Raw genomic sequence first — 68,409 nt, 5'->3', positions numbered from 1 at the left:
AGTCAGGATCTGTGGGACAGTTAAAGAAAAAGTGGAAAAAATGGAAATTCTGTAGTTGCTATATTATTTATTATAGGAATACACAATATATTTGCTTGTACTTAATCGTGCCTCTAAATAAATAAATTGATATACTAGTAACAGTTAAAGACTGAGTATGCTGAAAATATGTAATTACCTACATCCATTTCATTTAAGTACTTAAAATTATTTTTTTATTACATCTTATATCTTATTTGTTAGGTAGGTACTTTTTTATTTATAGGGCATTTATTGGAAATGTAATTCAATTTTTAATATGTATATTGATAAAAAAATAATAAAAGTATCAAAAACAATATATTGAGATTAAACTTCTCAAATATAATAATAAAAAGTTAAAATATTACGAAATTCTAATATAGAATCTGCTCGACGACTAACGTTTATTAATTTACTAGGTTTATTTTTGTGAATTTAATAAAATTTGGCAACACCGATTCAGTGTCCTGCAGTCCTTTCACATTCCAATACTGCAACAAACAGATAAGTTTTTTAGGCATGCTCCAACCTTACGATGGTGAATAACATCTAAAAAGCAGAATGCTCTTAACACATGTTGAAACAGTTAAATATAAAACTTTACTTATCCTAATAATAAAATTTAGCACAAACAAATTCGCAGTTTTATATCTTTTATTGCGAACCTTTAACTACCACAGGAAAAACATTATTTTATTTAAATTTTGATTGTATTATAAATATGAAATCAATATTACATATTTGAAAACAACTATAGACGTACTACTTTAGCAGTATTTATTACTAAAAGCTTGTTTTTATAAGATAGCAACTTTCATTAGCACGAAAAACACTAACAATAAAAAGACACTTTTATATAAAAAAAATTTTAGGAACAACTGGGTTAACTTTGTCACTTAAACCTAAAATTGCAAATTAATAGATATACAGGGTGTCCCACGCAAGCGCGTTTCCTCGATAACTGCTTTACAGTTGAAGATATCAAAAAAAGTTTCTTACAAAAGTGGTACCATATAAGTATCTTCATATCCTAAAATTATTTTCAATTATACGGAGTGTCCCATTTTTCCTGAAGGCAACCTAACATTATTTTTTCAGATAGAATACCCCATTTATTATTGCATTTTTGAATTTCTCGTTAAATTTTAATATCCGTTTGTTAACCATATATTATCTCCAAAATGCATTAATTTTCATAAAATTTGCACTAAATCAATAAATAGGCTGTTGCAGTGGTCTGCGCCGTTTTCAATATCTCCAAAACGAAAGTACACAGAAGTGTGCTATTTTCACACATAGCTTGTGGAAAAAATGGCCTACTATTTCCACTATTAACGCAAACATGTTCTTTTCAAATTCATTAAAATCGACCACATCCAAAATAAATTGTTATATCTAAAAGCAACGCCATATTTTTTGTCAACTCATCATGCGCATAGTTTTATTTCCTTTACAATATAAGAATGTTACTATGTACGACTAAAACGATTTGAGAAAATTAAACTTTTTTATAATAGCAATTTATATCAGGATATCAAGTATGCCTTGGCCGGCGATTCGCTTTTATAAGATTGTTTCCTACGAACGTCAATTCAGTGTGTTTGATAAGGTACTAAGTAGCGTTTCGTTTTATACTCTCTTAATGTCTGAATTGTCTAGTTTCTGTTCATCTATCGAAAATTGAGTACGTAAAATCACAATAAAACAAAACTGCCAATTTCTTTGATAAAGTTTTGTAATAAAACTATCATACGTATATATTAACAGGTGGTCATTTTTAATAAAATTCCCTAATTTTTCTTATATATTTTAAAAACATTTGCAATAGTAATATGACGTTAGTTTCAAATATTCTAAAATATTAACTTTTCCACCTACCTTTACCGCAAGGGCTTGTTATTGATTATTTGTTTACTCATATTATAACAGAGTATGTAATCACATTCGGATAATTCGGGTTTGGCACTTGAGATGATCATGGACACAAACCAGCTGAATTTACATTTTATTTTTGAGGATTACGAAACGTTTCTGGCCGAATTTACCACAGTAATTAACAAAAACCCATTAAATCGCCCGAATTGACAATCGCCGTCTATTGTATATTTTATTGGAGAAAACACTTTACATAATGCTTTAAGTATTAGTTATTGAAATAAAAGAAAAATCATAGTAAAACAGAACATTATCAAAGAAAGTAGGAGCTTCTTTTAGTAATTTACGATTTTTAATCAATATTGTTCATTCATTTATTTAACTCTATTGTCTTAGAAGTTTGTTTTTTTTCCACAGCTCAAAGAGATTGTAGACCTGAGTATTGTATACTAATTTCCAGTTGATACCTCCACGCGTTCGTGGTAAAATGGACAGCGACTGAAAGACAGACAGAAATATTTCTTCTAACTCAAAAAAACAAAAACAACTGATATAATGATACCAAAATATGGATTAAATAATAATATACATACATACTGTTCGTTTCAGGAAGTTAGAGATATGCCCCTTCCCTTTATTAGGATGCGTCATAGCATAATTCCAAATTCAATCATATTTGTCTGCGGAGCTCATTTCTCTACCGATCATCGAGCGAGAACTAGACAAAAGTGCTGTACAGTACCATTTGCAAAATTATTTAAACTGCCTCGTTAAAATTTAAGAATATGCTTTATTTAAAAGCATATTTAGCCAAAAATAATAACAAGTGAATTAACTTAACGTTCTACACACCTATAAAACTTTTGCTTTGTTCTCTATTGTTAATTTATATACATTTTTGTTTTAAGAAATTGCTAAACATTTTCGTCTAGTACTGTAGAGTTCTAGCCGATCTCCTAAGCCCGCCCATCGAGAGCTTTGCTCGTTCAAGCTTGTTCCAACTGTTTCTGTCTTGCTCACGCCTGGTGCGTATTCTTTCTATCTTCGTGCAGATTTCTTCAAGGTCACAATTCCAACAAATTGAAATGGACTGGACCTATTTGACTAAGGAGAACTGCAATTTCTCTACAATGCCTTTATCCATATTTGGAATACCATGATGGAACCTCCCCATGTTTGGCACCAACTGCATCTCGGATATACAAAAAGTAATCTGGATATAAATGTAGAAAACGCATTTTCAGTGGCATTTCACAATCTAACTTTTGAAAACATATACAAGGATGTGTAACGGGGCTTTTGCTGTTATCTGCCTTTTGTTTCTTTAATTTGCTACTATCATTTTAAATGAATTCGAGACAATTTGAACACCTTGCAGTATGGAATCAAAGTTGGTGTATCGCTAAAAGCATTGGTGATTTGGAAATTATTCAAGAAAATTCCCTCTTTTCAGTAACTAAATGCTTCACTTACTAGTGTTGAGCACCTTCAGAATATTTTTGATAAGATGTAGGTACTTTATACTAGAGATGCATCGAATAGTAATTTTGCCCAGTACTGGATAGTCGAGTGATACTGTTTGTTTTTTCTTTTTTCTTCGGTAGAATTACTCCCCACTACCGAGTACACGGTGTCATTATCCAGTACCCGGCGGGATCCTAAAAGTAATTTCTCCACAACTTAAAATGTTCCCCTGACTTAAAATGGTTTTACTACACATACTTCTAGGTCTTGATCTACAATCTTTTCGGTAATTTATTTTATTGTGAATATGTGGTCCTGTACACTAACTCCTCTGTGGAAATCACTCTGAGTGCCCGTAAGCTGATTTTCTGTTTTGTTTTTCAATTTCACTGCTATGAGTTTCTCGTAGACTTTACCTACGATGTTCAAAAGTGTTATTCTCTTATAACTTTTGCAGTCCCTATTATCCCCTTTTTAAATATAGGTACAACTAATTCGAATTATTTTATTCGATTATGGTAACGTGCCTATCACGTTGAGGTTAGCTACGCCGGAATTCGTTTCATATATTTAAATGGACCTTGTTGGAGCATACGTAATCCTAAAATGTAGCATCGTACTATAGATGGCGTTTACCGCGCCATTTGTGGTATTTTCTAAAACGCGCTGTTAAGACAGCAGGTAAAAGTTGGTCTGTATTCCGTCGGAGCTGTCTACGACGCGCTGATGAGATCCAAAAAGATCGAAATCGCGATCCGCGTCTGGTAGTTTCGACAGAATAGAGACCACTTCGAATTATTTTAGTCAGTATGAATTATTAATAGATTACCATCTTTATCCTTAATCGCTGTTCCCACTCTTTTATCATCCTTATCCCCTACCAAAATCGTCCCACGATCTTTGCTTTACTTCCTTTACTAAGTCCTTCACTTTTATTCGTTGATTCTTGTAGTCTTCGTATGCATTTTCTGTTTCTTCTTGGAAATGCTTTTTCCATTTCGTCTTTTTAATTTTTTTCTGGTCTCTTATTTCATCTTTCTTTCATTGGTTGGCTGGTTCCTAAAAGTAATTTGGCCACAAAAACATTCCCTTGACGTAAAATGGTTTTAATTCTATGAAATGAGAACTACACTTATCAATCATTATTTATTTTTGCAACTCGTTGGGCAAAAATTGGCTATTATTATTATCATTCTCCCTCCTTTTACTTGCATTTTTTAAACGTATGTATTGTTACAATTTGTATTTATATGTATTATTTACAGTAGACTAGGAAGTGAATGCCTCGACTTCTATACATTTTCATTAAATTAACATTGATGTGTTTGTTGTGGTAATGGCTTTTCTAATAACAGGTTGCCCACATCACACACAAACACAGACACAATAAATACTTTCGTACATAGATGCATCATTTAGAATTTGATGGTAGCAATTTTTTTAAAACTTGAACGACTTCCCAAAGTAGGCCACGTTCAGAATGTAACTTGTTATACGTTGGCTTTGTTACCTATATCCTACGGCCATGTATCTACGTACTGTTATTCGCTAAATGAATCGGTTGCACATGAAATCCACGCTACTTTCTATGTTCCATACTCGAATTTCATTAAAGATATCAATATGAAGATACTTAATATAGCACCCCATGGTTTTACTTTATATTATTGAATCCTTTCATAAAATACAATTAAAAAGGATAATAAATTTTGGCCGAGGAAGCAGAGAAGTTTAGGAGTGTCATATCCCACTGTAGGTATTTCTATGACATTTTGTATTTTTTAAATAAAATTGAAATAGGTTCCTATTATTAAATATTGAACCTGCTAATTTTTAATGAAACATATCATCACTACACAGTATAAAAGAAAGTCGCTTTCCAGCTGTCTGTCCCTATGCATGCTTAAATCTTTAAACTGCGCAACGGATTTTGATGCGGTTTTTTTTAAAAGATAGAATGATTCAAGAGTAAGGTTTATATGTTTAATACATGCATAATATAGTAGGGAAACACTGATAATATAATTTTAGAGGTTTCTAATGTGATGTCGTAAATAAACACATTTTTTGCGTTTACATTGCAAACGCTGGCTGAACCATACGAGACAGATCAAAATAATGTACTACAATATTGTACATCTTAAAAGGGTCTACAAAAAAGTCCGGGATGGTATATGTCGGTCTCTTAGGGATAACCCACAATAACCATTTCTATCCTTTACTTTTTATGAGAAATAATCACTTATTTACGAAGCGATTGTAGGCAATACAGCATTAATTCTTATCCAATTATGTACCTTAAATACATTGTGCATTTAATATGGATCAATATGGCCCTTTACAGCATGTAATTTAAATGAATATTTTCGAAGATATTACAGATTTAAAATATCAGGGACATAGCGGTTGCGGCGGTACCGGCCGGGAGGCCGGTTTGTATTGTCTAATGACAAAAACACTGTGAATGTTGTATATAAAGACGTTCTGTAGTATATTTAGTATGTTCAGGGGGTATCTTTTGAAGATTTCCCCTTTTCGATAATAATCTAAACAAAACAAAAATATATTTAGTATCAGCATTGCACCCGTGCGAAGCTGGGGCGGGTCACTAGTTATATGATAAACTAATAACAATTGTTCTTGTTAGTATGTGTCCATTTTGCTTTATTATAATAATTACTAGCGATTACTAATATTTTACAAAATATAGAATAATTTATTTATCATATTTTGTTACGTATATGAAATGCAAACCTTTACCCGCGGCTTCGCTCACATTGATGTCCTAAAGTGTCAAAAATCATCGAAAATACAATAATTTGATAAATTTGTCCCTAAGTCCCGACTAGGATTATCAGGATAAAACTGAAGTCTCTAATTTGAACACTTTGAATAGAATAGCAGTATTTACTGTGCCCTTCTTTTTCGAGTTAAAAAGTTATTTTTCTATCACTCGGGAACAGTATTTTTTATAAACATAAACGACTAAATTTTTATCTGATAAATAGATCATTGATAGTGAAATTAAATCACTTCTATTCGGAGGAATTTAAGGTTTTTTCGGGAGTTCCCCAAGGATCCCTTTTTGGGCCGATATTATTTAATATCTTTGTCTACGAATTTAAATCTGAATTTTCATAATATGTCGATGACTTAAAACTGTTTAGAGTACTAAATAATAACAGCGATTGTAGCACTCTTCACTATAATCTGGATAATGATATACATTTGGTGTCTTAGAAATAGAATAAATCTTACTTTAAATAACTGTCCAGAGTTTATTATAATGTTGAATATTCATTAAAGGAAACAGAAATTAATTCTGTTAATGACACAAGAGAGTTTCCAATAGTTTTCCCACCATAAACATATTATTCAAAACCTTAGAGACATTTAGACTTAAATGTGGTAGTGTAGTACAATTTGGTCGTCATGTCAATCAACTTGTAGTCAACAAAATTAAACAAATACAAGAGTCTAAGAAGGGACTTCCAAAACTTATTTGATCATTTTTTGACTGCTCATCTATTATTTTTATTTTTTATTACTTACAGTTCAATAACAAAAAGACGACGTCAATTTCATTTATGCACCTGAAGGTAAGTGTTGATTAAGAAGGTATGTAGTTGTGGTGGAGTTGATGTTGACCCAAAATCCATATAGCGATCGAGGTCGTGAACGAAACCATCCTATGAAATGCAAAAATTTTTTAACATGTCCCACTAAATGTATTTAATAACTTTTACCTCATCCTCAACCAATCATCCGGTTTAGAAACCGGAAATATTTTTCACAAATTATAAGAAAAGGCTACATAAACAGTTTATTAATTTGCGCTTAATAAACCACAAAAACTGCATTAATTTAAACTTAATCTATATCGTTCAATTTCTTTCTACACAAAGTATTGTAACACATTTTAGTAGGAACAGTGCTACATACATCAATGACCTTTTTAATAAATATTTTACATTCCAACAACTGTTTTTTAACGAAAACAAAAAACAAACAACTAATAAAATGCGTTTGTAACTTTTTCTAAAAACAATTGATCATGCCGACGTTAAGAGGTCAACAACACGCAAAAATTCATTAACGTAAAAGGAAGTGTCGATGAGAAAAGTGTTCCTATAACAAGTTATAAATTATTCCATTCATAAAATTGCATACTTATATTAATTTGACATGTTAAGGATCCTGCATATCATCAAAATATGATAATAGAAATACCTTACCGCTCTTTTGTTTTCATCCCTTAAATTTTAATAGGTTTCGTCAGTATTAATTGCGTCCGTGCTATTCCTCCCCGAGGAGCTATACTACGGTTCTGGGTTTTGTTTTACTTTTGGTTCATCTAAAGTAAAGGAATTTTTAATTAAACAATCTGCAAATTTATTTCGCCAACTTTATTACAACAACAACAGTAGGAATAATATTGAATTTCAAACAGAACCACCTACTTTTTATTACATTTTTGAATTCTGCATCGAATTTTAACTGTACTTCATGTACTTAGACCAACTTCAAAATTGAATAATATCCAGATTAACTGGGCTTTATCCAGATGCTGAGAGTCCAAATATACCAGTAGATTCGGTATGGTCCAAACAGGATGGAGCACCTCCACACTATTTGCAAACAGTACGAGATTACCTTATCAATGTTTTTCCAACTAGATGAATTAAACGGAGAAGCGTTATCGAATGACCCCACTAGATTTTTATCTATGGAGTTATCTAAAATCTAAAATTTACTTCAATAAACCGGAAAATATTGATGAATTAATTGAAGAACATAATTAGAACTGGAATACAACAATTCCAGCCACAAATCTTAACTAAACCATTAAGAGACCTTCAAGATCAACTTGACTATTGTCAATAAGTTAATGGTCACCAATTTGAACATTTAATTAAATAATGTGTTGTTGTATTGTTTAATAAATTACCTATAAACAAACCCCTAACTGTAAATGTGTTTGTTCCAACCTACACATCTTTCCTTTGAAAGAAATCATTCGTAAATTTGTCAACAGTTATCGATAGGTATATCGATGTCGATACATGAAACCCAGTTAAAATTCGATGAAAAATTGAAAAATGTACTTAAAAATAGGTGCTTCTTTTTGATAAAATAAAGTCGGTGGTAGTCGCTTATTTTTGGGTCATCCTGTATACATGAATTTTGTATGAAAAACCCGTAGCCAAAAATAAAGATCGACGTCTCCGATCGTTTTCCTAAAAAACAAATCTCTGATTTTTAAATTAATCTGGTCCAATCCACTGCATATCGAATTTTCACAATATGGCGACGCCTCAAAAAAGGACTGGCGTTTAGAACCAGCCAACTTTTGTTTTATAAAATACCATTAAGATTTACTATTACTTTAGAAAATTAAATATGTTGTTGGTTTGAGTTGCTATAGGATAAACTTTTTCGTTGAAAATAAAGTATGTTTTATAATGCAGCCCGAAGGATTCCATTGAGAGAAGCCTTGGGGTTATTAGCGTTAATCTTGTTATAAATAAGGTAAATTACAAGGATAAATTATGAAATTAAATTATTTTCAGTAAGAGCTTCTCGTATGCCGCAACGCATTATACAAACGTGTAAATAAGTCTCGCTTTTATTAATCAAGCGATTGCGAAATAACGCTTTCAGTTTTGGGTCATCTTTAATTCCGAGTAAGTACACACTTATTTTAGGTGCCTACATGTTTTTCTTTTTCCTGTTTAATTTTGTTTCTGCACATATTTATCAATTAGGAACAAAAGTACCATCCATAATAAACACGTTAAACACATAAACTTGTAAGGTTAATGTAATATTTAAACAACAGTCTAATTAGTAGTTCTTTTGCGTGTCAAAAAATGTAAATTGGATATCGTTATTTCCTAAATTAAACAAAGAAAATCCTTTATAAATTATTAAGAATAAATAGTTTTAATATTCAGCCGTATTCTCATTTTCATTTTCCTATTTATGACTTGTTTTAAACAATTTTCGAGTGTCTTTTCTTTTACACCGATGGATTTATAAAATATTTTGGTTATTAAGCGGTTTAAATGATATATTATCGAATGAAATCGGTCAAAAAGGCATTTTTGTATTGGAAATCACAAAAGAATATTTTAGAAGTAATTGACTATTAACACACATAATTAAATGATGACGAAAACGAACTACCTGCTTATAGTTAGATGATTATTTGTTTGAAAATGTTTGTTGCTTGACAATTTCAAGAAGTTCTTCTTTACCTGCCAAAGTTCAATATTCTAAATTAACAAATTACAGCCGACAAATTTTGGCCAGTGGGTCAATTGTACGAAAAACGAATTTCAAAACTGTCTCTTTTTTAATACAATAGATTACAAGCATGAAATTTTTACTGGATCTATGAGGTCATTAATCATTATTTCAGCCTGATAGCTTTGACTATTTTCCGAGAAAAAGGACAGCGAGAGACAACAGCCTCAACCTGTAGGATTCATCTTTTTTTCATATTGAGGTAGATAACTTCGAAACGTTTATCCACATTTCCCAGATTGTATTTAGACATTTTTCGACAATGACCATTGATTGGTTAAAACAATTTTCCAAAAATGTTTTGTTTAAATAAATCGATCATACAAAAACACAATTTCTTTAGGATTATTAAAAACATACTTTCTTAGGGATTTATGACTTCACTTTATTAACGTTTCCATGCTAGTTGACTTGAAATCAAGTCAAGTACAATCCCAATAGCTACATTTCAAGCATTTGGGAAATCAAATGGTTTTTAAAACTAAGTAGTTGATATAGGTCAAATAGCAAATTTTGCTGTTCAATCATTTCATCGTTGTGTGAGACTGTCACAGTGTTCTGTGTCTCTTCGAAACCTGAATAAGTACTTTTATGAAAATTATCTTCAATTTGCTTGACATTAACTCAAATAAGTAGCAACGACAGAAGGTATGAGCAAGTCAAATATGAATTTTTGGAAAGTTTGATTTTCAATTCAATCAATAAATTTTCAAAAACCTCAAGCTGGTTGAGTTGGTGGATCATTATTCTTTCTTTAAATAATTTTTCATCCTGTTTAGAGATTACTCTTTTAAAAGGATTCCATAAGGTCTTCATAGTCGATCGGTCTCGTGTTCAGGATTTGAGAAACACTCGTCGAATCGATTTGATTGTAATTTCTTTTAGGGGTCTTCCTGCAGTAGGTGAGTGCATATGCTAGCGATAGTATCTGAGACCTTGGCATTCGACTCTTACCATTTCTTCGCGATTGACCGACGGAGACGGTATGAGCACCAGCCAATTCAGCCAATTAACCTGCTTCTTATTCTTCACTTGTGTGACAGTGGTGAAAAACGGGGGTTATCTTGCGTATTATCTCTTTGACTGACTAAAACTACGTAGTGAACCTATTTTGTTTAGTTTTTATTTGTGGAAATTAAAAAAAAGTAAGTACTTACTTTAGAATAATAAAAAGTTAATTGATTACGTGTCGTGAATAATATTTTATTAATGAACATTATACGTAGAAATCTCTTTGAGTTTAATTTCATATTATTTAACTAAAATTTTTAAAATTATGCTGATATTTAAAAGGAAAACGCATCAATAAATACAGAAGTTGAGTTCTTCTTCTGAATAATTACACAATAAAGATTTTAAACAAAGTTAAAGTGAAATTAAACTCTATGTTCATTAATAAGATATTAATCTAAAATAGTTATCGTCTTAAATGATGTCTTCTCTACAACTTTTATTTAACTTAAATTATATGCGCCTGGGTATGTAAATTAAAAAATTATTTACTTATAGAAGTGTTTTCGGTTAAATTGAATCGATTTTGTATTAGGGTCCTGTGACATAATTTCTATGGAAATCAATAAATGACAAAAAAATGTCAAATATAAATAAACATTTACATGTGTCAGTTAAAGACTATTTAAGTAAGTGATTTTGCTTCCATTTCTCGTTTATTTTATTAACTAATTATAAGTAGATAATTGCGAAAATCCGTTCAGAGATTTTTTAATTTTTTTAACTTAAGAAGTACCTAGTTATTGTGTTAATTATCGGACTAAATGTGTGTAATTCAATTAACACTTATTTTTCCATATTAATTCAACAGTAAACTTCTATTTTTAATTTAACGCACGATTGTTACATTTTTTTGAACAGTAAATTGTTCAAAAGAACCTGCTTTAATGTTTTCATTCTGTAATCAGTGTTTTGCCATTCATATTTTTTTGGTATCTGCCATTTTTGACGTACGTACAATATATAGGTAGTGTTATAAATTACTTAATTAATTTACGAATGAGATATATGCCAAAAAAACTATAGGTACTTTTATTAAGTAATACCACTCGAAATTTTCATACAGTTTATTATAACTTCCGGTAACAACTGTTAGGTACAACACGGTTTCAGATTAATAACAAACTACTAGAAAACACAACATTCAGTTCAGGCTTTTATGGCTGTTGTTTACTGTGGAAACTTATTCCGGGTTCAGTCGTGGACTTAACGTTTCGTATCTCATGCTGTCCATCGCAAGGAATCGTCAACTTCTTCAGAATAAAGCTTCTGAAGAAGTTGACAGCATCAGCAGCGAAACGTCAAGTCAAACGAACCTCCCACGTACTAACCCAGAAGAAGTCTCTATATTTGCAAACATTTTGATGTCTCTTTTTCTATATCGTTGAAATCTATTTAATTTAAAATTTTTATCCCAATGTTTTATGTCATAAGATACGAGCCGTTTCAAGCTCTAGTGACTTTTGCTTTAATTCCTATTTTTTGTAACAACAGAGGCATTATTTATTCCTAAGTTAAGATCGTTGTCTCAACACCTGCTATAATAATAAATAACGGCAAAAGTAATATTCGGAAATTCGGCGATCGTATAGAGAATCATTATGACCTCAATAACCCGATCTGCCGCACTCACTGTTACAAGAGCTTACACCTTCCGTTTGGATCTTAAAACTGACCCATTTTTATATTATGAACCAACTTTTACCCACGACCTCGGACGCGTGAAACTATTTCTAATTGTTTATAATAAATATAATCGTTAATACTAATAAGGAATTTGAAAAGTGGCCCAAATCACTTGTATGTGTAAAGTCCCATATAAATTAGTTCAGCCGTTTTAAAGATTATTCCATACAAGATAGCTAGAGAAACAATTTTCAATTTTCGCGTGTAATATTTTAGTATGCAACGGAAGTTCCGCTTTATCACAGCATGCGCAGAAACAGCGCGCAACTGTCAACGGCAGTTGTTACGTATATAATTATTAAAAATCACGTGTAATCGAAATTCGACCACTCTGCATTCACATCAAAATGTACGTACATTTCACGCTTATGCATTAAGTTTTGACATTTTAAAAGAATAACATTATTACAATAAGAACAATTTTTTACGTTCCTACTCGGATGTGCTTGACCCGAGTTCGATTCTCAGCCTATGCAATATCCATTTTTATTTTCTTATTTGGCTCAACGGTAATGTGATACATATATGAGTTTTATTTTGCATACGTCTATTTCACAGCAAGTACCTTATGATATACCTAAAATTGAATCCCTTTCTTTTATAGTGAATATCGGAAAAGAGTAACAAAACTTTGGACATTTTCGTATAAGTAAGAAATTGATTCTTGGCTAGGCACTTGGTGTAACATATTGAATAAGATATAAGAAATGAAACACTTGGTACACTTTTGTTACACGGTTTATTTAGAACAATCTAACAATTATTTGGTTTCTTTGGTTTAGCAGCCGAAACAATTGTTAGTGTTCTAAATAAACCGTGAAACAAAAGTGTACCAAGTGTTATTTCTTATATCTTATTTTCGTATAAGATTTATATGTTGCAAGCAAGTAATCATTCCAGTCAAATACCAATTGCCTAGGAAAATATTATTAGACCAGGCAAATTATTTCAGCCATAATTTCAAAACTAGCTTTTACCCTGCGGCTTCACTCGCGTTGATGTTCTAAATACGTGTTAAAGATCATAGACGACCACATAAAATAATTTTGCTATCCTTCGGGAATAGTATTGTTTTTCTGGATAAATGGTACTCTATGTCCTTTTCTGTACCCATGACAATGTGTGTACAAAATTTCAGGGTAATTGCTTGAGTAATTAAGGCGAGAAATTGTAGCAAACAAACAAACTCACATTGCCATTTATAATATTAATTAGGATATATTCAACTTTTTTGCGGCAGTTTGTGTCTTAGCAACGTAAAAGTAACCGTATTAGCTTCAAAAAACACGTATTTCGATACTGCAAACAGACACTTCAATTTTATTTATAGGTATGCATAGATTTAGATTGTTGCTTGGGCCTCCTCCTTGACTACGTCAATTCTGTTAATATGCGTATAGGTAACAAATACGCAAGTAATATTTTGAAAATGTAAATTATCTTTAAGTTCTTTGTACCTCAGTATATATTTTACATATTTTTATCGACGGCTCTAGTCGATTGTGAATATTCATTAATAGAAACTTGAATTTTTATATTGTGCTTATGGTTGAATGTAGAATTTGCAATATATGTACTATGTATGTTGTATTCAAGCTTAAGTTTATTCTAATATGACATATTGATTATTATTATATCCGGAAATAAAATAACACAAATGCATAAAATTAAAATACAGGGAGTTTTTGAAACAAGTAGCAAGCTAGCAGGAAGTAATAGGGCACCACAAAACTAGAGTAACAAATAAGTAAATGTTTAGTCGTCCGAAAGTCCACCGTTTTCGAGAAAAACTCATTTAAAAGTACAGTCCGGCCCTGCAGGAAAATAGGACATTGCAACGCCGCATTAAATAAGCTGCAGCATCCGTATTGTAGGAGTATTTCTTTTGTTTTTTTTGTGTTTTTATTACCATGTGGAGCTGTACTTTAAACAACAGTATTGCATATTATCAATAATGAACAAAGTAGTTATTTAATTAATTGTTGTCGCAATGGGCGTTTAAAGATTATTATGTGTAGTCGCATAATAGTAAGCTATTGATATTTACTTTAATATGAAAATTCATTTTCAATTTTTTACACACTGTAAACTATCTCAGGTTAATGAAAGAAAATTTGTCACACCCTCGCCGGGAATCGAAAATAGAAAATTAATTTTCATATTAATATTTCCTATTAACAACCACTATTAAAAATGTCAAAGTGTTTCATATTTATGATATTTACTTTAGTAGTCGTTTCACAACCGTCACTGTTTACATTTTTCATCGATGTAGTTGCTTATTTGTTATCGTTATTTCTCTATGAATTTTTTTTACAATATTTTTGTCTCTTAACCAAGCTACTTTACTCACTATTGCACCTAATTAATCCCCCCCCTCAATGCTTGCTACTTACTTACTTACACCCTGTATTGTTTTTAAATTGTATTTCATAAAGGTATTTCATTTTTGTCAGAGAACTAACTTATGGTATTAATTTACCGGTAATTTACCACAACGAACTTTACTAAGAAGTTTGATCGCTTATCATGTGGGTATTATCAACTAAATTGATTTATTGAAGGCGGTTTTCAGGGTTTTTACAAAATTTGCAAGGTATGAGGGCCAAGAATTCGATTTTACCTGGTCTCATTTTTGAGAAAAACTGGGAGGCCTGTTTTCATTCGTTAATAGAATAATTCTAAATTAACTAAGACCAATTTCGGTAAATGTCTAGATGATGGCCCCCACCCCCGAAGGGGTGGGGTGGGATCGAAAGAGGAGGTCTCCCCTACCACTCTACCATAAAAAGTTCATGGCGGTCTCACCCCCATAAAAGGTTATAGGGGTTAGATGGGGGTCGGGTAGGGGGGATCGAAAGAGGGTAGTCACCTGAGTAAACCCCATAAACAATTTGCGGCGGTCTCACCCCACATAAAAAGTTGATTATTTTGTCAATTTTCATACACTGTAATTCAAATAAAATTCAATAAAAAAAATATTTTCAAGCGGGTGGAGGTGGGGGATGGAAAGAGGGTGGTCACTTGAACAAAACCCGATAACCTAACCTAACCTACCCTATTGATAAAGATATTTAAATAATGTTTTATATAACTTTCTCAATATTTTTATGTATTTTTCATTAGTTTTACCTTTAAATATTGTTTAAGAATGACTATATAAATATTTACATGCCTAGAAATGTATAAAAGTTGGCATATTTATTAACTTTGAACTCCCATAACTTTTTATGGGGGTGAGACCGCCACGAACTTTTTATGGTACAGTGGTGGGGGAGAACTCCTCTTTCGATCCACCCACCCCCAACCCTTTCGGGTAGACCTAGACCCCAATTTCAAAGGGTACAGGGGAACCAGTGTATCTTCATTGTAGAATTAGGAACCTCATCACTATTATTGTTATACTTAATTCTATTAAAAATATGTATCTCTATTATTAATATCATCTACTGTTGCCTTCTACATTATTATTTTATCTAAAATCAATCAATTCGTTAACCCAAATAAATGCATCTAACATGTATTTATTTAAAGAAGGACCTGACTACGCATGATGTGTGTTATAAAAAATTGGATACTGAACTTGTATTGATAATTAATAACATCTTGCCAGTGTATACAAATTAACTTTCCATTCTGCTTATTGTGCTAAATGAAACCTAACAAAAGTTGTTTTGATTAATCAGGTGAAATCTGACACCAACAATAGGATAATAAACGCAAAAATCTTCTTCTGTGAATGCATAATGACCTAGTTTTAATATATATGTATCTATATCTATTATCTGTGTATGTATTTGTGTATATGCAGTAGTGTTGCACGAACATTTACAACGAAAGTATTACAAAAGAAAATCCCATCAACCTTGAAGCAATTTCCTTATTATGAATAACCATGTTATTTTATTATAAACCATTTATGGTTATTCAAACACTTTTTTTTATATAATAACATTAACCATTGACTTCATAGAAAATAAATAAATAATTAATGCATAAAAATGATAGCTATCTACTGATTAACCTGTCCGAATAAAGTTGCTGATTCAATAATGTTTCAAATAAATATGTGCAAATCGTCTCTTTGAAACAATCTAATATGTCTTCTTTAATTGTTTATTTTTGTCTTTCCAATGCAATGCTTTTCTGATTCGAGTCGAACAGTTCAATCAATGTGAGCAAGTGGGAAAAATTATTCGGATTACATTTTTGTAATAAGCAATTTTGTTTGAAAGACACTCCTGAATACAACGATATAGGTTCCTAGCCGGTAACCCGATTGGATACAGTTTAAATAAGTGGCAAAAAACAACTTTTTTGTCATGAAATAGGGAAGAAATGGCCTCTTTTCAGCCGTGTTTTAGTCGGGATTTTTTGAAGCATGAATATATATTATATACGTGAAAATCGCTATTTTCTATACTTCAAAAAGTTATTAAAAATATGGTAACAAAATTTCTTAAAAAAAATTAATCTGAATAATTTTCCCACTCACCCGCCCATATTGCCAATACTATAAAGGTTAGAGCGGAGTGACTTGTTAACGTTTCGCTAGCATCAATAGCGACTTCTTCACAGATCGATCCATCTCCGATGCTGGATGTAAAAATTCTGACTTTTTAAAATTAATCTAACAATAAATTTGGTAACCCTAATTTACCTAAACCATACGTAACATTTCTAAGTATATGTGGGTCATCTACCTTGACTTATGTAAATTCGGCACAATTGCATTGTTTTCCAAAGTCAATTGAAAATTGGTACACGCGACCAATTTTTCACCAAATTATGCTCTTCAATCTCCCTAATTACGTATAAAACGATGTCACCTACATTTTCGATAGCCATTTGTTTATAAGACATCTATTCAGCTAGATGTCTTTCCGTTAAGAACACCACAATTAATTATTGATTAATTCTGTCATAACTGTGGGGTGTTTCAGGTACCTACCCAAAAATGGCTAACTTAATGCATATGGTTGTTGAAAACTACAACGAAGTGTTGGAATCCAAAAAAGGTAAGAATAATTTCTGACATTTTGTACAAGATATGTACTTGGTTCAAGTATCACCACTCTAATTTTACGTTTTATGCTGTACGTCAACCCGAATTGTTTTTGAATTATTTTGTTTTTATTCATATCAGTCATTCCTTTAAATAAGTTTGACTACTGCTTGATTTACACCCTTCTTGCTTTTATAATTTGTCCTATCTATTTTGTCACTACTTATCATAATATAATAAGATACGGGGTGTTTCTTCGGAATCACTTGCACGCTTCATTTGAAACGAAAATTGTCTTTTTTCTTTTGTGAAAACGTCCTGTTTTGAGATTTTTAAATATTTTATGGTTTTTGTTCATGTTATCCAACTTTTTGGCAATATAAAAAGGTTTACAGTCCTTTAACTACATATACTACAGAAAATATAACTGGACCACCCTGTTATACATTAAATTTTCAAGCTTATGAATCTAACCAACATCAATAAAACTGTTACATTTTTGAAAAATTGCTCATTTATTAACGTAATTGTTCAATGTAGTTCATTATTTATTAATTAAACGTTTATTTAATTGAAATATTTATGCTCATTGTCTCGAATAGCGAATTCCAAATTGAAAGGCAGACACATTTGTAAATTGACTAGCTTCTAGTTGCTACTTCGTTCGGTCGGATTTTAGATGTAATCTTTTTGGTTAGGTAATTCTTAACGGATTTATCGGACTTATCCTTTTTTTAGCGTATAATACGGAGAACAAAAGACTAAAATAAAATACTATGTTTAAATCCGTGTCAAAAATCATCGACGATCATATAAAACCAAGTTTTTTATTTCTTAGAAACAATGTTTTTATTCAGTTATTCGTGTTGTAGGATTTCGATATTTCCGGCTCTAAATAAAATACACATTTTGTCCGTAGCAAGAAAGATACGGTAATTCATACTAAAACGAACTGTTTTTAGCTTTTATAGTTTAGATGTTATTTGGTCTCATTCAAACAACTGAAGTCTTGTTTTTTTTTTAGAAACAGTTAAATATCTCAAAAACTAGTAGAGATAGGTATAGGGAACTGTTAACAAAGTCGACTTAAAGTTAAACAAAGAAACCAAAAATGTAAAAATTTACAGGATATCTCATTTAAAATAACACCCTGTATGACTGAAAAAATTTCTGTATATACTCCATATCATTCCGGACAACTTATATAAAACCGGTTTTTTTATGATAGGTATATAATAACAGAGTTTTGGACAAAACCGCCTTAGGTGAAACACCCTGTATAAATCCAAAATGACATATAAGTAAGATCAACTGTTTTTGAATTTTGCCCTAATTTAAACTAAACTGTGCTGTGTGTTGAAACTACTTGAAATTGATCATTCTTGTCAGTAAATATTCATTTTAAAATTGCTCATTTATCGCGCTATATTTCATGGTGGTGGTGGTGGTGACTGTACGTAATATTTCTTTAATTATTTATTATATAATTATTTATCCTTCGTGATTTTACATTGCAGACCCTCTCGTTGACTCATGGTGGACTATGCAATCTCCGTTCCCTGTTATGGGAATATTAGCTCTGTATCTGTTTTTCGTACTAAAACTGGGTCCTCAGATAATGTCCAAGCGCAAGCCATATGAACTAAAAACCGTCTTAATTGCCTACAACGCTTATCAAGTCATCTTTAGTATTTGGCTTTGCTGTCAAGCTTTCAAGATTGATAACGTTTTTCGTTTCCTCTTTAGCAGCAGTTTTTGCAAAAATCCTTCCGAAAATATGGAATATAAACAAGCGGTAAGAATTTTTCTATCTTAATAAATGCCAAAATATTTGAGGGCAACTGCGAGTTTTGAGGTCGATATTTAATAAAACAAAAGAATGTCAGTAATGAAAAATTCAAATAAGTTAATGTATAAATATCATATCTAATTCTAGCGGAAGTTTCGTTTTTTATTTACCGTCTTGATGCTTGATCGTTATTATTTTAATCTGGTTTGTGACGCCTGAAATATATCATCAAAACGCTAAAATAGAAGTGACGTTTGGAAAAAATAAACTTATTCATATTCTATCTCCTATATTCTTACAGTTTTTCATTATAGATTAATGCAGAAATACTTGATTGTAGTAGTATTATAAATTATTTATGATGTCCCTTTCGCAAATCAACATAACTGAATATTCTCAATCATTACTAATTACGTTACCATAGGTAAATTTTTGGATTAAATAGAAACTAAGATGAAAAATTTGAAATTAATTCTGAGAAAGAAAAAGAAAGCATTAGTGCCTAATAGCAATAGTGGCAATAATAGAGTTGCTTATTAATGAAAAAATTATTTCTAATTTAATATACAACTGTATTTGTTGATAACTTCAAGCATTTTACATTAAAATCCAAATGGAATCTCCTTATACATGTAGCTTATATATGTTTTGAATATTCTTTCATGTTTTTATTATACGTATAATAATTTTGTATGATGTAGTGANGTAAAAAAGTCGTCGACAACGGGTGTTTCCACCAGAATTGAGTCACTATTTCTTGGTATATATGTTTCAAATTATAATTCAACTTGACTCGACTATGGTGGCAACTAAGTCGTTGTAATTTGAATTTGTGGTTAGTGTTTTTAATTTTATTTAGATGGTATTCACTTTTTTATTATTTTAGCTTTCGACCGGCGCATGGTGGTACTTTTTTTCAAAAGTGGTTGAACTTCTGGACACCGTATTCTTTGTATTAAGGAAAAAACAAAATCAAGTCACATTCCTCCACGTATATCATCATTCCTGCACAATGTTCTTTTCATGGTGTTATTTAAAGTTTTTGCCAGGTAAGTTACCCAATAGTCAATATCATTAATTTTAAATCAGAAAACCTTTTTGCTAAAACTTGAGGATATCTGTTTAAATAAAATAACAGTCGAACATGTTAACATAAAATAAGTGTTAATTGAAATATTTATCGTAGGAGAACAAGGAATTGTAATAGGATTTTTGAACTCGTTCGTTCATGTCATAATGTACGCTTACTATCTAATCGCTGCTCTTGGCCCAAAATACCAAAAATACCTTTGGTGGAAGAAGTACATGACATGGATACAGTTGGTAAGTTACGAACTTGGACTTTTCATCATCATAAGGTCATCAGTCCTAACACTGGTTGGACATGTACCTCCACTCTTTCCTATCCTGAGCTAAACCCCGCATTCCCCTAAAACTAGAACAGCCCACATTCTTAACTATTTGCGAAGAGTAATCTAATCTAGGTCTACCTCTACCCCTCCTCACTCCTGTTTCTCTAATGTCTCTGACTAGACCTTCATGCCTCAGAAGGTGTCCTACCAACCTATCTCGCCTATTTTTTATTGACTTCCATAGAGTCCTCTGTTCTCCTATTCTTTCTAATACCTCTTCATTTCTAACCTTTTCTACCCACGTTATCGTCATCATTCGCCTATAACACCACATTTCGAACGCTTCTAACCTTTTCTTTTCCGCCGCGCCCACTGTCCATGTTTCGCATCCGTACAACGCCGTGCTCCAAACATACACCTTTAACAACCTTTTTCGAATTTCTAATTTAACCGTTCGCGAGCATAGAAGTGACTTCTTTTTATTAAAGGCGACACGACCCTGCGCTATCCTCTGCTTTATATCCCTACTACTCCTTCCGTCCTGACTTATCTGACTTCCTAAGTATCTAAAATCAGCCACTTCTTCTAATTTTTCGTCTCCTATCTTTATATTCGCTCTTTCCCTACTTTTTCATCCCTTGCATATCAGTATTTTAGTTTTACTTTGGACTTTTAGTCACTATTTATTACATAATGGTGAATATGTACACAAAGTAAAAGAACTTTTCACCCTTCACAAGTGAACGCTACAAACTAGCGGAAACATTTGCGAAATTTATGATTCTTGACAATATTTCGTACTTTCAGGCATGTTCCTCAACGTTCTTATCAAAAGTCTTATAGACTATATGAGGTCTGTTCAAAAAGTATCGCGAATTTTGTGTTTGTTCAGCTCCTCCTTCGATGCAGTCTTTATCTCCTCAATCGTAACGTAGCGTCGTCCTTTCATGGGCCTCTTCAATTTCGGGAATAAGTCACAGGGGGTCAACCTTGGGAATATAGTGACTGCAGCGTTATTGGTGTTTTGTTTTTGACCACAAATTCATGCACAAGCAACGATGTGTTAGGAGGAGCGATATCATGGTGCAAAAGTCAATTTCTGTTATTCCCAATTTGGGCGTTTCAGGCGGATTAATTAGGTAATATTCCTTAGTGACCGTTCTACCCTGTGGCAAGAACTCCTGCAATCGAAGGAAATTGTAAGCAAAACCTTCACATTCGACCTAACTTGGCGCGCTTTTTTCGGTCTTGGCTTGTGCGGCAGCTTCAATTGGGATGATTAAGCTTTGGTTTCCAAGTCATAATCATAAATTCATGATTCGTCACCAGTTATGACCCTCTGGAGCAAATTTGAGTCGTCGCGAACAGAGCCCAACAGCTTTTGGTACGATTTTCGCGGCAACCTGTCTCATGCCCAAATCATTGGTAAAAATCTAATGGCAGGAACGAATCGATATGTTTAGGTCCTCAGCAATTTCTCTAACAATGATTCGACGATTGGCCAATACTATTTTCTTCACTGCATCACTGTTGACGTGTTCAGGCGTCCGGCACGCTCTTCGTCGTTCACATCTTCTCAGCCCCCTGAGAACATTTTGTATCACTGATAAAAGTTGCTTCGGTCCAAAGCAACTTCACCATATGCCACATACGCACTTAATTTTGTCTTTCACACAAAATTTTATAGAGATGCTTTGATCCGTTTTTTGGAATAGGCAAAAATCGAAGACGAGCCAAAACACGTGCAAGAAAAGCAGCTGTCAAAAATTAGCTGAACATTCAACATGGCCGAACTTGTCAGTATAACTGAGAGACATGAGTACCAACATAACACCACAAAAAAATTGAAAATCGAATATACGTAAACCGCAGAAATTCAACATTCGCAATACTTTTTGAAGAAACCTCGTAGAACAGATATTGAGTTCGTAGAGTTTCACTCATGTCAGTGGTCTTCAAAACACAATTGTAATTGAAAGTGGAAAAATTAGGAAATACATTGACTAGATGTGTCGCTTTGAAAGTGGAAAATGCGCATGTGCGAATTATAAAAGAAATATCAGATTCGATGCACAATCGCTTATCGCGCAGAGACTCTTGCGTTCTCTATCGTTTTTATTCATGACAGTTTTGAGACCCATGTGCTTCGAGTTAAATTTTTGCCCCTATGACAGCTCTTATTTTAAAGTACCTACAAATATATATATATCTTACAATTCTCTTTTACTTGACTGCATTTTTTTCTTTTTTCAGACTCAGTTCTGCATAATGTTGGTTTACTTGATTTACCTGATTGCAATGGACTGCAAACTACCAAAAGCTTTGACATTCTTCTTTGTGGCCAACGTCACTATATTCCTGTTTCTTTTCTCAGATTTTTACAGAAAAGCTTACAAAAAACCTACCAAAGTTGCTGCCAACACAACGCAATCATACTATCTCAAAACCGAATAAGACTTTTACTGTTACGTTACTAGCGATAAGTTAATGATAATAAAAACTGACAGAGATTACTATAACACTACATATTGGAACTAATAAAGGAAATGTGTAAGACAACGTGATAATGGGACTATTGGCAGTTTTAACTGAAATTTAAAATCAACTTAATGTTTTGGAAATTTACTAACAGCTGTTGATTCAAAACAGTTTTTTCCAGTTATTACTCTCAAAGATTTAATTTTAATGTTATTAAGTGATGTCTTTAATAGTAGGAGTGGTCTGTCTCTTGAAAAAGAGTTTTGTATTTATATTATTTATTTTAATTAATTAATAAATTATGCCATATTAATTTAATGACTTTTATTTAAAATCGTTATTATACTACAGTTGTAGGACATACGACAATAAATAATACAAAAAAATTAATACAACTATTGTATAAACAATTCATTTAAAAATAATTATACAAAGCAGAGGAAGACAGTGCAAGGAAGCATTTCTTTCAAATTTCATTGTAGGATTGAGATTTAGGAGACATACCTACAGGTAAGACAAAATATTTACCGAACATGGAAATTACACATTTCTTTATCGGCATTTTTTATTTTCATGTAATACGAACGAAAATGCATGTTTGTTATATTTAATGGATTTATAAATATTATTTATTACTTATATTGAAAAGTAGCTGAAGATGTTTTTTCGAATTTCCCTAAACCACATTTTTCAAAAGGTGATGCTGCCCTTTAATGGATGCATGTGATCGAATATCCTTATATAATAGGTAATTGCCCTTTGAAAAAGCTAATTTTCGTTTTATTGTTGTAACTACACAACTGATACTTTTCAACACTTTAAAACGATTAACTTTCATTTTAACATTTCCAGATATTACTTTACTTGATTACTAAAACATTCAAACAGTTGCTTTAGAATTAACAAAACGATCAAACTGAAAAAACACCCGTGTTTTATTTTTTATTAATTTGTGTTCACAGAAACTGTATTTTTATAATCAATATGCTTTTAAAGATATTCTTCAATTTAATCGGTGATTAATCAATACTGTCTGTGGCGTGCTGATGATATCTAATAGGGTTAAAATTGCGATTTGGCAATTTCACTAAGTGACTGACCAAGAGCTTATTCTGTTTTTATATGTTCTTTTTTTTTTAATAATATGACAATAATATTTTAAAGTTGACTTAAATTATTTCGAAATTAATTAATTTTTATTAGTTACAGCGACATGACTTTATCATAGTGCCTTTTTTATAGGTATTAGGCCTAACACATTCAAGTTTAAAAGTTCGTTTTAATATAACCCTTCAGTCATTTTTTCTACTTTCGAATTCGAATGATGTTTTTTATTATGCGAATATCGATAATTTCTGTTTGTTACATAATAAACCTATGACAGAAATTGACCCTGTTCCAGATAGTCTTAGATACCACATTACCGAATTGATTTTAAACAAAACGTCGATATCCCTTTGTTACACAATTTCGATTCAAAAGCAATAAAAAGCCTTATCAGGGCTCAAGTCAACTAAAGAAAATTTTATCAAAGGTATAAGTTGAATTTCCAAAATTCAACAAGTTGGATATTTTGGTATGAAAGTTGAGATCAAGTATCTTCTTCCTTTGTGTTTAATGGCAAATAAAAGAAAGAAAATCTTATCAAAGCGAAATGAAAAAGGTAATAATAAGTTCCGTTTTCTAAGGATCTCTAAGGATATCAAAATTATTTAAATTTGATATATACTTCTAGTAAGCTTTGGAATTACGACATAATGCAATAAAAGAAGAAAACTAAAAACAAATGAATTGTACCTAACAAAATACTTGAGCCTTCCTTTATATGAATAATTTTCTTAATTCATCGTTATTTGTTTATTTAAATATCATTTTGGCCTGAATGTCTAAAGATATAAAGGTTGAAAATTCCCTAAAATTCTTCACTATTCTCGCGTTTTAATATTTAAGGGTAAAAATGAGTTCCATTTCTTAACTTGATTGGGAATTCAAGAGTTCTCGGTAAATTTGAACATTTAGCGGTAAAGTTTACTCTTTTTTTCATGTTAGTACTCTAACATAATCTTCATATAATTACATTTATTCCGATATCAGAAAAGAAATATTTAAGTAGGTACAATGTTTTGTTTTATTTTGTAGAACATTTTTATTTTAGTTCAACGCCAGTAAATGTTCTACTATTTTGAAGGATCAGATTAGAAGAAAAGTAATAAATCTCTGCACTTACGATTAATTCTGTTTATCACTTTAATTGACTAATTAAAAAAACGTGATTATTGATTACGTACTTAAGAAAACACAACCATTTGAGTACTTAATCTACAAAGAGTTGTTTTGTTAGTACAAGAATCCGTATATTAGCATTACATTATTACCTTAATATTCTAATTAAATTAATTTGAGCGCTTAATTCAATAACTAGCTTATAGGTACATTGAATAAAACACTATGCATCTATGCTATCTGATACTTACAAAACTTTACGAATTAATTGAATACCTGTGAACAAAGGCGTTTTAATTAAAATATGACCTAGTTATCCCATCAAACACTCTACGTGGATTACAGAGAAACAACAACTAAATAAATTGAGATGCAATATTAAAAACTAAGTTTTCGTAAGCGCAATCAATCCAATCAACTTTAATGAAAAAAACCTTTACTGATAATGAATTTTAAATAATTAACATGCCTCCATCTTTATACACTTAAATCCCTAATACCGTAAGAAGAATTGACTTATTCAGAGACAATGCTCCCCTATTAGTTAGCTTCATATTAAAATTGGTATACCCTAGACAAAAATTTTCAGTCTCTCAGAGTCTTTCAGCGTCTCTGAGAGGGTCTCTCACAGTCTTTCACAGTCTCTCAGTTATTGGCTAGGTGTATCCATGGATCTCTCACAGTCTCTGTATGAGAGACTCGAACGATAAAATTGTTAATTCAGAGATTCGAGTCTCTCACAGAGAAACTGAATGAATAAAATTGAAAAATTGAGCGACTCGAGTCTCTCGTTCAGAGACGCTAAACAGTCTTTTTGACAGTCTCTCTCAGCGACACCAGAGAGACTCGATGAGAGACGGAGACTCGAGTCTCGCTTTCAGAGACTATGAGAGACTGAACATTTTTATCTCGGGTACCCATAAGTACTTATTTTATAATAGTAATGCTAAGCAATTAACTAAAAGCAGAAGAAGATATTTTATAACACAAAAAATCCATACTAAAAAAAAAAGAAAAAGGACATAATATTCTATCTGTAAACCATTTTGTTTTATAAATATACGTACCTATTAATATAACCTTTGAAATTTCTTAAATTACAATGAAACAATTAATTGAACAGCATTTTAAAAGTTGTGATGTTTTTCACACAAAGCTGTTAGAAATGGTCTACTTTCCCTGCCTGTAAAATCTAAAAGCCTTATAATTGGCAGTGCTTATTAAGAATTATATACGCAGTTTTACCAACTTTGCGAATGGGCATTTCTTATTGTTGGCGGCACAAACGACTTTCTCGCTTTTTTTTTTTTTTTTCAAGGAATTAGGCACTGCATAGAAATTTACAGATTCAGATCTATATTTTCCCATCTATACATAAAAATTAATAATCAAATTGTTCTAAATACAGCAGATATTTGCGAAACTATTAGTAATGCTACAGGTATCAAGCTACATCTTTCCGATTCAAATTTCAAATAGCTAAAAACGTCAGCCTTGAATGGTTTGTACCTGTTCCAAAAAAACAAAGCATTTTTATCGTTTATATTTTAAATATAGGAATATATTGGGTTAACTACCAGAAAAAGAACTACTTAAAAAGGCGTGGTCTCTAATTGTACATCCCTACTTAAAACATCAGGCGTAGTGAAATGTTAAAATATCAATTTTATGATTTTCTAAATATCACCAGAGTGCTCTTTGATCGCCTCGAGTTACATATTTATACATTTTTTTGATATTAAAAGTATGATATTTACTTCTAAAAGAATAGGAAATTATTTTTCAATTGACAATTTTTTTAAATTTAATAAAATCTACCTTAAACCTCTCTATGTTGCTGGTTTCGCGAAAAGCGTTAAAAAATTTGATTTCATTTATCAGATGCTTTTGATTTGGCAAAATACATATTCTACAAAAGAAAAAAGAAAACTGATTCACATAATGCCTTTTAGGCACAGTTCTTGATCCGGTTGTGTTTAAGATATATAAGTAATCCTTAATTCATCCACATCCCCTTTATATGTGTATAATTACCTACATATAAAAATAAAAGTAGGCCGGGTAAAACGTTTAGGTATAAAACCTTACCCCGTTTTAATTTTAGTTTAACTTACACAAACTTATTAGAAAATTGTATTCATTAATAATCTACATTCAAACGATAATAATTATATGTAAAGCAGAAACGTCTTTTTAGCGAATTATATTAATTAAATATGATCAAGAGCTGGGTTAGGTTAGGATGTAGGGTTGAGACTATTTTTTTTTAAAGTTAGGTCATTATTCTGGAATTTTATTAGTTTGAAAAACTTCGAAACATATTTCTATGAAGAAAACAGAAAGGTAATACCTACCTGCAAATAACTAACAAACAGAAAAAATTAAATAAACAGGTATAATAAAAAAAAAAATAACTGTCATAGCCGCTTAAATACGCTCTAATTGATTTAAATCGCCAAAAAATTATCATCAAAATTTCCAAATGGTCTATTTTTTCTAAATTTCCAAGTGTGTCATTGTTTGATTTGAAGTATATATACGTTAAAAAATGCATTCGTATCCTAACCCTCCTTGCACATTACACGTTTTTGCCCGTGCGGGAATAAATCGTACGGGCAAATATTTTTAGTCTCCTATGAAGAGTATGGAGGTCTTTCACATTGTACGGTTACGGCACGGACACGATTTTTGATCGCGTTGCAGCCGTCCAGTGCCACTACATTTGAACGGTAGCCGTATCGTATCTTCGCTTAGTGGACTACGTGGCCAAATGCACCCTTTCATACTAGACGGTTTCAATCGTGCGGGAACCTGTCTACTACTACCATTTAATTCGCGTTGTTTACAGTTTACAGTTGTTTCTTTTGCGGTTTAATATACCTTCAAAAAATAGCTTTTCAATAATTTCCAGCAGACAGACGGACAGACCGTCAAACTGACTGACGGTTTTTGGAAAACAAATATGTATTTCGTGGTTTAGAGATTCTACAACGTGAAAATAAGCAATGATCTCGGAGGATGATTCTTTTTAAGATAACAATACCTCCCTCTGCAAGGGAAGTAAAAGCAGTCGGTGTTAAAGACACTTATTACCTTAAAGTTATAGCTAGCATTTCAATAAGTTGTACACAATTTCTAAATTGTGTGTTTTGCCGTCGAAGGACATTCTGCAATTTGCCGTGCAGTTCGTCAAAGGAGTCAACTGACATACGAAAGTAGTTGAAAAACTTCCGTTCATCATTTCTCAGGTCTTCAAACAAGGTATAGAATAACCCCATTTCCTCACGTTTCTGATTAATAGGATGCACCCAATGAAGGCGCTCACGCCTTTGTCTTTTTAGATACAATAACCGAGCTATAATTTGCCCCCGATTCATAGTCACTGTACAATACTTTCCTCAGAAATGGTGACAACGAGCATATGTATCTGAATAATGTTTTTGTACGGTTACAAATCGTGTGATTTCTACGTTTAAAATCGTACAGTGTGAAAGCAACTGCACCACGATATAAACTCGTACGACTTTTGATCGTGCGGGCGAAAACGTGTAATGTGCAACCAGCGTAAAGGATCCCGCACATTAGACCGACAGGTCACGCAACGGAACCTGTCGGCTCCGGTTTACTCACCGCCTACTGAACCGTTCATTATTATCACCCCTACACCGGTAGTCTCGTATCGAACACATCATCAGAAACAAAATAAAGACAGTTAACTAATCAGAGGAAGACATTTTTGTAATAGTAAGTGCTTTGGAGGAAGAACAGGTAAAAAAAAATTAATTCTCCTCATTAATAAGAAAAGTTTTAGTTTCAATAGTTTTAAAGTCTTAAATATTGTAATTGTGCGTTTGCATTATATTAATCAATTTCCTTCATCCATTTCAAGAACTGTTCAACCTACCTACGTACTATTTCAACAATGAAACTGGATCATACTGAAAGAAATACTGTTGATACTGATATCGAAATTTATCAACTGTTGCCTGTTTCACACATTGGCAACGGTTAGGATTTAAGCTTGTCACCCACTTCTCCGGTGGAAATAAACCAGCAATTTTTAGTCTGCTGTGAAAGATACTTTTGTTAGTTTATTTTACTTGCAGGAGTGACAGATTCACCATATCTGAAAGCAGCAGTTCTGATGAGGAAGATGAAGAAATAGTATTGACCTCATTATTTTTGACAAAAGAAGAAGAAAGTAAAAAGAAGAGAAAGAGGATCTCATTAATAAAAAAGGGGGAATCTTAGAGAGTTCCAACATCTGTGTAAATAAGAAGAGAAGAAATTTTTCAATGTTTAAGAATGTGATCTAATAAATTTTCAAAACTCCTTCTGATACAGTTCTTTGCCGGGAAAAATCGGAGGCCGACAATCTGTTCCGTTGACGGGACGGACCGGACATGTGTGTGATAACCTTAATAATGCGGAGCAGACTTCTAAAATTGCAACTAGTTCTAGTAAATCTCAGTACCTACTAATAAACAGTGACGAAACTAGCGTTAGTAACGCCCAAGGTGCACTCTGAAAGTGTTTCCAAAAGGTACAAAATCTGTAAAAATAAACGTAAACGCTAACAACATCTGCCGATTCTGAGTGCCAACATCCAAACTCTACTAATGCAGGGATTTAGCAACGCTCATATTTGATCATTAAAAATTTGATATTAAAAAAAAAAATAAAGCCAAAATGGCACCTGAAAAATGTAATAAATATATTTCTCACCTTACAATAACAAAATAATAAAAAAACGTAAAAACTATTAAAATTAAAATTTATTAAACATCTTTCTTAACGAGCCCGTTTTCGTTCAAACATTCTTTGTAGAGCTTATAGTCCGAATCCGAGTAACTGTTGCCATTCTGTTTGTAATTATCGTTCGCCGTTGTGATTGATCCGTTACGAATCCGGTATGTACCGTTCGTACCGTCGGATTTACCAACAGCTCCATTAGATTGTTTTAAATGAACTTCCTCTGACAGTTGGTCGTTATTGTTGCAGACGATTGACTCTTTCTTGTCTCTCTTGTAAGCCTTGTTGTAGAAATCGTCGAAGAGATAATAGAAGAAGATGGCGTTAGGAAGCGTGAAGAATAGTGACCATCTGGGATAACCACAGTCATAGAACAGCAGCTGCATGGAGTGGAGAAAGGCTATGCAGAATTGGGACTGAAAATGGAAAGTAAACAATTATTCCAATTCTCCGTTCTTGCTTTTTTTTATACTTAGTGTGAAATCAAACCCAAAAATGTTTAAAAAACAACCGCCAATGTTTAGCCCTAGATGTCAAGCTTTATCAACCAAGGCTAGTTTTTTTAACGTCAATGTAAATGCAAAACAAAGTTGTAGATGTATACGTATTTATAAATAAATTCAGTTTTAGTAAAGAATTTGAGAAAATTACTAGCAATGAAATGTAATTTATCTGATTACCTAATAGATACCCGAGATAAAAATGTTCAGTCTCTCAAAGTCTCTGAAAGCGAGACTCGAGTCTCCGTCTCTCCTCGAGTCTCTCTGGTGTCGTTGAGAGAGACTGTCAAAAAAACTGTTTAGCGTCTCTGAACGAGAGACTCGAGATGCTCGTAGAGAAATCCTCATTTCGTATACAGTCTCTGAACGAGAGACTCGAATCTCTCAATAAGTGGTGTCGATAGATATGGTTAAAAAGTTCCACATGTTTCAGAGATCCCAGTCTTTCTACGAGAGACTCGAGCCTATCAATTTTTCACTTTTATTCATTCAGTCTCTGTGTGAGAAACTCGAATCTCTGAATTAACAATTTTATCGTTCGAGTCTCTCATACAGAAACTATGAGAGATTCATAAAAACACCTAGGCAATAACTGAATGTGAAAAACTGTGAGAGACACTCTCAGAGACGCTGAAAGATTCTGAAAGACTCTGAGAGACTGGAGAGAAACTTAAAATTTTACTCTAGGGTATCGAGTATCTGCGACTACTTCCAATTCTTCATCCCCTACTTTCGTATTAGCTCCAACTCTATTTTACTTTACATAGCTATATTTTTTATTTATTTTCATTATATACTCCTCTGTATCAGATGAAATTTTTGAAATTTCCTTACCAATTGCTTTACCTACTCAAGATTCAACTTTTGCTAAACTTTCGTCTTACCATTTGCAAAGTGGTTATGTATTTCTTCCACCAAAGATACTTTTGGTATTGGGGTCCCATAGCGGCCATCATGTAGTAAAAGTACATGATGATGTGTACAAATGAATTAATGACTCCGATGAAAGTTCCGTGACCTCCGGGATAATACTTGGTGCAGCCCCAACTGATCATGGGCATAACTGTGTGATGATATAAATGCAGGAACGTTATTTGATTATTCTTTTTTCTGAGAACGAAGAAAACTGTGTCCAGTAATTCCGATATTTTCGCCAGGAAGTACAAGTAACAGCCTCTTGCAACCTAAACAGAAAACAAAACAAAAATGAAAAATTAAGAATGTCACTTCAATGGTATTAAAAACGTACTCCAATCGTTTCCTAAAATTGAACCAAAAGAAAAGCGTTTTACAGATACTAGATACCAATTAATGTTAACAGTAGAATTTCGATAAGTTAATGTTAATCAGAAACAAAGATAGAATTTTCTTTCCCAATAGATAACACCTTTAAATTGAAAAAAGGAATTGTAATGTCACTTACTCGTAATGCGTGTGGCGAATAGGAAAAGTCTACAGGTTCACAGCGCCAACTGTATTTGGTTAACCATGCTCCAGCCATGCCCTGTAAACAAAATTTGAATTTTTATTATATTTATTTTGATGCGGCTTTTTCATTGAATACGGCGCTCTTTCAGAAAATACTACAAACGGCACAGTTAACGCCATCTGTAGCACGATGCTACATTTTAGGATTACGTATTTTTCAACAAGGTCCACTTGTGTGGATATCTACTTGCTGAAAACGAATCCTGGCGTAGCCAACCTCAACGTGATAGGCACATTAGCTTAATCGAATAAAATAATTCGAAGTGGTCTGTATTCTGTCGAAACTGTCAGACGCGGATCGCGATTTCGATCTCTTTGGATCTCATACAGACCGCGATCCGCGTCTGGCAGTTTCGACAGAATACAGACCAGTTCGAATTATTTTACGGCGCTCTTTGTTTAAAATTTGCAATTCTGTTAACAAATATTTAAAAGAAACAAAATGATTTCACATTTTTTGTGCAAATAAATAAACCTGTTAGAAACTGTAATCATTTTCAAAAATTGATTGCGAAAGGAGTAATGGTTGCAGTGCTTACCTCACAAAAAATATAAATACTAACTAAAACTTGGATAAAATTGTAAACTATAAGTATATTCTTTAGTTCGTAGGGTTTCCTGTCTTTCATGTATCTAGGTCCCCATTTTGTGACGAAATAAAGGTAAAGTCCTATGATGGTTAAACCAGGTATGGGATCGCCTATTAGTGGCCAATTGTTTGTCCGAGGATCTGAAAATTAAAACAATACTAATAAATAATCAATCATTGTGGAAACCAAACCACTAACAACAAAATACTACGTTATAGCAAATAACACCAATGTTCCCTCTTTTGGTGTAAAGGTTTTCATAATTGCAAATTCTTGATTTTTTTTACCCAGTTCAGTTATTAAACTGGCAATTATTTTTTTAGAAAACAGCTTGTCGTAATGGTTGGTCAAATAATCAAAATATGCAATCATATAATATACGACACCGTTTTGTATAGAATAAAAAATAAGTGAAATAAATTGTTCACAGTAATATCCTGAAGAAGATAAGAAATGGAAATTACATAAATGGTTGGATCATCCTTTGTTTTTTTTTTAGCCTTTTCATTAATAACAATAAGTTATATATAGAATAATAATTGTAGTTGTTTGCAGGAATTAAGTTGTTAATTTATTGACTAATTTAATACTGAAATAATAAACCCCAAGGCACTCTAAGAGTTATACAGTCATTAATTTCCCTTAAAGAAAACCATTTAGTTCCCTAATAGATGGAAGATATTGCGTTATCTCTACTTGCTATTTTTTAAATAATTTCAATTCAGATCTTATAAGGCTATAACTTTCTGAACACCTTCGAGAGTTAGCGGACCCATGCTTCAAACATTTTAAACGTGCATCAGAGAATTTTCAAAACAATTCTTAATTTTTCCCATTTTTCAAAACATAAGTAGAAAATTGCTTTTCAAAAAGTCGATTTCAAACGTAATTCATTTTCATGATCAGTCATTTTTATTATTATTTTAGAAAAAACTATTATCACAAACATGCCTACCCCGTACTATTTAACCAATTTTATTGCCCAAAAGATAAAGTATGGCATATTCGGGAAAATTTTGTGCGAAACATTTGGAGTTCTTGAAGACGAGCATATTGTCCTAAATGGTACCAAATGAAAGGTGCATGTTGAAAAAATAAAAGCATATCGCTGGCCGACAATGATAACAAAAGAATAATATATTCATGAATTAACAAATGTCCCAAAAATTTGTGGAAATTTCCAAAATGAACTGTTGAATAGATGTTTTGATTTTAAAATTGGAATATTAATAGGCAGTTTTAATTGACTGTGTTAATAAGAACAGTTGACTATATTAAGTTCGCATTAAAATGCCCATTACGAAACGAATTGACTATTTCTTTATAAACTTACATGAAGAGTTTTTACAAGTACAAAATACACTTTATATATAAATAACGTTCATTTTAAAGACATAAATGAATATCAATTTTAATTTATTGCGCAGCACGATTCCAGAAACAGTCGCTTCTTCTGAATGATATTATTATTTTTATAGCACATGGGATTCTGAATCACCTCTACTACTGTTTGGCGAAACATTTAAATTTTCTGTAACTTTAATAACTCTGTATGTAGGCCTGTGCTTCTTTAGTAGCATTATGTTGGTTCTATTGCATTTTAAAACAACCGTTAATCCAATTGACATCTTTTAATCATCGGGCTAAATATGTCGATAGCGTTATAACGTTTTCAGATGTTCAAGAACTCTAGGGTATAATTATTAAGAAAGGTATTTAGTTGATCCATTTGAAAATAAAGTCAAAAGCTACTTCATCTTTTTTTGAATAGACATAAAGTCCATCTGTTTCTTATTTATACTAGATTTAATTGTCCTTTTGATGTTTTGGTTGCAAAGAGAAAAGCGAAAAAGAAGAGGAAGTAGGCTGTCAGTTCATTCTACATACCTTCCTGTGTCATGTTTCAGAGATAAGCAAAGTGAAAACTTGCCCTCTGTTTGACACTTCTGATTACTCAAGTAATGTTTTTAGCATCAGCAACTGCTAAGATAGTCCGGCGGTGAAATAACAATAAATTTTTTGTACTAATCAATTGTTAAACCCTATTCATTGCCAATAGTGGGGCTGGCGCAAAGGGATTTTCGTACAATCTTCTAAATATGTATAGGGTTGTTCGGAAAGTCATTTCGTTTTTTTTTGTGGAAATGAAAGATAGCCCTCTGTTTGACACTTCTGATTACTCAAGTAATGTTTTTAGCATCAGCAACTGCTAAGATAGTCCGGCGGTGAAATAACAATAAATTTTTTGTACTAATCAATTGTTAAACCCTATTCATTGCCAATAGTGGGGCTGGCGCAAAGGGATTTTCGTACAATCTTCTAAATATGTATAGGGTTGTTCGGAAAGTCATTTCGTTTTTTTTTGTGGAAATGAAAGATAGTTTTCGTATAATAAACAAATACTTTATTAAATTATATATTGACCGTTCTGGTCCAACACCTTTTGCCATCTTTCTGGTAGTAGCGTAATTCCACGCTCATAAAATTTTTGGTCTTTGCTGGCAAAAAACTGATCGAGGAGGTTTTTGACCTCCTCATTTGAGGTGAAGGTTTTACCGTCTAAAAAATTTTGGAGTGACCGGAACAAATAATAATCCGATGGTGCCAGGTCTGGAGAATATGGTGGGTGTAGCATTGTATCCCATTCAAGCTGTAAAAGCTTTTGGCGAGTGACCAAACTTGTGTGAGGTCTCGCGTTGGGTGCAAAAGAATACAATTAAATCCTCTGTCGGGAAAAAACGAAATGACTTTCCGAACAACCCGATACATCTCTTTGTGGAAAAGATAATTATCTGGTAGTATTATTGTTGTTATCCGGTAAAAGCTCAAAAAAAAACGATTCCTTTAAAATCCCACCAAACAGACAGCATCACCTTTTTTTGGTGAATATGGGCTTTGGAAATGGTTTGAGCCGGTTCATCTTTTTTGCTCCATGACCTCTTGCGTTTGACGTTGTTGTATACAACCCATTTTTGTTCCCCAGTGATGATGCGCTTCAAAAACGGATCATTTTCGTGACGTTTGAGAAGCGAATCGCAGACGTCAATGCGGCGACACAGATTTCTCTCTGTGAGAACATGGGGAACCCATACATCGAGCTTCGAGGATAATCCCAGGCCTTTCAAGTGGTCATAAACTGTTGAATTTGATAAATTTAACCTCAATCCGATCTCACGTGTTGTTATTCGCCGGTTCACATCAACTAATGCCTTTATCGCGTCTTTATCAGCTTCAACCGGCCTTCCCGAACGTGGTGCATCTTCGACATCAAAATTGCCGGATCGAAATTTAGCGAACCAGTTCTGGCACTGGCGTACTGTCAACACACCTTCTCCATACACATCAGTCAATTTCTTTCTGGCTTGAACAGCATTTTTACCCTTTCTGTAGTAAAACAGTAAGATATGTCGAAAATGCTGCTTATCGCTCTCCATATTTAAAAGGGCACCAACCAAAAACTACTGCGTAGAATTAATTGGAATTTTTCACACACAAGCCTTGCTATATGAGCTCTCAAAGCATATAAAAATTATACGGCTTAAATGTGAAGTTGGGTGCAAAAGAATACAATTAAATCTTCTGTCGGGAAAAAACGAAATGACCTTCCGAACAACCCTATAAATAGTTCATCGGTCACCGGAATCGAGTTTTGAAGATTATTCCTGCTTTCTTCCAATAATTTTACCCCCAAAATTACGTTTTTCGGATTTTTCCCTTTACTTGTGCTGTAAGGTATTGCTTTTTATCAAATTTCATGATCCTAGATGAACGTTAAGTTTCTTAAATCTTTTGATTACGTTAATTAAGTTTGATTTTTTACAGTTGCAAGGGATTGGAGTTTTTGATATTAATTTCAACTTAATAACTCCACATGTTTTTTGAGAAAAAGGACAGACAGACAGACAGACAAGCAGAAGGATACCCAAGTGTTCATTTTTCCTTTTGAGATATAAAGGCCTTTATTGGGGTAATTAATCGTTATCATTTTAAAAACCCTAAACAGTTTCTACTAGGACTAATATTACCATATCTATCTACAAATCTACATACATTGCATACAATGGTTATTAAATACAATAACTATTTGCTCTTTGTTAATAAAATAAGGTAGGTATAATTGCCGTTTCTCAAAATTCAGTTAATTAAGAAAAGAATAGACGATTCTAGTTAAAATGTAGAAACTTCGTGTCTTTGAAATTAACGCTGATCATGACATTGTATTGTTTACAATTGCCTAAGTGCATTAACCTGTCTATTTAACTTTCCGAAACAAACAGGATAAATGCAAAATGTGTGACGATATGAAAACAAAAGGCATGAATAATTATAAGAAATAGTAGTAGAAAATTCGTTTGTAAACTCCTAGAATATCTAATGATGTGAGCTACACTCAGCTGAGAAGTCAAAAAAAAAAAACAAGAAACTTCATCCACCCACGAATAAAAAAAAAGAATGACTATGACTTCCACAAATTATGATAGATTGTATGTTTCTAGAGACAACAACAGTTTCTTGCACTGACATATAATAGCAACAGTCATCTAGGATAATACGTAAATTTAATATATGCCCTAATAAAAGTGTTTTCAAAATTTATCAAAACTATCATGGAAGAAACTAATAGAAAATCGGAAGCTAAAGTTCAAATATTATAAAAAATAATTAAGTGTAGGGGAGAAGTGGCATGAAGGAGCCAAGCTTTGAAAGAGCCACCTGCATTATTTCGGTAGCTTAAGAACGAATTTGGTTGGTAATATTATTTTTAAGTGGCAACACTGATTTCCCATCACCCATAAACGTTTGATTGTTCGCCGAAACCAACGGACACCTGTACATCAAGTTAAAGTTTTTCACACTAAAAAGTAAGTATTTTTTTATTGAAGTTCTTAAATATTTAATAATGTTTTCATTTATAAAAGATATTTTTTATTTTTTTTATTTTTCGAGATTGTTATTTATGAAAAATAATCCGCCTCTAATAAATAGGTATAACTGAATAATGTTAAGACAAAGATGTGTATTAGAATGACTGAAAATGACCGATAGAATAAAAAAATCATAAAAATGTCATTTTGTATTTAAAAAGAATTTGTTAGAAATATCCTTTTGCTTTTTCTTAATACTGCAATGATTACTATTTTGAATAATTGTCACAATTATACTTTTTAATGCAGACCGGCTCTTTCAAAACTTTCGGTGGCTCTTTCAATACCAAAATGTTATGAAAGAGCTAAAAGACACATTTTTTTTAAATGAATATTTCATTAATCCTATTATTATATTTAAATTTGTTTGTATGAAATTACCTACTTTAATAAATAAACAATAATTTGAGAAAAAAAATCCTGATTTTTTTCATAAAAACTATATTTTTTGGCTCCGTTTAGTAAACTGGGTCTTTCATGGCACTTCTCCCCCTATATAAGAAGCGTCATCGTCATAGATTCAGTTTTACAAGTAGGAAACATTTTTTGAAGTAGATAGTACAGTTACTTAATTCGGCTCTTACCAAACAGGTACTAGTAAATATTAATAGATGGAGATATACTGCCCATAACATGATATAATAAAAAAATTGGCAAATGGGGAGACTATTCAACCAAAAGACGTGACAACATAAAGAAATTTCTAATCTTGGATCATACATTCAGTTACTTATTACTTTTGTAATTAAACGATAGACATTATGTATACGTATTAAACATGATACTACATGAGTATTTCTAATAAATTAAACAATATTTTTCTTAATTATCAAACACAAAAAAGTCTGCTTGTAAAATGTTTGTTCCACAGCTTTATTCTTTACTTCGGTGCATTTACTGCTATTTATGTAAAATACATTATTTGTCTTCCACCATGGAAAGACACTGTAATTACAATAAATAAGCGCTATTTTTTTGTAGTTTTTTATATTTTTTTCAGTATTGAGTAATTCTTGCAGGAAAATACAAAAAAATGCTGTAAGTTTAGATACTGACAGATTACGTTAACATTAAAAGAGTGGTAATAGGTAAACGTCATTAAATATTTGATTCACACGCAATGTCTCAATAATTTTATTATCTGTCTATTCTTATTTCCCAATATGTCTTTTACCAGTATAAATCTGGTATCTTTTACGGGTGGTGTACGTATGCGTCGTTGTATTATTCGACATTACTCAACTCTGCTAGTGCAACAGAGTAACGACATTCGACAAAAAACGTTCTTATCTCTTGCTGAAATGCGAAGAAAAACTTGCCTCAACTGGATCAGATAAACATGTTTGTCAGAAAAGCGAGCAGTAGATCTTCGCTATGTTGTTTGTGCGTTTGATTCCTCGATTTTTATTAAGGCGTGTAATTTATAAAAATGTGTAATTGTAAACGTTTTAATTTAGACTGATATAGTGAACTACGTAAAGTTAATTAGTTAAGGTGAATATGGCACACAACGTATTACAAAAAACAAATACTGGGCTGATGAAAAGGTAAGAACTTACAGTAGATATGTGTAGTTAATATGATAAAAGAATGTACGAGTTCTCTACAAAATCGCGAAATGTTTGATATTTTTTTAATGCAGTTAAATCTACTAGTCGGGATTCCCCGATAAGCATAAGCAGGCCTGACGCTGGAAGCTGGCGGAAATTTTAAAATGGCGTGAATGCGCGGTGGCAAAAGTAGGCAGTTTTAGGTATAACGATTGCAGCCCTCTTTCTTCAGTATCCCTATCAGGGGCTTAGATTAAATATTTAAAAATAGGGATCAGTGAGCAAGTGATAGACATACAACCAAAAGAACTAATTGTTGATGGTGACAATGATAAAGATTTCCATGATGATAGTGAATGTGAGAACTAACTATAAAACAAAAGTAATAGGTTTATTTTTTCTTTTTGGTAAGTTATGTTTCTACATTATTTTCTAGTACGCTACTGCCCTATCTGTATTAATACTATAATTTACGCCTACTGAAAGCTTATTTGTGTATCGGTTCCAAGTGACTTACACAAATAGGTCATAAATGGGCAAGTACCTGCGCGACCGCTCGCCGGCTTCCTTCGTCCGGCCTATACAATCTTCTAGTAACTTCTTTTTTCGATTTTTTTAATGTTTTAATCCCTACAACCTCTGCTTGACAATGTTTAGATGTGATAAATTAACGATTAAATGTGTTAACGTTTGAACATCACGTAAATATGAAATTGTATTATATTACTTTTGACCTGATCAGTTGTTTCTTTAAAGTTGTTAAATACCTACTGCAAAAAAATAAACGTTTAACGCATCTTATTTATTCTGACGGCAAGTGATAGGTTATTAAGATTTGTTATTATTAATTTTCATTCACTGCCTAATATAAGAATATAATTCCGTTCAAACTCAGGTAAGAGACAATCTTGTTGGCAATTTCTTCATCAACATTTCGCCACAATTTGAATACTTTTACATATAAATATTCAAAACATTCCTTGAAAATGCACCATATTACTTTTAATTTGCATTCAAACGACAAAATCTGTAAAATATTCGATGAATATGTTACCAGAAACTACGCGCAGATATAATATAGGGTTGTTCGGAAAGTCATTTCGTTTTTCTTTTGTGGAAATGAAAGACAGTTTTCGTATAATAAACAAATACTTTATTAAATTATATATTGACCGTTCTGGTCCAACACCTTTTGCCATCTTTCTGGTAGTAGCATAATTCCACGCTCATAAAATTTTTGGTCTTTGCTGGCAAAAAACTGATCGAGGAGGTTTTTGACCTCCTCATTTGAGGTGAAGGTTTTACCGTCTAAAAAATTTTGGAGTGACCGAAACAAATAATAATCTGATGGTGCCAGGTCTGGAGAATATGGTGGGTGTAGCATTGTATCCCATTCAAGCTGTAAAAGCTTTTGGCGAGTGACCAAACTTGTGTGAGGTCTCGCGTTGTCTTGGTGAAACACTACACCTTTCCTGTTGATTAGTTCTGACCTTTTCTGTTGAAGTGCATCAATCAGTTTGTCTAGCTGATGACAGTAGACTTCCGAATTAATCGTTGTGTTATCCGGTAAAAGCTCAAAATAAACGATTCCTTTAAAATCCCACCAAACAGACAGCATCACCTTTTTTTGGTGAATAAATGGTTTGAGCCGGTTCATCTTTTTTGCTCCATGACCTCTTGCGTTTGACGTTGTTGTATACAACCCATTTTTCGTCCCCAGTGATGATGCGCTTCAAAAACGGAACAGCATTTTTACCCTTTCTGTAGTAAAACAGTAAGATATGTTGAAAATGCTGCTTATCGCTCTCTATATTTAAAAGGGCACACAAGCCTTGCTATATGAGCTCTCAAAGCATATAAACATTATACGGCTTAAATGTGAAGTTGGGTGCAGAAGAATACAATTAAATCCTCTGTCGGGAAAAAACGAAATGACTTTCCGAACAACCCGATACATCTCTTTGTGGAAAAGATAATTATCTGGTAGTATTATATATCAGGTGCTATACAGTCAGTTATGAATTATGTACATACGTTTACATATTTGATTTATTTTTTCTATGAAAAGTGCTCCACTTTTTTCCGCTGACGTTGAAATAAGTCAATGTCAGAAGTTCTTGTGAAATTATTAAAACTTGATAGAGTAGATACCGTAACGTAAGGCGTTGTTGTTGCAGTTGTCCTACATTAGTTTATGAGCTTCAACTTATTTGTATATGTATAATAATTGACTAATATTCAGGGCCTATTATAACAGTACATTTTTATAATATCATATTGGAAATTGCATTTAGACAGCAGTCGTATAAACACTTTACATACAATAAGTTGTATTTCTTGTGTGCCAAAGCAAATACGTGGCTAGAGATAGTTCAGGATGTCATGAACCTTGACCGTGGATACGTAGTGACTAAACTCTGTCCGCTAACTGATTTCTACATTCTCACTTCCTCAAAACCATATCACAGTTTATCTGGAACTATATCACTGGTTACATATATGTATAGCGAGGCACAGGGTTAACCAGTAAGTCAATGTTTTCATAATGTACGAAATGAATGTAATAAGATTCACTTCTCTCGCATGTGAAGACTCATGAGATTATGAACTAGCTATAACAGTGGCGGTCATGTTTTTAAAAGATAGAAACGTATAAATCAATAAACGAATGGAGTTTCGTCGTCACGCAACTTTTAGCAAAAGTTCATGGAATTCTGAACTGCCTCTAACAGTCGAGCCAATGTTTTCCTAATGTACAGTATGAATGCAATAAACCTCGCCTTTCGTGCCTGGAAAGACCAATGAAATTTTTAGCTAGCTATACATTGCACTTTAAGACAACAATTTTAACCTTTGCTTAGGTTAAATTTTATTGTTTGAGATTTAGATCGAGGAATCTCATCAGCACACCATAAATTCAGGTTTTTTATATAATATGTTTTATACATACATAAACAGAATAAACAGCTTAATAATAATTGTAAAATTCATAATCCATAATATGGAATTTCACCAGATAAAGTAGATAATTCACCAATAACTAGAAAATTGCTTTATGTGACCAACGAATATAGTTTTGATGTAATAAGGAAAAACCTTCTTAAAAATATATGTTGTTAAACCATTTTTAGATGTACGCTGCTTCAAAAATTAAAAAAATTGGTTTTAACAAAATTGTTTCAAAATAAACTAATCTACTGTTTTGGTAGTTTTAATTGTTGTAATTAAGGTCACAGTAGCATTTGAGAGGGTAAAGTTGTCAGCGGGCACCTGTCTCTAATGTAACGGACACTCGTTTGTAATCTTGTTTTTTTGTTCGATAAAAGAATAATATAGAGCAGGAGGCCCCTGTCTTGGACGGACGCAGACGGCTTTAAAAGGATCACCGCAATAATAAATCTCTACTTAATACGCACCCTGTACTTCTAGAAATATGCGCGGTAGTTTAAGGACTTCCACGGAAGAAATGCAATAAACTGTGTCAATTTACTGTGAGATAAATATATCCAAAATAGAACATATTTTCACTAATTGGATTAATTTTACTTACGATTAAACAAAAGACTCATATAAATGTGCTTTTCTTTCGGTTTAAGCATAGGTAGAAGTTATATAATAAGTTACGATGTACGTACTTGATTGTCCATCATGCTTGTCAATTAATATTAATACTTTTATATAATACTCATTTTGATAACATTTTGCATACAGAAGACTGGCAAGTCACAAATCATGAATATGTAACTAATGATAACTGTTTAAAATTGTACATATGGTGTGATTTAAAAATCATTAGCCATTTACGTAAGACTATATTAATATTTTCTTGTATTCATAATATTGTAATAAGTTTCCGGTAACTATTTATTTATTTCAGCGGGAAATGTATGAGTACAAGTAATTTATTTTAATACACAATAAGAACAGTAACTAGGCCTTTACACTACTACTTATTTATGTAACACTTGATTTATATTTTATTTGCTGCCTTCGTCTGTCTATTATTATTAGTCACCTGTCTATATATGGTCATCGAACATTCTCGATTAATTCCTATTTTTTTTAAAGCTTTGCAAATTCTTTTCTTATGCGGTATTCATAATCTCAGCTGGCGGAAGTTCCGGTTTAAGCGCAAATTTTCAAACGATAGGAGAATATAAATACAAGAAAAATATTCTTACTTCCTTTTTATGTGCCGATTTTATATTTACGTGTATTTTCAAACACTACAATTGAACCCGTTCCATATTATTTATTAACAGTAACAATAAAACCGAATTGGTGAAAAATACATACAGGCTTTTTAACTGAAATTCTAATTTAGATTATTTCTTATGAAATGAATAACAAAAATTAAATAAATTGTATTACCTGCAAGATCTGTAAACAAAAAATCCCAGTATTGTTTTGCTGCTATAGTATTGTTGCTTGATGTCGCCATTTTGTCAACCAACGATAGGCAGTGACGACGAATCTAGAGGAATGCCATTCTGTAATGAAAAGAAAAAACGTTATCATTTTATTAATAATAATACGTGAAGATTGAAACCTCTTATACATGCTTTCGGTATTTATTATAAAAGAAGTGGAATGAAACTTAATAATCAATCGATACAAATCGTAACAGTAACCGTGATAACCTTCCAAACGACTGCAGGGTATTCATTTTTATGTTCGATCAAAAACCATTCAAGTTTGAAGCAGTTGATTCAAATTTTTGTTTTAAAAAGGATGATTCTTAATATTGATTCTGTAGTGAGTGGTTGTCCTGTAAATCCTTTGGAAAATATTCTTTCAAGGACTTTTCAAAGTTCAGTAGATGTTTATTTATGGTTTTACATACATCTGAGGTTACTTGAACTCATTTTCTTCGAAAAATCTATTTAGAACAATTGTATTCAATGTTAATGTAATACCAAATCTCCTATACTTTCATCTGGCATCTAGATAGGTACAATAAGCCATAAATGGGCAAGTACAGGCCGGACGAAGCAAGCTGGCGAGCGGTCGCGCAGGTACTTGCCCATTTATGACCTATTTGGGTAAGTCACTTGGAACCGAACACAAATAAGCATTCAGTAGGCGTAAATTATAGTATTAATACAGATAGGACAGTAGCATACTAGAAAATAATGTAGAAACATAACTTACCAAAAAGAAAAAATAAACCTATTGCTTTTGTTTTATAGTTAGTTTTCACATTCACTATCATCTTGGAAATCTCTATCACTGTCAGCAAAATCAACAATTAGTTCTTCTGTTTGTTTGTCTACTACTTGCTCACGGATCCCTATCTTTAAATATTTAATTTACGCCCCTGATAGGAATACTGAAGAAAGAGGGCTGCAATCGTTATACCTAAAACTGCCTACTTTTGCTACAGCGCATCCACGCCATTTTAAAATTTCCGCCAGTTTCCAGTGTCAGGCCTGTACCTGCGCGGCCGTTCGCCAGCTTCCTCCGTCCGACCTGTACATTTCTTTCTCAAAAATAGCAGTCCTGGTCCTTATCATAAAATGAATCGTTAGGATTCGATCTTTCATTAGTGATTTGGTCATGAAAACTAAGATGTTGTTATGGTTAAATAAAGACTAGTTGCTTTTCGCAGAATTTTGTATATTTTTATTAAAATAAAAAGCGCCGTAAATCGTTCACATAATACCAATATTACGTATTGTGATTTACAAATTAATACTTACAAAGGTTGTTATTACAATCATTGTTATGACGCCAGAAGTCCAAAATTTTTGACCAAGCTAATTAGATTTGAATAGACGGTCCCTCTGGCTTGTCATATGACGAGGAAACAGGAAATCTAAGAAATACCTGCATATTAAAATTCTTGACCTTTATAGTAAGACTGGCGACCTTATGATGATGATAGTAGTCCGAATGCTTAGCAAACAATGGGAAATAGAAAGATGGAAATCACTAATTTATGTAAAGCGTAGATAAATGCACAGGTAGACATTATTTTTTCAAAAACTGTGGTGGAAAAACGTCGCCAAATACGTACAGTGTGTCGCTCCCTAATCAAAAATTGCATAATTAATAGGTCAAGAAAATTGTTGCACTGTTTTATTAAAAATTTTCCTTAAATATGCTCTAGGTGAGGTAAACCAGTCGTCAAATTATAAAATGGACGTTATGAAAAATGTTTTATACCACGACTTATGTTAAAATACTTTCAGCAATACATCACAGAAAAGATGTGATCGTTTGCGTAATAATAATGACAAACTCGTGACATTACGCAGGTTTCAAGCCCATTAAAATTCCAGCACAATTTTTCTTGTTTAATTTTTATTATTTCAATTATTATTAAGCTAAAAGTATTTTATACTGAATTCTTTAATAGTGCATAAAGTATACGTTTATTTCATCACGTAAGTTAAACTAGAAAATTTACTTTAGAGTTCTACAAAGAATCAATAATATTAATATTTTCTTCAAGATTTTCTCGAATAAAACAACATAAACTCTGAGCCAACTGAAGTGGCGGCTCATGCAATAAAACTGTCAACAATAGACCACCTTTGCTCATGCCTAAGTGCAATTACTACTTTATGACACCATTCAAACGAAGCATATTCTATTATGTACCTGTGTCTACAAAGGTCAAGATAGTTTTAAAACTTTTAGAAGGGTATATTCAAACGAATTTCACTACTCTGTTTTATCATAATACTAGCGACCCGTCCCAGATTCGCACGGGTGCAATGATGATACTAAATAGACAATACAAACCGGCCCTCCGGCCGGTAACACCGCAACCGCCATGTCCCTGCATTTTAAATCTACAATCGCTTCGTAAATAAGTCATTATTTCTCATAAAAAGTAAAGGATAAAAATGGTTATTGTGGGTTATCCCTAAGAGATAGACATATACCATCGTGGACTTTTTTGTACACCCTTTTAAGATGTACAATATTGTAGTACATTATTTTGATCTATCTCGTAGGGTTCAGCCAGCGTTTGCAATGTAAGCGCAAGAAATGTGTTTATTTACGACATCACATTAGAAACCTCTAAAATTATCAGTGTTCCTCTACTATATGCATGTATTATACATATAAACTTTCCTCTTGAATCACTCTATCTATTAAAAAAACCGCATCAAAATCCGTTGCGTAGTTGTAAAGGTCTAACCATACATAGGGACAGACAGCGCGAAGAGACTTTGTTTTATACTGTGTAGTGATGAGAAATGCGCATTTTCAGTTGCAAAGATAAACTGTATAAGGGTTTTTGGCCCTTAACATTGTCACTAAATAAAATTCAGGTCGTCCTTATTTCTGCGGATGTTACTCATTCGACAAAATAAGCTGATAAACCTTCTGGAAGTTTGAGATGGCTCAGATTTTATCTCTAATGTCCTGCTCCAAACACATACCTTTAATAATATTTGTCGAATTTCTAAATTAACAGCTCGCGAGCGTAGAAGTGACCACGTTTCGTTAAATCCGACTCTACCCTACGCTATCTTTCTACTGCTACTTCCATGTTGAGTTATCTGACTTCCTAGATACTAAAAATCCGTCACTTTTTCTAATTTTTCATCTTCTATCCTTATGTTCATCTTTCCCCACATTATCTTCATTACCAAATGTATCGGGGATTGCAAAACAGCAACAGCGAAATATCGACTCTTAAGATAAATGAAAATTCGCTTCCATGACCTACGACTTAGTTTGTTCACGGTATACGGACGTGTAACATAATTAATGTACCGGCCGTTACGCGTAGCTCACATTGTTGAAATTTTGCTATAATTATATTATTATATATAAATTACGTGAATGAAATGATTATTGAAAGGTTACATAAGATGTTAATAAGACTTTGAGACTTGCCTTAACATAACACGAATTTATTAGAAAGAAAGAAAGTTATTGCGACATAATGTTATGTCTTAAGGCATGCATTTTTACAACTTAAACTACAAGGTTCCAACAAATTATAGTTCATTGCGTACAATAACAATGTTAGTAATACAGAACGTGACTTACACACGGCATATTATATTAAAAAAAAAAACTTTTGGGTAGGGCGGAAGGCCCTCTTCAGCCTGCTTTCAGGAATCGTGGAAATCGGTGGGTGGTTGTTCGGGCGAGAAAGATGAGACGGACGAAATGAAGACAGAAGAGAATGAAAGATTATCTGTGGAATATTACTGCCTCAGCATTTGCTTAAGTGATCCAAGGAAACCACAGAAAAACTTGGACCAAGGCAGCCGGACCCGTAATCGAACCGGCGTCCTCCCGAATGCTAAGCAATGGTCTAAACCTCTAGGCCATGCCGCGTGGCTACATATTATATTCTCTTCTGTATATAAACCGACATTTCGCTGGTTTCATTATGTACATCTTCATGTTAGTATACCTGCTGAGGAATTGGAATATAATATACGAGACATGACATCAAATGCAAATCTGCAGAAAGAATTCAAATGACTGGTCATTTAAAAAAATATGGTTTGAAATAAACTGTAATGCATATGTAAGGCACAAAATATAGTCGAATGCGGAGGAACAGTAACTAAATAAACACTTAAAACTCAAAATTCGACAAACGCTTAGTAAGCTTTTGTGTTTTAAGTGCATACATAATAATGATTTTAAATAAGTGTAAATTAAGGCCTTTTAGAGGATATTCCAGAGCGCCCGCACAATCCTGAAAAGATCGACATATATATAGAGATTGTAAAACATAAAAGAATTTTTTTTCGAGGTTTATCTTCATCAGGTGCTTGCGTTGATAGGTAGGCAGTAGCTCCAAGCCGCACTCTCTTACAAAGCCAGGAGGTAAGGCGGAAGACTTGGGAATTGTGGGAATAGACAGGATGAATGTGGTGGTTCGGAAGAGGATAATAAACCAAAGGAAGACATAAGCGGTGTGATAAATTGTCTATGGAATATAACTACCCCAACAGGGTTTCTTTGATCAAGGGTACCACAGAAAAATTTGAACCAGTGTTCGCGGACCCGGAGAAAAAAGGAATAATTTCCAACAATAAAATGGATTTTTATCCTGCCATAACGAGAGTGAAAGGGGTGACGAAATTCGGTTGCTAGATTCGACGGATGCTGTATAGGTACATATAAAACACGAACACATGTAATAGCTAATAATTCAATTAATAATCTTTTAAAGTACAAAACTTTGTTACTGTATTTGTTATAAACGGCATTACATTTTTCATTATCGACATTTTTTCTTTCTATGTAGCATGAGCGAAAGTGCATAATTTGGTACGTACAAAATCTTTTGAACAAAACGTAACACCCTGAAAGCTACTAGAAAAAATAGAAGAACAGGGGTAGCTTTGAAAGTCCATAAGAAATTGGCGAGATAGGTTAATAGGATACCTTGTCAGAAATTTAAAGACATTTTAAAAGCAAAAACAGGAGTTAAGAGGAGTAGAAGTAGACGTACTTAAATAATATTACTGTTTACAAATATAAAGGGCGAGGGATGTTGTAGTTTTAGGGAAATGCGAAGATGAGCTCAGAATAGGAAAAAAATGGAGGTGCGTGTCCAACCAGTCTTAGGACTAACGACCTTATGATGATGATGATAGGTTGTTCTAATAGTTTTAGAGAAATGTCAGGATATAAACTCAAGATGAAGAAGATGTGAAGATCTTCAACCAGTCTTCGGACTAAATAACGTAGGATGATGATGATGATGGTGGTATAAGCGAGACAATTTGCACTGTGTATTTACTAGAGTTGAATAAATTTTCCGCATTTGTATAAATGCAGTCGCCAATGATTATCGTGTGCGTAAGTTGTAACAGACGAGCAGTTTTCTCCAACGCTTCAATTACCGCATGTCTTGCAATGTCAGCAAGTTGACTTCGCGTGCAACATCTTTTAGGAAGCGGAAATAAATAAACATAATAAACAATAATAGAGTCAACCAATTGCGCAATTTATTTTGAAAATAACGGTAATAAAAGAAATATTAGTTGCAGTTATCGAAAAGATAATTATCGGTTGTAGGTATACAGCATGCTCGTTTCAAATCAGATGCTTGTTGTTTGTTTGAAATCAGGCCCCTTTACATAAAAAATTTTTTAAGTTTGTTATTGCATTCGGAATTTCTAGGGAGATTTTATTCAATAAAACTTCAGATTAACAGTACTATTGCATATTTCAGAAATGTACAATAAAAGTGTTGCTGTAAATGAACTAAAACTTTTCTTGGCATATTTATTCATACACATAGTTGAATAATCGTAAACAACTATCACGATTTTTAGACACCGTTTTTTACTAGGTTTATCACAGAAGAAGGTTTAGGCCTTTAGGTAAGGGAACTGTAAATTGTGTACAATATTATCTTAAAATAATTTATTTGACAATAACGAATATGCTATAAGTAATTTTGAAACTACCCGATATCTTAAATATTTATTAAAAAAGTAATTTTCTAATATCACGTTAAAAGTTTCTTATTTTATTTATTCATTCCCATAGCATCTAAGTACTTAAACAGCGAAGCTTTTCCAGTTTAAAGAAGTTACTTTCTCTTTAAGCAAGTATATTACAAAACCACTAAATTTTGTAATGTTTAAGGAAGCTGCATCAGATATGATTCCGACTAACTTGAATGAATTCAAGTCACGAAAATAAATATCAAACTAGTTCTGCAGCGCAAACAATGAACGTAATGCTTAAACTAAATCAAATCACTCAGTTGGCTTAAGTTTACACATTTTGAAATTCTTCAACTCGAATTAAACCATCTTTAAAAAATCGATGCAGCATCCTTCTTGGTTATGATCAAAATTAATCTTGGCCTTGCGGAAATGCAAGACTAAGACTAAGACCAATAGCGAGACTTTCTTTATACTAGTAAGACCAAGACCGAACGAATAAAACCAAGACTGAAACCACTTACTGATTAATCGAATCTTCCTCGTTAGCAGTCTCTCTATCTCTGTAAGTAGTAAGTAAGACGGAGAAACATGTCCACTAACACGTTCATTAGTCAAGACCAAAACTAAGACTGTCTTTATAATAGCAAGACCAAGACCGAATGAGCAAAACCAAGACTGAAACCACTGGGCAGATTAATCTAATCTTCCTCGTTATTACTCTCTCTATATCTGTAAGTAGTATGTAAGTGGAAGAGAGAAGACTCATTATACTAGCAAGACCAAAACCAAACGAATAACACCAAGACTAATGTCAAGACCGAACGAACAAGACCAAGACTAAGACCAAAATCGAATATGCAGGAGCAAGACCAAATACGCATGACTAAACGAAAAATTATTACTTCCCATGGATTTATGAGTTAAACTATTTGAAGCAATTTTACTATATTCCTTTCCTGAAACAAAGTTTGTTTTACTACATTTTAATATTGGATATAAAAAATAGAAACTAATCTATTGTTTGAAAAAAGGGATCTACAAAAATCTCCTCGGAGTAAGTGTTGTTTGTTTCTATGTCTGCATAACACTAATTTCGTTTTATATTTTTACTTCCTTCAGGTATCTTGTACTATTTTTTTCATTGGAAGGTCCATTTCTGCAGCAACAAGTTTTCTATTCTTCTTATTTCTGGTATTATCTAACTCACACCCACTTTATCAAACACTATGTTAATTTTAAATAAACTAAGTGTTGGCCAGGATGTTAGACGAAACATGCAAACTAAAAATTGTATTGTTTGCATTTAATTCATGTGATTGTTTGGTCGTACTAAACGGTTCGTATTTTAATAGAAAATGATCACACTTTCTTATTTCTTCGTTCATCTTTCAAAGGTTATCCGTTAATAATGAGCCCAGTTCTGAGAAACTATTAAATGAAGAATAAAACGTTACTTTCTGACTTCTTTTATTCAGATCTTATTAAACTTAAATGCGCAATTTCGCATCCAAGTTTAATTATTTTTTAATAGCTTTAAGAAAGTTTACGATTACAAATATATACAAAAGTCGCTAAGCATTCATTAACAGAAAACGTATTTCTTTTTCCGTTAGTGAAAGTGCATATGTGCTAGAGTCTGAGTAAATACTTTGAACAAACTACACATTGTCGTAATAGCGTTTGTGGTATATATGTGTTAGTGTGTGCATTTTTGTAATTATGTTAAAATTTTTACAGTTACAATTGATCCACAGGAGTAGATTACGTGAAAGAAAACGTTATTTAATATTATTAGACGTTATTTTAAACAATGGTATCATTTGTTACATTTCTTGAAGATGTCAGCGAATTGGCAATTTTAAAACAGGAAGAAAATTCGCGGCATTCGTACAACAATAGAATTCATGTGTTATGGTACAATATTTATTTATACGCAACTAAACACTAACATATACGCCTACTTTCGTATACCTACAAAAATATTAAACAAATTATTTAATTTTGACACCTAATTAAAAACCAGACAATTACAATACATGTTAGTAATTAATCTGCAACCTGACTTACTTCTGCTTGCAATAGGAATCGCAAAGCCCGCTCTAATTAGTTCGTCACGTTAATCCTTAGTTATTTATTGTTCCATTATTTGGGATTGTAAACCGAAATAAACACGACATTTGCGAAATATAACATCATTTGCTAATTTGGACTTTTGAAAATCGTAAAAAATACTTTTGTAAATAAAACTAAATCAAATATTAATGTGAAAATTCATTTTCAACTTTTTACCCATTATAAACTATCTGAGCTTAATGAGGGAAAAAGTATTTGCTGTTGTCGCACCCTCGCCGGGAATTGAACCCTGGTCCTTTGGTTTTTACGTACCAATGCTCTGGTCAGTAAGTTATGAGGGATGACAACAGCAACAACGACAAATCATACCTATTAGGTAACAGATCTGTCGAACTAAATTAAATTAAATAATAAAATGTTTCATATGTATATAGTATTAATATAATTACATTAGTTCGACAGATCTGTCACTTTTGAGTACGGTTTGTCGTTATTACTGTTAACATCTGTCGTAGCTTAGTGGTCAGATCACAGGTGTGTAAAGCCAAAGGTCCGGGGATCGTTTCCCGGCGACACAACAAATTTTCCTTCATTGACTTGAGGTAGTTTAGAGTTGGTATATAAATGGAAAATGAATTTTCACATTAATATTTGAAGTATGTGAACACTTACCGGGTGTGAACCTCGTAGTGAATCGACTGAATATACCGATTGCATATTGACCACTGTCATTTCATCAAATAAATTCCATTCAGGATAAATATGATTGATTACAGCGCTTGCCATGTAAGTAGCGAAACCTTCATTCAGCCACAGATCCGACCACCATTTTATGGTAACTAAATTTCCAAACCATTGGTGCGCCATTTCGTGAGCAACAATCGTCGCAATGGCCATTTTATTAGAAAGTGAAGAAAAGTTCGAATCGAATAGCAGCAAACTTTCTCTGAAGGTTATCAATCCCCAGTTTTCCATAGCGCCANTTATTCTTTTATTTAAAACCTCAAAAGTAATTACAGTCCTTTATTTGTTAGTCACAAATAAAAAAATGTATCTCTACTTGTTTTAGTTCAATCGTTGTAAATAAAAGAATAAAAAATTTAGACTAACCAGTAAATACTAATGTTAAAAAAAATCTGTTTCTCGTTAATAAGTTGAGAGCACGATAAAGATAAAAGTGTAACAAGTAAATAAAATAGAACTGCTGCCAATACTTAGCTACATGGCATTAAGAGGTCCAATTAAAAACTGCAAATTTGCTTAAACCTAATTTTCTCTTCGAAATAATTATCTTAATAGAATCGAAATTTACTTAAAACCTTAAAAGTTATTACAGTGGTTTATTTGTAAGTCAGAAATAAAAAATTGCATCTATACTTGTTTTAATTAAGTCATTGAAAATAAAAAAATACAAAATTTAATTACTCAAAAAGGACTCATCATTAGATACAGGGTGCTAACCGTAAATGAATTTTAAAAATACTATAATTATTGAATGCAAAGTAATGAACGCTTTTTGACATCAGTTAATTTATTTAAGTTCTGAAAGGGTAGAAAGGCTTGAAAATCCTTTTTTGTCCCTAAGTTTCGTTTCAAATTAATTTTTAGTTTTCCATAATAACTACTACGTAAATTAATATCAAAATTAGTACTTACTTAAATAAATACAATGCCAAGAAAACTAAATTTCCTGAATTTCGGGAATGTAAGTGGCCTAGCCCGCACCACGAGTCAAGGTAATAGCACGAAGAAGAACAACAACAACAACAGTAACTTCCAGAATGTGTTTGTTGAATTACTTTTTGTCGTGATGATAACACTGAACGCAAAATTGTCAACTCTAGTTGTTTTAAAAGCGCCTGAGTGGTAGGGGGAAGATATGAAATGTATTCTACAATTTCACATTCTGGCACTTTTACACAGGTATACAAACGTACATACGTATTTCACATGTCAATCTGTAGCTACGAAATGTATCTATATCTGCAGCTATCTGTGTAAAACAATTTAATTTTTTTTAGGAAATGCAGTTACTTAAAGTGCTGCCGGTTTCTAATTCATTCAGTCACTAATTAGCTATTGTTTCTCTTCAAATGCAATGTATATTACTTATTGCTAAGGTGGCCCAAGAAGAAAAAGCTTTATTAAATAATGTGTACGCAAATAAAAAAAAACAATTTATGTGTACAAACGATTACTGTTTACTATTGACTCCTCCACAAGGCTGAGAATAAGACAACAGTTTTTGGCGATCCCTTTAATCTAACGCCTGTTGTCAAAATCGTAATCAGCAAGGCTTTGAATAGAATCCTAACTAATTGCGAACGTGATTTGTTTAGTTGAGTCAGGGGTACAGAAAAGAACATAGGGTACCTTTTATCCAGAAAAAAAATACTGTTCCCGATGGATACAAAAATGTGTTTTATGTGGTCGATTTTACGCCTTGACTACTCGATCTACCATCATGAAATTTTGAGGTGTGAATTATATTTTTTTGGTCACGTCTGTCTGAAAATATCACTTATTAATACTTCTTTGAAAACTTCCCTAAACCAACCAAACTTTCAAAATCTTTTGTTAATTCATTTACTAAATGTACGCAATATAGGATATATATAATATATATTGCGCGTTACAAACGAAATGCTTAATTCAATAATATTTTTGCCATTAAAGATAGAGATATCGTTTACCGTTTTAAAATGTAAACGTAAATGTGATAGTTAGTTAAAGATGTCAGATACTAGATACCTAATTAATTATTATATCACACGAAACGTCTTTTTAAACCTGTTTTTATTATTTTAAAGTTGATCGATTGATTTTAAAGTGGCCTAATTTAATTACGGTTATATAAACATTTGAAATTTGTTAAAATGAATTAATTATTATTAAGTACGAGCATCGATGATTTACTAGATAATTTCAATGACTAATAAAACAGCTGTCACATATTTTATGAAGACTTTTCCTTTTATGACATTTATATTACCCATTGAAACGTAACAATAGCAATAAACTAAAATACACTCCTGTAGAAGTTGCCTTTAAAAATATCGGCCTTTGAATTACCTTTAAAACTCTCAATCATCCAATAATAACTACTAAGGATAACATTATTTGTAATTTCTGTAATATATTTTTTCTAACTGAAAATATCATCAGTTTCTCTATAACTGTCGTATACTAGGTAATCGAATTCCAATCTTTTGAGCAAAGCATAATACTTCTGAAATGCTTTATTTACATTTATTAGACTTTAATTACCTTCTTTATTTGTTATAAGAAAAAATGACTGAAGGATCTGTACGAATTTCCCTATACCACGTTGTATTTTTAAGAAAACGATGCGATCATTTTATGATTGCATATAATGTATAGATTCTGTATTCGTCATTCGTACAGTTTCAAATTGAAAAAGACATAAAGGATTAGAGTCTTTGCCAGTTTAACTGAAAGAAACACTGTCATAATCAACACAATCCGCTTTCAGTCTCTAAAATTAACACTAATAAAAAATAAACTTCGATTTATTTTCAAGATTTTCTGATTACCTGCCTACAACTTTCCATAAGAAAACGATAGTTAATTATTAAATGCCCTTTCTTCACCTGCCTACTTATTTTATTGACGTTTTCTAATAAACAACGAAAGTGCTGTCTGCACAATTAACCATTTGCAACCATAATAGCTACAATACATGGTACTTAGTGTTCCAGTATATGATGCTTACTTAAACATGATTTTACTAAATTTTGATTGTAACCCTCATAGGAGTTTAAGTTACTAGATTCGGTTACTATTTATTAATAAAGAATCCCTTAATAATATATGGTATACTCATCATCATCATCATCGTCATAAGGTCGTTAGTCCTAAGACTGGTTGGACACGTACCTCCACTCTTTCCTATCCTGAGATAAATTTCGCATTTCCCTAAAACTAGAACAACCGACATCCTTAACTATTTGCGAACAGTAATCTAATCTAGGTCTACCTCTACCCCTCCTAACTCCTGTTTCTGTCTCTAATATGTCTCTTACTAGACCTTCATGTCTGAAAAGGTGTCCTACTAACCTATCTTGCCTATTTCTTATTGACTTCCATAGAGTCCTCAGTTCTCCTATTCTTTCTAATACCTCTTCATTTCTAACTTTATCCACGATATCCTCATCATTTTCCTTTAACACCACATTTTGAATGCTTCTAGCTTGTTCTTTTCCGCCGCGCTCCAAACATACACCTTTAACAACCTTTTTCGAATTTCTAAATTATAACCGATCGCGGGCATAGAAGTGGCTTCTTTTTATTAAAGTCGACCCGACCCTGCTCAACCCTCTGCTTTATATCCCTACTACTCCTTCCGTCCTGACTTATCTGACTTCCTAGATATCTATAATCAGCCACGTCTTGTAATTTTCTTTATCTTTATATTCGCTCTTTCCCTACTTTTTTTTCCCTTGTATAACAGTATTTTAGTTTTACTACACGGAAAAAACATAGACATATAGAAAAAAGCCTATCAAATATGACAAATAGAATAATAAAACAATAGAATTAGACATTAAATTCGTAAAGCATGATGTAATTTTTTGTTCTTCCACAAATCCCGGCGTTTCTGGCGGATTATTTCGCGCAAATTGTAGGTAATATTCCTTATTGACCTTTCTGCCCTGTGGCAAGGACTCATAACTTGGGGCCCTTTTTTCGGTCTTGGCTCGTGTAGCAGCTTCCATTGGGATGATTGAGCTTTGGTTTCCATGCCATAACCATAAGCCCATGATTCGTCAACAGTTATGACACTCTGGAGCAAATTTGGGCCGCCGCGGACAAGTCCAACAGATCCTTAACAATGTTAATATAAAAAAAAGCCTATCAAATATGTATACATGACTAGAGTAATAAGACAATAGAATTAGACGTTAAATTCATAACTACGGATTTTTTGATATGTTCATGGAAGCAATTAAGGTGGTGCTTATCTCATAGGGAGATTTCCATACTTTGAGGTGAACAGAATGGGAAAAATGGAAAAACACTAAATAATGGGATTTTATAAAGAAAACTGATGGGTTCATGTTTTGTCGTCAAAGTTTATTTTTGTTCACTTTTTTATTATTTCTTTGTTTCTTTCTTTATCTTTGGCGGTTGAACTTGACGTTTGACATGTTCCTTTGAAGTTTAATTTGACTACTGTTTACCTTATTTTACCATCTCAGTGTGTTCAGTAAACGAAATCTAGATGTATGGTTTTAAAAAACATTAAATGTTTATGTAGATTTAAGTTTTCTAATGTATTTAGTTTTATTTTTAAAGTTACCAATAATTAAAATGTATTTAATTGCACTGTTATTTAGAAAATGTGTTGTATCTGTATTTTTTAATAGTAATAATATTGATAGTGATAAATTCTTTTATAAATTGAGCTAATAAAACTGTGTGGAACTATGTTAGAAAGAGATGGGAAAATTCAGTCCAAGTTTATGGGGAAAATGGAATAATCTTCTAAAGTTGTAAGACTTGTTACATAATTGCTATAATTCTAATTGACGATGATGAAGATTTACGCGTGCTTTTTATTAAATATTATTTTCTACCTCTAAACACGAGTACTCGAATCGACAAATAAATTATTATTTTACCAGATTTTATAAATTTTTCTAATATTTCGATCAAACTAGTATTTGTTTTCCATATTTTTTCATTAACAAGTACGTACACTGTAGGCAATATTTGTTTAAACAAACGTGTTGTGTTGGTTGTCGAACTAAAAAGGGAAAAGTTTGCCCACACAAAAATATATGCAAGTATAAATCATTATCCTTACATTTCATTTAATGACTGACTTAATTTGTTGATTATTTATCTTTATGTATTCTGTACTATTCGGTACGTACATTATTTTAATAATGTTTTATGATTTTATAACGGTTAATCAGAAAATTATTCTCTTATAATGTTAATCATTGACGTTTTGATTATGAATTTTAAATTCGCTTACTATTTATGTTCTCTAAACGCTATCCTATAGCAAAATACCTAATAAGAAAAAATAATTTCAAAACAACTTGACGAAACGTATTAAAAATTCAAACAAAACCGCAAAATCACAACAAGGTTAAATGTATATGTAAATGTTATATTTTTAGAATTTTTAAAAAACGTATTACTCATGAACTTTTTATTTTCCGATATTTTACTAACAGGGATATAAAGCAGAGGATAGCGCAGGGTCGAGTCGAGTCGTCTTCAATAAAAAGAAGTCACTTTTATGCTCGCGGACGGTTAATAAAAATTCCAAAGAGGTTGTTCAAGGTATATGTTTGGATCCCGGTATTGTACGTGTGCGAAACATGGGCAGTGGGCACGGCTGAAAAGAAGGGGTTAGAAGCGTTCAAAATGTGGTATTACAGGGGAATGATGAGGATACCGTGGATTGAGAATGTTATAAATGAAGAGGTATTAGAGAGGATAGGAAAACAGAGGACTCTATGGAAGTCAATAAGAAATAGGCGAGATAGGTTGGTAGGAAACCTTCTTAGGCATGAAGAACTGGTCAGAGACAGAAACGAAAGTTAGCAGGGGTGGAGGTGGACCTAGATTAGATTACTGTTCGCAAATAGTTAAGGATGTGGGTAATTCTAGTTTTAAGGAAATGCGAAGATTAGCTCAGGATAGGAAAGAGTGGAGGTGCTTGTCCAACCAGTCTTAGGACTGACGACCTTATGATGATGATGATTTTACTAATAATGCAGAGTTAATTGAGTAAAAAGATCTGGGTTTTTACTCAAATCTTCTCAGAATCATACATTGTCAGGGGTACAGGAAAAAATATAGGGTGCCTTTTACCCAGAAATAAAAATACTGATTTCGAGGTATAGAAAAAATTAGTTTTATGTATTCGTCGATTTAGGGCATCAACTCGAGCGAAGCAGCCGGTAAAACCTAGTTCAGAAACGTCTTTACATAATAAATACCAATAAATGTATGTATGGAATCCTATCTATTATAACTAACTTAAAATCTCTTACATCAGCGTCCATATATCCCATTAGAAGACAGTCATCATTCTTTTTTAAAAATTTCAGACATTCAAAACGAATTCTTGTCCATTACTTCTTACAATATTTGATAAGAAGAAAGCTACTTTGAAGTAATTCAGGTCAAAAACTTTTGTAAATAAATAATAGCTTTTGACCTAAAAATTAGATTTAGGCAATGTCAATTAAATAAACAAGTGCCCGAAATTTATCGTCTTCCCATAATGTTTAAATTAATATTAATTATCCCTATTGATAAATTAATTTAAAAGCTTGTGAAACCCTTAACTAAAATATTGATAGATATTAAAATAGAGAGCAGTGTTATGTTCTCGTCGGTATGTCCTTTTAATTTAAAAAATTTTAAATAAAAAATTATGTACCTAAGCAGTTGGTAAAAGATAAAAATCTGATGTTTTATTGCAGCTAGAGCAAGATCTCGTAATTTTATGTAACACAGGCACATTTGGTTTTTTTTTGTGTAGTGTAAAATGTTTGCAAAAAGTAATGACGTCCAGAGCCATAAAATAAGTTCATTGCTTCTATCTCTTCGTAACCTTGAATTCTCTTTAATTGCTGTTATTAACTACACATTTATATATGATAGAATTTGTTACGTGATGCCAATTGACGATTTGTAGTAGGTAGGTACTCATAAAGATAGGTAAATTTACGTTTCTATAGAAATAGCTTAATTCTAAAAAAATTGTATATCTATCGTCTCTATATACAAACAATCGTGAACATTTAGTCAAATATTTCTCAAAATTTTTGAATAATGTAATATAAAAAGTCGAATTTTTACTATCTGAAGCTGACGTATATGGAAACTACTTAAATTAGGTACGAAGGCATTTAAAATTTACAATCAAATACGTAATGATCGAGAAGTAATGAACAANATATATACATTTAAATACATAAATGAAACCTGATGAACAATATCAAAAACTTATACAAAAAATAACAGGCACTCCTCTACTATTGTTTCAACTTCACCTCATGTTCACCCTTTTCTAAGAATAAAGAAAAGCAAAGAAAAATAGCACAATATGTAGCAAATTACCATAGGTGGCGTTCGCTACATCTTTTGCGTTTATTCACTGAACGCTGCTTAATGGAAGGAGGTAGATTTTTGTAGATGATTTGTTCCAGTTGTCTGCGACGTGCTGGTGAGAACAAAAGTGTACGAATTCAATAGAGTATTGACTACCAAAAGATTGTTACAAATGAAGATTTGATAGCATTTTGATGTGATGATTGATTACAATTTTTGAGCTTCTGTTTTTTTAAAGATATATCTACCATACATGCAGTTCCATTTTACTTATAGAACACACTAATTCTTAGTTTTAAAATACCTACACGAGAAACAAATTAAAATTAAATTCCGATTATTGTTTGTTGTGTTTATTTTGGGAATTTTTGTTGACGAGTCGCTTAGTAATTCCGGATGGCGAAACGATCGTAACTGACGACGACATCAACAAAAATTCGCAAAATGGTAAACACAACAAACAACAATTATTTCCAGGCTAATTTCGAAATAAATAACCTTGAAATATTCAAAAATTTAAATATTACTCTGTACACTTCGTATCTTAAGACTTCAAAAATAAAAAAAATCTGTAATAAATCTTAAAAAATCTAATTCACCTGTTTGTGAGATTGTTTTCATTACTTTACTTGCCACCGTCACAAGATTTTGAACTCGAAAACTAATGGGACGCCCACCTATGCCGAGTCAACGTACGCATTTGCTGAAAACTGGAACATCCCATATCCCTGACTTTTTGCGATCGAAGTCTATTTCAGCTTTTCTTAACTCCCACCCTTCTTCAAATATGTCTCAAGTTAGCTATTTGTGTCAAAAAAGGGTCTTACCAATCTATCTCGCCTATTTTTTTTCATTTCATTTACGAATTATGTAGGTATTTCAGATAACAAAACTACATACCTACGTTAAAGTGTTACAAAAAGTACTTATTAGTTAGTTCAACTTTGAAGTAATGTTTCTTTTCAAGTTCAACGAGCTCACAAGTGCGAACCTAATAGTTGAACACATTCCTCCAATGATTTTTTATATTCAAAATTTTAGCAAACATGCCTCAATCAAATAAGTCTTTGGGATTTTATTCTTCACAGAGTTAATGAATTTAGAATATTTTATATTCTAAATCGAGATGACATCACACTATATTGGAATTTTGTCCCATTCGAAATTGAAAATAGTGGTGTTCGTGTAGACATAGAGCATATATCTGTACTAAGGCTTGATTCCCACTATGGGGCCGCTCTCGATCCGCTCTTGGTCCGGTAAAATATGTTTACAGAAGAAGAAATGATCCCACTCACACTGACCCTTCAATCCGTCATTATCAATCAGTTGTATTCCTGAATCTAACGACTACAAGTGAATTTATTATTTGAAAGTTAAATTACCTAATAATTAGCATATTATTTAAATACAGAGATAATATTCGTCTTCAATTTTTCGCATTAGCAAATATGGGTAGACTTTTTGATAATATTTATTCAAAATAGTAGCTATCACAGCTAATTTTGAACAATATTTCACCTCGACTGACCCAAAAAGGCTAAAACGCTAACGAAACATAAACAATAAATATATTAAGTTAGAGAATCTTTTATAGCAAAAATAAACGGTTAACTAATAAAGAAAAGTAGTTATTATTGTACTAACTCTAATATTAGAAAATTATTAAGAAAATATGGGCATGCAAGAAAATACAGATTTATATACCTACTTATTACCTACCTGCGCACCTACTTGAACACATTCCAGAAATGAAACACCCTGTATTTTAATAACAATGTTCGCTGTTGTTGCGTTTGTTTTTATGTACAAACGATTATATTGCGTGCTCATAAATATTTTACTGCAAAACAAAAAGCGCGTAAAATAATTCCTTGTAAAATTCGAAGGACACCTATCTGACTTTCATCTTGTCTTTTTAACTGTCTCGTCCGAACGTCATCATTTGTCATCGCATCCTTTGCCGGCATTTTACTTGCATCAGGTGTAATTCAGTGGTAGCTCGTGACTGTATCTCCAGAACAAACCAGAAAATACAATCAACCAAAAACGTCACCCTTCAAGCGTTACGACCACCTCCAACTTGACTTAACAGTATGATATGACTTCGTTAAAATTACAATGCGTCCAAAAAATGGCGAAATATTTGAAATATTTGGTTGGTTGTAATTTTCTAAATAAAGTAATTTTGACCCCAGTATTGCTTAAAAAAAAAAAATTAAAATACTAAACAAGGGAAAATGTATCAACAAAAAGAAGTCACTTCTACGCTTGCGAACAGTTAATTTAAAAATTCGAAGAAGATTGTTAAAATTGTATATCTGGAACGCGGCGCTGTACGGGTGCGAAACATGGACAGTGGGAGCGACGGAAAAAAAAAGATTAGAAGCGTTCGAAATGTGGTGTTACAGGCGAATGATGAAGATACCTTGGATAGAGAAGGTTAGAAATGAAGAGGTATTAGAAAGAATAGCGGAACAGAGCACTCTATGGAAATCAATAAGAAATAGGCGAGATAGGTTGGTAGGACACCTTCTCAGGCATGAAGGTCTAGTCAAAGACATATTAAAGGCAGAAACATTTAAGAACAGTTAGATCACTATTCACAAATAAGGTACCTGGGTCGAATACGGCCACCTTAAGGTTTGATATCAATTTTCTGGTATTGCTTAAATTTTGAGATTACTAATTCTTTTTTATTTCGTAGTGTATTTACCTAGGTATCATATTATAGGACAAAGAAAACAATACGTAAATAGAATTGAACATAAATAATAATTAATTTTTAATAACTGGGAAAGTGGCCATATTTACGATAGTGTAGTTAAATATGGCCATGTAAAGTGATCACATTAACGACATAAATTGAACATGTAGGCAATTTCTATTTTCAAGTGGTTTTGATGTTTTAAATAAGATACATTTTTAGAATCTGAAACTGGTATAATTTGAACAAATTAAATACTAAAAAAAAATTAACAAAATCATAATACTAACAAAATTAACAAATAACACTAATTAAATCAAGCACAAATTATTTTAAAATTTAACATTAATAACTAGAAAATAATAATATAATAAATCATATTGTTGGCTCACAATACTTTTTGACGCACATGCGAAGTATATATGGAGTAAAAGGGTATCCAACATCGCTTAATAGTATGATACGAGATGCTAGCTCCTATTCTTCCTGAGCATTAAGTAGTGGTTTTCTTTCCAATTAAAATTTTTCATATTTTTTATCTATCAGACATCTTCGGAGAGTTCTACTAGGAAGCAACAGAAAATCCCATAAGGAAAATATGGCCAATTGGTGGCCATATTTTCAGTCACCTTTTATATTGTTATATTTACCATAACCTAAGATACTAAAATAAATAAGTTAAAAATGCTTGGGTATTTCATCTACGGTTGCTAACAGCTAAATTAAAATAAATACTTTTCACTACAGTCTAATTGTAATATGAAAAATTCATAAAAACTTACGATTGAAAATTTATAACAGCGACGCACTTTTCCGTTGACCTGATAATGGCGGACTGGCGGAAACGCAGGGCGAGTTGCAACTACCCTACTTCATTTTGTTCACATACACTATCTAACACGAATACTTACTGACGTCGAATCAGTGGTATCTTTTTAAAGAAAGGGATATGGCCATATTCGACCCAGGTACCTTAGTTGAGGATGTGGGATATTCTAGTTTTAGGGAAATGCGAAGATAAGCTCAAAATAGTAAAGAGTGTCCAACCAGTCTTAAGACTGACGACGATAATTAATACGAAGTTAATGTAAACAAAAGAAGTGTGTAATTGCTCCTCTGCTCATTATTGTAAGCCGCCACTGCGTTCAACGTTTCTGTGGTGTAACAATTAAATTGCGTGCTGTTGTCTGGTCGTGCATGTATAACATAAATACATGCTGTTTTTTAACGTGATAGGAGCCGAATATGGCGCTCCTCGAAATCGATACCATAAATTTCTATTGTACCCTAAGAACGAATTGTTCCAAAGCACGAATCAATTTTAATTTTTTGGAATGCCTATCAACGGGTATCGTGTATAAATAAAACGCATTATTTAATTTTTAAATTCAGCGTCATACGGAAGGTTAACATGTCTACAGAATCAATAAATATGAATGAAACCAAGGAAAACGAAATTCTGATGCCATTGTGATCTTTTTCGTAATTTTGTTCAATTTGTTATTAACCACCTTTTAGAAATAAATATGGATCGTACCAAATACGCTGACGATAAAGTAGTCGTTTACTAATTTTTACTAAATCACATAAAATGAATATATTTGTAATGTACTCAAAATATTATATGTAAAAAAAATTATGAGTGCTGTCAGCACAGGGCAAAATAGTATTACGTAAATGAAAGTTAGTATCAGCTATTTCTTATGCTGAAGTGTATGTTGTGTTGCTTACCTATTTACAAACAATTCCTTTAAATTTTAAACATTGATAATTATTACATCTATTAAAAAACCATAATGGCCGACATCAGTGACAATGCGACAACAATTGAAGAAGAATGATGGCCGACAACTGCAACAATTAGAAAAGAATGATGGCCGACAACTACAACAATTAGAAAAGAATGATGGCCGACAACTGCAACAATTAGAAAAGAATGATGGCCGACACTACGTCACAGTATTGTTCACAAAATTGAATTTCAACCACTCGAAGCAATGGTGCTAACAGTTTCGCGCTCGCAGTGACTGAATGGGGGGGAAGAACTAGTACCTTTAATAAAACATATTAAGTTTGGCAACTTATCGTAACTACCAGACAAAAGATGAGATTTATCAGAACGAAGTTGCTTAGTAAGAAAAGTTAATATATTTCAAATCGTTGCCAGCATATCGTCATCTGCTAGTATATACTGCTAACGGTAGTATTTTATGTATGAAAAAGACCGTACGAATGTATCTACTATTACATAGTATCCATAAATTCCTACTAAGGTCCATAGTACAATTTTAATACATAGAAGTAAAAGTTGAATTTGGAGCTAACACAAATCTCTCGGTTAGTAGGTGAATGAGCAATCATAATAATAATATCAAAATTAAGTATTGTGATTATTCAATCAATCAATTAGTCATAAGAAGTTAATCAGAAGTGAGTTAAGGTGGTGAAGCAGTTGACCATCCTTTACTCACCGCATGAAAACTTTGTCTTTATTATCAAATTACTATAAGAAATTTCATATTTTAGGCGTTAGACTCTATAGGGTCATTTCTAGCCATTCATTTGCAAAGTAATAAGAAAATTATTCCAATTTTTTGTAACTGCGGAAATATATATTCATTGTTAACGGGTGAATTTTTATAAACAAAATTATTTATTGTACCAGATATATAGAACTGTCTAATTAACACATTTACAAATGTTTCTGGACGATTTAATTTAAGGGATAAATGAAACGATATAACGCCCAGCACCTCCGCCATATTTTATTTTATTATTAATTGAAACAATTTGAAATAGTGAGTATAAGTATTAATGATAAGGAAAAACACAATGACGTACTAACTCTAATATTAGAAAATTATTAAGAAAATATGGGCATGCAAGAAAATACAGATTTATATACCTACTTATTACCTACCTGCGCACCTACTTGAACACATTCCAGAAATGAAACACCCTGTATTTTAATAACAATGTTCGCTGTTGTTGCGTTTGTTTTTATGTACAAACGATTATATTGCGTGCTCATAAATATTTTACTGCAAAACAAAAAGCGCGTAAAATAATTCCTTGTAAAATTCGAAGGACACCTATCTGACTTTCATCTTGTCTTTTTAACTGTCTCGTCCGAACGTCATCATTTGTCATCGCATCCTTTGCCGGCATTTTACTTGCATCAGGTGTAATTCAGTGGTAGCTCGTGACTGTATCTCCAGAACAAACCAGAAAATACAATCAACCAAAAACGTCACCCTTCAAGCGTTACGACCACCTCCAACTTGACTTAACAGTATGATATGACTTCGTTAAAATTACAATGCGTCCAAAAAATGGCGAAATATTTGAAATATTTGGTTGGTTGTAATTTTCTAAATAAAGTAATTTTGACCCCAGTATTGCTTAAAAAAAAAAAATTAAAATACTAAACAAGGGAAAATGTATCAACAAAAAGAAGTCACTTCTACGCTTGCGAACAGTTAATTTAAAAATTCGAAGAAGATTGTTAAAATTGTATATCTGGAGCGCGGCGCTGTACGGGTGCGAAACATGGACAGTGGGAGCGACGGAAAAAAAAAGATTAGAAGCGTTCGAAATGTGGTGTTACAGGCGAATGATGAAGATACCTTGGATAGAGAAGGTTAGAAATGAAGAGGTATTAGAAAGAATAGCGGAACAGAGCACTCTATGGAAATCAATAAGAAATAGGCGAGATAGGTTGGTAGGACACCTTCTCAGGCATGAAGGTCTAGTCAAAGACATATTAAAGGCAGAAACATTTAAGAACAGTTAGATCACTATTCACAAATAAGGTACCTGGGTCGAATACGGCCACCTTAAGGTTTGATATCAATTTTCTGGTATTGCTTAAATTTTGAGATTACTAATTCTTTTTTATTTCGTAGTGTATTTACCTAGGTATCATATTATAGGACAAAGAAAACAATNCAGAATATTTTATGCTTACTACGTAAGTAGGTACCTAATGAAAATTATTGATTTTTAATTTTAAGATAATATAACTAATACAAGAGCCCTACACGGGATGCTTTATTGGCATTGTTCAAAAGCTATTTCGCAGTTATTTTATACCTACATATAAACATTTCTTGTTTGTCGCGATCGTTACCCGCCGCCTCCACCATGTAAGATCTATGCGAATTTCATATACTAATTTATTGTATTTAGGCATTTAATATTTAAAAGTCAGTAAAAACAATTTATTTAAAATAATGGAAAATACAGCTAACCAATAGTATAAGTAATTACATAACAGTTATTACATTATTTAATTGGGGAAATGTAGAAAAGGCAAGAAAGCCGTCGGGGTCTTGCGTCTCACCACCCTGACTCACTTCTGACTTGCTTCTAATGATTCTTAAATCTGATTTCTCCGATTATTATCACTCCTGCTACTTAAATGATCGCTAATTGATACAGCAAGTAAATGTAAGTAGGAGAACAGAGGGCGTTATGAAAATTGGTAAGAAATGAACGAAAATAGGTTGGTGGGATAACTTTTCAGACATGAAGCTCTAATTAGAAATATATTAGAGGCAGGAACAGGAGTTGAGAGGAGTAGAGGTAGACCTAGATTAGATTAGGCGAAGGTTTATTCAGCATACATAAGAGTAGAGGTACGTGTCCAGCAAGTCTTAGGATTGGTAACCCTATGATGATGGTGATGACTAGATAAAATATAAGTTATGCCCTTTTAATTAATTAAACGAAAATAACGTCTAAAGCAATAAATGAAATAGTTTACACGACACTAAATGTTTAGGTTAGTAGATAAAATAAAAATAAGAAAGAGTGCCATTTCAATTTAATTTAAAATAGCAGAAATTTTAATTTATAATTAGTTATTTATTACTTATAAGTTTTTACTGACTTGAACGGTATTTATTGCACCAAAAACCTTGTTCGTTTATCACTTTCGAAATGATATATATATATTTAAAATGATTACTAGTCAATTTTGGTTATGACATTGCGATTTTAATATTCAATTTTTAAAAAGGTACCTAGCAGATATAAAACTTCAATACGTTAAAATCGTGAAGGTCTGTCTACCAAAGAGAAATTCGGATGACTGAACATGTCGGGATAAGTAATAAGTTTTAATCATGTGAACAACAATTTGAAGGCAAAATATGAAATAAACTGGACATAATACGGACAGATCGTAGTTATTTTATTAAAATATGTATGTGACCTATGACGTATGAAAAGTTATACTTATGTGATTTTCTTCCTTGTCACAACGCTCGGTCTAGAGAAATTCCAACAAAACGTCAATAAGTAAGTGGGTTTCCCAAATAATGACAATGACACTCAAAGTGACCTTATAATTAAATAACCACAAACAAAAAAATATTCGCTCTAAATTAACAGTAGTACTTTTCGTACCGTGCACTTGTTTTGCCCCTTTGGAGTGGAAGAATTCGGCAAAACATGTGTTCGTTGTAAAAACTGTGTGGGTGGTAATTTGGGATGAGTCTCCTTTTGGTTTTCTTATTTCCTACCTTAATATTAATTTCCTACTTTTTCAGGGTTCCGTATGTCCGAATGAAAAACGGAACCCTTATAGAATTACTCATGTGTCTGCGTGTCCGTCTGTCACAGTCAATTTGCTCCGAGTCTACTAGATCTATTAAGTTGAAATTTAGCACAAATATGAATTTCTGTTGACACAAACACGGACGCATAACGTAAATAAATGAATTTTGTAGATTGGGGTCATTTTTAGGGTTCCAATAGGAATTTAAAAGAAAAAAACTTTTACAAACTGTACCTTGTGACATATCAAATGAAAGGGCTCCTTATAAGGGTCTCAAATATGTTTTTTATAATTAAAAAAAATAGTTATAATTAAGATCATTCCCCCCTCCTTATCACGGTAACTACAGAAACAAAATTTAAAAAAAAAAATCGGTTGTCTGTAAAGTCGGTTTACTGACGATAGTTGAACGTGACAACGTCATAAGAAAATACTGATGGAATGGTTTCATTTTTCAAAAGAAAATTTTAATTTTATTTGTTTGATAGATATTTTGTATGGATATAGAGAAGGAGGTAAATGGAAATGTATTATTGTATAGCAGCTGTCCACGCGGACGCATCGCTCACTCA

General features: G+C 32.4%; 2 protein-coding genes across 4 annotated transcripts; one reads left to right on the top strand and one right to left on the bottom strand.

Annotated features, from left to right (window-relative positions):
- Nucleotides 1–10,631: 10,631 nt before the first annotated feature.
- Nucleotides 10,632–23,300, top strand: LOC108738689 (elongation of very long chain fatty acids protein AAEL008004). Of its 2 annotated transcripts, none has more exons than XM_018472220.2 (6): nucleotides 10,632–10,811; nucleotides 17,307–17,381; nucleotides 18,886–19,163; nucleotides 20,044–20,206; nucleotides 20,344–20,480; nucleotides 22,763–23,300. In XM_018472220.2, the coding sequence occupies exons 2-6, from the start codon at nucleotides 17,321–17,323 to the stop codon at nucleotides 22,961–22,963; spliced, it is 840 nt and encodes a 279-aa protein (XP_018327722.1). In that variant the 5' UTR covers nucleotides 10,632–10,811; nucleotides 17,307–17,320; the 3' UTR covers nucleotides 22,964–23,300. The 2 variants fall into 2 exon arrangements, with proteins under 2 accessions (XP_018327722.1, XP_018327721.1); XM_018472219.2 differs by lacking the exon at nucleotides 10,632–10,811 and adding an exon at nucleotides 11,240–11,306.
- Nucleotides 23,301–29,967: 6,667 nt separating this feature from the next.
- LOC108738687 (elongation of very long chain fatty acids protein 7) lies at nucleotides 29,968–53,294 on the bottom strand. Of its 2 annotated transcripts, none has more exons than XM_018472217.2 (6): nucleotides 53,130–53,294; nucleotides 43,387–43,505; nucleotides 32,490–32,680; nucleotides 31,886–31,966; nucleotides 31,347–31,646; nucleotides 29,968–30,378 (listed from the first exon to the last, which is right to left on the bottom strand). In XM_018472217.2, the coding sequence occupies exons 2-6, from the start codon at nucleotides 43,454–43,456 to the stop codon at nucleotides 29,989–29,991; spliced, it is 1,032 nt and encodes a 343-aa protein (XP_018327719.1). In that variant the 5' UTR covers nucleotides 43,457–43,505; nucleotides 53,130–53,294; the 3' UTR covers nucleotides 29,968–29,988. The 2 variants fall into 2 exon arrangements, with proteins under 2 accessions (XP_018327719.1, XP_018327720.1); XM_018472218.2 differs by lacking the exon at nucleotides 53,130–53,294 and adding an exon at nucleotides 44,715–44,816.
- Between the last annotated feature and the right edge of the window lie 15,115 nt (nucleotides 53,295–68,409).

The sequence above is a fragment of the Agrilus planipennis genome, unplaced genomic scaffold (genome assembly GCF_000699045.2).
Source record: "Agrilus planipennis isolate EAB-ADULT unplaced genomic scaffold, Apla_2.0 scaffold121, whole genome shotgun sequence".
In the NCBI taxonomy this organism is placed as follows: Eukaryota; Metazoa; Arthropoda; class Insecta; order Coleoptera; family Buprestidae; genus Agrilus; species Agrilus planipennis.
Note: the sequence above shows the minus strand (reverse complement) of the source record. Positions and strands in the feature narration are given on the sequence as shown.

What these genes read in the sequence shown, in the direction of transcription:
- LOC108738689 (XM_018472219.2), top strand. Translation starts at nt 11,258, where the DNA reads ATGTCAAATATAAATAAACATTTACATGTGTCAGTTAAAGACTATTTA. An exon ending in GTCAGTTAAAGACTATTTAA is followed by an intron (nt 11,307 to 17,306) that starts GTAAGTGATTTT and finishes GGGGTGTTTCAG; the next exon opens with GTACCTACCCAAAAATGGCT. An exon ending in TTATTTAAAGTTTTTGCCAG is followed by an intron (nt 20,207 to 20,343) that starts GTAAGTTACCCA and finishes TATTTATCGTAG; the next exon opens with GAGAACAAGGAATTGTAATA.
- LOC108738687 (XM_018472217.2), bottom strand. Translation starts at nt 43,456, where the DNA reads ATGGCGACATCAAGCAACAATACTATAGCAGCAAAACAATACTGGGAT. An exon ending in TTTGTTTACAGATCTTGCAG is followed by an intron (nt 32,681 to 43,386) that starts GTAATACAATTT and finishes TTTAATTTTCAG; the next exon opens with ATCCTCGGACAAACAATTGG. An exon ending in ACATAACCACTTTGCAAATG is followed by an intron (nt 30,379 to 31,346) that starts GTAAGACGAAAG and finishes TTCCATTTTCAG; the next exon opens with TCCCAATTCTGCATAGCCTT.